This window comes from Aulonocara sp. 'chitande type north' Nkhata Bay, linkage group LG3 (assembly GCF_057382095.1).
Source record: "Aulonocara sp. 'chitande type north' Nkhata Bay isolate Kocher_YH1m ecotype deep benthic linkage group LG3, A_spYH_male_GT1.1, whole genome shotgun sequence".
NCBI classification, from domain to species: domain Eukaryota; kingdom Metazoa; phylum Chordata; class Actinopteri; order Cichliformes; family Cichlidae; genus Aulonocara; species Aulonocara sp. 'chitande type north' Nkhata Bay.
Window position 1 is genome coordinate 23,788,516 of NC_141346.1, and position 71,873 is coordinate 23,860,388.

General features: G+C 41.4%; 4 protein-coding genes and 1 non-coding gene across 5 annotated transcripts in view; 2 read left to right on the forward strand and 3 right to left on the reverse strand.

Moving 5' to 3' along the window:
• Positions 1-37, forward strand: part of LOC147334668 (type-2 ice-structuring protein-like) — a 2,552-nt gene extending 2,515 nt beyond the window's left edge. The window contains exon 6 of the mRNA XM_086273778.1: positions 1-37. This exon is cut by the window's left edge and continues 294 nt beyond it. The gene's annotated coding sequence lies outside the window, so the exon portion shown is untranslated.
• A 13,505-nt stretch (positions 38-13,542) lies between these two features.
• LOC147334669 (Fc receptor-like protein 5) lies at positions 13,543-18,124 on the reverse strand. The gene is made up of 6 exons (XM_086287390.1): positions 18,094-18,124; positions 17,870-17,929; positions 16,345-16,611; positions 15,648-16,055; positions 15,226-15,291; positions 13,543-13,785 (listed from the first exon to the last, which is right to left on the reverse strand). The coding sequence occupies exons 1-6, from the start codon at positions 18,122-18,124 to the stop codon at positions 13,730-13,732; spliced, it is 888 nt and encodes a 295-aa protein (XP_086143516.1). The 3' UTR covers positions 13,543-13,729.
• A 9,340-nt stretch (positions 18,125-27,464) lies between these two features.
• trnap-ugg (transfer RNA proline (anticodon UGG)) lies at positions 27,465-27,546 on the reverse strand. Its single transcript has one exon. It is a non-coding gene; the product is annotated as a tRNA-Pro (tRNA).
• A 9,407-nt stretch (positions 27,547-36,953) lies between these two features.
• On the forward strand, positions 36,954-40,579 carry LOC147334671 (ladderlectin-like). The gene is made up of 6 exons (XM_086273793.1): positions 36,954-37,094; positions 37,163-37,198; positions 38,503-38,612; positions 38,715-38,849; positions 40,054-40,165; positions 40,303-40,579. Exons 1-6 carry the CDS (start codon positions 37,040-37,042, stop codon positions 40,368-40,370), a joined length of 516 nt encoding a protein of 171 aa, XP_086129919.1. The 5' UTR covers positions 36,954-37,039; the 3' UTR covers positions 40,371-40,579.
• A 21,482-nt stretch (positions 40,580-62,061) lies between these two features.
• On the reverse strand, positions 62,062-64,415 carry LOC147334672 (ladderlectin-like). The gene is made up of 6 exons (XM_086274399.1): positions 64,377-64,415; positions 64,219-64,296; positions 63,836-63,945; positions 62,920-63,054; positions 62,539-62,647; positions 62,062-62,393 (listed from the first exon to the last, which is right to left on the reverse strand). The coding sequence occupies exons 2-6, from the start codon at positions 64,277-64,279 to the stop codon at positions 62,326-62,328; spliced, it is 483 nt and encodes a 160-aa protein (XP_086130525.1). The 5' UTR covers positions 64,280-64,296; positions 64,377-64,415; the 3' UTR covers positions 62,062-62,325.
• Between the last annotated feature and the right edge of the window lie 7,458 nt (positions 64,416-71,873).

The window sequence follows — 71,873 nt, forward strand, 5'->3', positions numbered from 1 at the left end:
TTCTTTCTGGCTTGTCTGTATCATTAAAATCTTAAGCACTGAATCAAACTGGTCACATGTTCATGGGTTAACTCATATAGTTCAAGCTATTATTGTTTTCTCAAACAATCAATATAAATTCACACACCATGATATAATCAAAGTAGGTACAAATCTAGTTTTAGACTCAGAATGCATTCAAACCCTCTAAATAGCAGGTAATTGGCAAAAAATGTCATATATATATATATATATATATATATATATATATATATACACATATATATGTGACAGGCCCCTGCACGGTATGTACCACCGGCAGATAGAGGAGGTGGCTGATATCCAGAAATCCTACCAGTGGCTGGACAAAGCTGGACTGAAAGACAGCACAGAGGCACTAATCATGGCAGCACAAGAACAAGCTCTGAGTACAAGATCCATAGAGGCTGGGGTCTATCACACCAGGCAAGACCCCAGGTGCAGGCTGTGTAAAGATGCCCCAGAGACAATCCAGCACATAACAGCAGGGTGCAAGATGCTAGCAGGCAAGGCATACATGGAACGCCATGACCAAGTGGCCGGCATAGTGTACAGGAACATCTGTGCCGAGTATAACCTGGAAGTCCCGAGGTCAAAATGGGAGATGCCCCCAAGGGTGGTGGAGAATGACCGAGCTAAGATCCTGTGGGACTTCCAGATACAGACGGACAAAATGGTGGTGGCTAACCAACCGGACATAGTGGTGGTAGACAAACAGAAGAAGACGGCCGTAGTGATCGATGTAGCGGTTCCGAATGACAGCAATATCAGGAAGAAGGAACACGAGAAGCTGGAGAAATACCAAGGGCTCAGAGAAGAGCTCGAGAGGATGTGGAGGGTGAAGGTAACGGTGGTCCCCGTGGTAATCGGAGCACTAGGTGCGGTGACTCCCAAGCTAGGCGAGTGGCTCCAGCAGATCCCGGGAACAACATCGGAGATCTCTGTCCAGAAGAGCGCAGTCCTGGGAACAGCTAAGATACTGCGCAGGACCCTCAAGCTCCCAGGCCTCTGGTAGAGGACCCGAGCTTGAAGGATAAACCGCCTGCAGGGGCGTGCTGGGTGTTTTTTATATATATATATATATATATATATATATATATACACATATATATATATATGTATATATATATATATATATATATATATATATATATATATATATATATATATACACATATATATATATATATATATATATATATATATATATATATATATATATATATATATATATATATATATATACACACATATATATATATATATATATATATATATATATATATATATATATATATATATATATATATATATAAGTATAAATACTTACAGTATAAATACTTACTGTAAGTATAAATACTTACAGATATAAATACTTACATATCAGATCCACCATTAGGCAACAGCCTTGGTGAAACTGTGAAGGAAAAACAGCTTTTAAAAATATGCTTTAAAAGTGTAGTTCAAGTGAAGTTCAATTTCAATTTCAAAAATTGATGAACAATTTCATAAGAGCTATTTTTCAATCTCTGACCTGTAAGATTCTTGGTAAATAAGTTAACATTTTCTGCACCAATCACATCTTAACATGACAAAGAATTTTACTGAGGTCAATGTCCAAAATACAATGGTACATTTAATGCACACTGACCTCAATGACCTCAGTTTCTCCATCAGTTGCTGTGCATTGGGGATGGAAAAGCCTGAAATTGCTGTAGAGGAGCCTGGCTTCTGTAATGAGATTTGGCAGAAGTACAGACATTCTGTACTTAAGTAAAAGTATTGGCACTGAAATGTACTCAAAGTAAGAAAGTAAAAAGCCGTTTTTGGAGTATGTTTCTGTTTGTGTGCAAAGCTAACTGAACCTTGTGCTATAATAACATAATAATAAAATAATATAAGTAGATGGGAAAACAAACTTTACTGTAACCCTTTTTTATAATTATACTCTCTGTGAATCAGAAGAAAAAGAAGAAATATTAAATAAATTATATTTTCTGTTGTCTACATTGTAGAGGGTGACTTTGCCTGTAAACAGGATCTCACCATTATCAGCTCAAATTCATACAAATCTCCCCTACACTTGATGTAACCTAACTCTGACCAAGAAACCATAGCCACCAGTGTGTGACTGTTCTTTACTTTAAATCAATCACAGTACAGCAAACTAACCTGTTTATCTAATTTCATTTTAGATTTTATCATCACATTATAAAAATGAGTGTAAAACAAACAAACAAACCAATAAAAATGACAAAAACAGAAAAAGTACAGAAATAAAAACTCATCGACACGTCTATAAAATATTCATATTTGGCTGTCAAATGTAATGAGATCAAGAAGATATACAGGCTTTCTTCATGATTTCTGGCCTGAAAAGATTTTCTAGGACCCTCAAGACAACTAACATTAGAGCAAAAGGTCTGAAGTCAAATAGGGATTTAAGATGACTGGATTCAGGAACAGGGACTATGACAGAATTTTTTGTACATGCTGTATATATCATGCTGTAAAGAAAATGTCATGGAACTGTTAGGGTCGAAAACTTTAGATTTTTTTTATTTAAATGATTAGTTAGAGCTTTTTTCATTATTTTTTTTATATACACAATGCAGTTCTGCTCATAACCGAGTTGGCGCTTCGTGTTTTGAGGGTTTTAAGCTTTGTCTGGCGTTATATTGTGGACGTTGAGTGCAGAGGGATATTTTGCAGCATGCTTACACATACACTGTGTAAGAATATTGTCTCTAGGTCAGGAAGTCCGAACAAGATGTCCTGACCTGGGCCTTAGAAATCCGCAGAAAGCCAAGGCTTAGCCGCGGTTATTTTTTTTTCTCTGTCTTTCTGATTCCAGGAGGAGCAGATGTGAGGCGAGGTCGGACTGAACGGAGTGGATTTGAAGGGAGACATCAGGATGGGTGCTGGGAGAAAATGACCATAATAATCTTTTGTTATTGTCACAGTATATAAGCTGTACAGTCCAATGAGGGTCATCTTTTTTGTGAAGCAGTTCACTGCTTCACACAAAAGTACAGTGCTGTAACTTGTAATTTCAACTGCCAAAGCAGATTAAATATTTAATATATTTCTCCCAAATTCCTTCTGAAAAATGTGCGCATGACAGAATGCAGGAGTGAGCCTTTGTGCATCATTTGAGTAAATTACCTCAGATAATCACAAACGCTAACAGAACCATCCCGTTGTTATGTTTAATAGTCTGAGACTGCCATTGCACAGTGAGTCCTTCTCCTGCAGGCACGTGCAGAGGGGGGGGGGGGCTAGAGGGGCTTGAGCACCCGCCCCTTTCCTGATGGGTGCCCAAAGTGCCCTTTTGTTGAGGCAACTTTTAAAAAAAATTCTTTATTTATTTTTTTATGTGTGTGTGCGTGCGGAGTCCCGTCTGTGCCCCTCAACAATAATATTTAACTATTAATCACAGTTTCGCTAAATAAAAGGATCTGGCTTGCATCAGTCACATGATCACATTTAACCAATGATTGCCCTTGACAGCAGAACGCGCTGGTTACGAGCCGGGAACGAGCTCACAAAGAGCACGCGCATTTTTAGCGGTCCGGAGCTGTAGAAGAAACACAAGTTAACTCAGAGACACAGACTGATGCAACAAAACCAGTAAGTAGGTGTACAGCTCACACTGTAGTGTGTAGCACACAGGAGTATTAGCTTATTACGTACACGTTGGTAAGCTGTCTTGTTGCAACTGACGAACTAAAACAAACGAGCATGCTGTGTGTGCAACAGCGCGACAAACATTACCTGTCCTTTTATTAACTGCACAAGTAGTGCTGGTCACAGCTGCTGGCTACCTGTGTAAGGCTGTCATGGGTCTGTAGCTCTGTCACCGTTTTAGGGAACATATTTAGTTTTAAAGTATTTAGAACATATTTAGTTTTAAAGTATTTAGAACATATTTAGTTTTAAAGTATTTAGAACATATTTAGTTTTAAAGTAAGTTTCCGGGCTTTTCCTGCCTTTCTGGAGGGATTATATTTCACTAAAAAACGATGTAATATGCATGTCCACATAATTATGCATTATTATAATTATAATATATTAAAAAACACACGCTGTATTTTAAAGAACATACATTAAGAAGCAGATTATATCAGATTTATATTTTAAATAAGACAAAATTTGGATTTTACAGCAGTAAAATTATTGTATCTACAGTTTAAAAATGTAATAAGCTTTGCCCTGCACAGAGTGGATAGTGAAACAAATGGAATCATCATAAATACATTATTTCATATTCATTACTTCCCCCTCATTGCTTTATTATTGTAGCTCTAGTAATAAATAATAATGTAAGGATTCTGAATCAGCACCGTGATGCCCATAGTATATACAGTATTCTGAAGAAGGTCTAAAATGTCACTGTGTGTGCGTGCATGTGTGTGTTTTATTTAGATGGATTTTTAAAAAAAATATTACTCAGGATATAACATTGTCCAGACATGGCTGGTAAGGACATGAGGAGGAAACAGTAGGAGCTGTGTGAGGCTACTAAAGGCAGGGCTATAACATTTTTCTGTCATCATTTTATTATAGATTAAGTGCAAGAGTTGTTAGGTGTGGATAATTAGATTATAGTTTATTGCAATAGCAAGTTGTGCCTTGTTCTCACATAGCAAGTGGAGAGTGATATATGAAATGATGGGATGGAAGGAAGAAGAGAAGCAAAGAGTGATTCACAGGCAGAGCCGAAATTATTTCTCACAGTTTTTTGTTGCCTTATGGTTCCAAGCGCTGTCACCAATCTTTGCATTTTGTTATTATCTCATGATACTTGTTTAATCAGCTACCATCTCTCCTATGGACTTTTTAATGTCAACAGTCTCAGATCAACACAGCCCTGCCCTCCAGCACTATCCACAGCAACCCCTCAACAGCAACATTGTACCCATCAGGTAAAACATCGGCTACGTTTGCTTTGCCTTGTTGCCCATATTAGATTCGTGATGAATGTGTGTTGTTGTTATTCAGCCTGGTTCAATGTGCCCCTTTTTAACTTTGAGCACCCGCCCCTTTAAATCTCTCTGCACGGCCCTGTTCTCCTGCACCACTTCCCATGTGTTTATGTGTGCATTTAATGATTAGTCATTATGTTAAACTCTTTTCCCAAGTCCCCAACAAGTCCCAGGGGATAGTTTCACCTCACAATATTCATCTTAGTAAGTTTGTGTCCAATGTGATCATGATTTCAGATAATCTTGACTTTTGGTGTTTACAGAAAAGAAGTGTTGGGATAATAAGAGCTGTACAAACCTCCTCCCATCTGTCTGTGTCAAGAACATCGGATGATTCCTGGGTCGCAGCAAAGCATGATACACCTGGCAACAAAGTTTCTGATATTGCAACCGTACCTATTTTATTTTGCTGTAATGCTACATAAGGAATGAAATGACTACTGCTATAACTTGGAGTTGGGTTGCTTCTTTTAATAGAAACAAACTGAATATGTAATAAAAAAGAATTTTTTTCTTGCAAAACTTTATTTTCCCAGAATAAACTGCTTCTTTCTTATTTTCTGCAACATTAAAATATTTGTGTTGACACTTCTCTTCGAAATAAATTTACGGGAGCTAAATCTGTAGAGTAGGGCAGGTGATGAATAAAGATTGTGTTTACATCTAACCATTTGGTTTTAAATAAAAATAACACCTAGGTTTAAGAGAGCACATGATGCTGTGGAAAGAATGGGGCTTGAAGGACTGATTTACTCTCTGAACGAAAAAAGGATTTTTATTTATTGTCAAAAATTAGAAATATGAACACTTGTAATGCAACTTCAATTGAAGGATGACTTATTCAAAATGCACAAACCTAAAAAAGCATAGCCAAGAAGTGCTCTTCTAGGAGGAAAAAACATAAGAAGTGCTTCACTCGTGCTCTGCACTATGTTGATTTCTGAATACTGTGTGAAACCTTTCAAATAAACCATTCTTCAACAAATCATAAATTACCTGTTTTACAATTACACTTTCAAGAATCTTTGAGGCAAAAGAAGTTTGAAGATAGTTAAACCAGCTGGGTCAGGTGATTGATTTTTAAGTAATGGTTTAATTCAGGGATGGGCAATTCCAGGCCTCAAGGGCCGGTGTCCTGCAGATTTTAGATCTCACCTTGGGTCAACACACCTGAATCACATGATTAGTTCGTTACCAGGCCTCAGGGGAACTTCAGGACATTTTGAGGAGCTAATTTAGCCATTAAAATCAGCTGTGTTGGTTCAAGGACACATCTAAAACCTGCAGGGACACTGGCCCTCGAGGGCTGGAGTTGCCCACCCCTGGTTTAATTACTGCCAATTTAAACGGCTGTGGTGCACAGCCCATTACTAGAGATAGGTTTATCCCTTTATTGTGGCGGGAATGAATTCTATTCTATAAGTTCCGGGTCAATTAGCTGCATGTCCCTTGAAAAGCCAGGAGATGGCAGTAGTGCAACATCTTGGGATGCAAGCTGCCGTTGAAGATTATTATTATTATTATTATTATTATTATTATTATTATTATTATTATTATTATTATTATTATTCATGTCCTATGTCCCCTGCTCCCATGGCTGCTGCTGTCCCTGTGGTTGACGTGCTTGTCAGATATCGACAAATTACGGACTACATATCAATTGACAGCGTGCAATAACCCAGGCGATTCATTCAACTTTCTACCCTCTCTCGATTCACTCAACGGTGAGTTATTTGGTTGGTTTGTTTTGTTACAATTAATGAAAATGCAGAGCCGCGGTCGCGCATTCTAAACACCGGTAAGCTAACGCCAGGCTAGTGACAATTAAGTGCAATTACTGGTCTTAATTATTGAAAATTGTTTTTGTTTTTTTTCACTATGGCCGAATGTTAAATTAACGTTTCAAGAGTTGAGTGAGTGATTTGGTTTTTGTAGTTTTGTCCGTTTTGGATGTTTTTTGTTACATTTTGATAAAATGCCAGAATGCCTATGGGACTTTTGAATTGAGTTAAAACTCCTTTTAGATTAATGAAAAAACATGAGAAATATTATTGAATTTGTTGCGCAACACCTAAAATTAAGTCTCTTTTGTAAATATTTGATTAACCTTGGATAATGTTTTTTAGCCTTGTTGCTAATTTACTTTACTTTGATGGGACCCATGTAAATGTTTTTCAGTAGTATTTTGAATGAGATTTATCATAAGAGATGATGACTATGAGATGTTATGGTTTGTCTGGTTATTGGTTTGATTGTTGTATGAAATATGGCATTAATTATTTGACTTTGTTATTTATGGCTTTATTTATTTTGTCATGGCAGTAGAACGCTGTTTCATTTTCTTCTGTGAATGCTAATTTATGTTTGACTTTGTTTTGGTCAGGTTTTTGTTTGTTTTTTTTCCCCCCCTGCGATCAAAGCAAGCCACCCAACCACCGCTGCATTGTGGTAGGACCTGTGAATCTATGGACTAAATTGAACTGTTGCTACATGGTCAATGGAACAAAACTGATCTGATACTGGACTAAACCTCGTCCCACCTCCGTTTGGGACCCAATAAGCTGTTTCGTATTATTACCATTATTTTTGTTTGTGCTATATATGCATATATTTATATATATATTTTTGTACATCAGTCTATACATTTCGCATTGCCATAACATACATACTATATATATTTTTGAGCTCTATTTCTGTTTCCTGTGTTTTATTCACACACTCAGGCTCCGTAGTCGAAACACTTCTGATTAGCTCATTATCTATGACGCTGCAGTCAGGTGCTCTGTCCTTTACCGCATTACATTATCATATTTAAGAAACCATTAATGGCAAAACTTCATTCAGCAGTTCTGTAGGGATGGGGTACAATAGACACAGGGATGGAAGAAGTGATTAAGTCAGTTAAATCAGAAAGATTATAGGCCCAGTTTAGCTCAGGGGGTGACCAGGTGGCCAGAAAGCAGCAGCTTTCAGATTAGAGTCTGACCCCTAGCCATTTGCTGCATGCCTTCCCTCTCTCTCTCCTAACATTCTTCATGTCTCTCTTTACTGTAAAAAATAATCTTGAAGGAGTGAAAGAAGCCATCTATGTCCATCTTTGAACAGAGGCGGTGGTTTACGACACCAACTGTCTGCCATCTATAACCCAGTTTTGAGATCCCTTCCCAGACGCCTTAATGCCCACTCACATCCTTGGCCTCAGGAAATCGCATGATAAGGTGGGGCCAGGTTTCACAATGAACTCACCCGAAACTCTGGCTGATTGGGACCCACGCCCAGTTTCACACCTTGGCTCAGGCGATTAGAGGATCATCAGGGGGTCCTTTGTCCCTCTTTGGGGGGATACTCCCACTGGGTTTATATCTGGGACTCTCCACCATTTCACCTTAGAACTGAAGAAGCTTCTCGGATGAGAGGTGAAACGTCTTCAAGTAACTTAAAGAAGTCCAGACGCTTTTCTTTGCAAGCTCCTTTGACTACGATGACCTGGATGACTGAGAACCTTCACAGACGAAAAGTGCAAATAAAATAAGTGCAAAATTTCTTGTAGTGGGGAAATGAAGACAAAAATGTCACACCTGACTGAAAGATACTTATTAAAATATGATTTGCTTAATTTATGGAGAACTTATATTTCTCATGTTTTTTTTCATTGAACATGTTTTGGAAACATTCAAATTCTCTGGATGTTTGAGTAATCTGAATAGACACCAGTCTTTGTTTACTTGTCATTTTAATCTTGCCAAACAGCAGTCCTATTCACTACCAAAGTGAACAACGCAGTCACTTTGTAAGACCAGACTGCCTAACCAATGCGCTGTCTGAATTGACCTACAAGAAAGTCTACAACTCAGTGCCTTATACATGGATCCTGGAATAGAACTAGAACTGTACAAGACTAGCAGAACCCTAAGAGCCTTCACCAGAAATTCAATATGGATGTGGTGAACAAAACCCTGAGACAGATTAATAATAAGACTGGCTACAGATACTGACTAGAGAATGGAGCCACCTCATGATCATCATTTACCTCAAATCTGTATGTCATGTTATGCTGTGGCAGGCAGGATGAAGAACCCAAACGCTTGACTCAGAGACAGAATAATTTACTAAGGGAGGTGGCTTTATTGCGGTAGCAAATCAATCCAAACATAAGAGCGCTAACCAAATCTCAGAAAACTAGAAACATGGCACTAAACTGAGAAAACTAGAAGACGGAATCTTCAAGTCACATAAAAACACACTGAGGTTACAACAAAACAACTGACAGAGAGAAACACAGGACTTAAATACACAGGCAGGACAAAAAGATGACGGCGAACAGGTGGTGACACAGCAGGGACAAATCAGACCTAATTAGACAAAGGAAGTAAAGCAGAATACATTGACAAAGGACACAGACTATCAAAGTAAAACAGTAAGTATAACACAGAGACACAGACTTGACACGGAATAATAATAATAATGATAATATAGCCCTTTTCGAGACCCTCAAAGCGCTTTACAATTCCACTATTCATTCACTCTCACATTCACACACTGGTGGAGGCAGCTACAGTTGTAGCCACAGCTGCCCTGGGGCAGACTGACAGAAGCGAGGCTGCCCTCTGGCCAACACCAGTAGACAGTAGGTGAAGTGTGTTGCCCAAGGACACAATGACCAAGACAGACAGAGCTGGGGATCTAATCGGTAACCTTCTGGTTACAAGATGAGCTTCGTAACCCCATGAACCCCGGTCGCCCATAAAGACTGAGACACGACCGACTGGAAAGACACTGGGAATATGGAGGTAAGCGTGAATAGATGATCCTAGAACTAAAAATATAACACAAGCAGGACACCTATCATTCTACAGCAATGAAATTGGAATGTTATTTACAGTGGAGAAGTGTAGTTAGACTGTAACAAAGAGAGGGAAAGTATTCAGAACTGAGGGGACTGCACAACAAGAAGGTAACATTGCAGCCATTGAGGACAGTTACAAGTACCTGGTAATCCCAAAGGTAAATGGGAAGCATGAAGAAGTCGATACGAAATATGCAACCAGTCCTGAAGAGTCTGCTGAATGGGAAGAACAAAATCCAGGCAATTAACACCTACTGGTCATCAGATACCCTGCCGCGATAATATATAGTACTAGTCGTAACCACAGTTACCTCAAGGTACTTTGGAGGTGGATCCAACAATGATCTATATAGGAAGAGAAACAGAGCAGAGATAGTCTTGAAGGAAGACTAAGTGTTATGGAGGTGAAGAGAGTGGGGTAATATTGATTCCTGTCACTACATATACGCTGCAGGCTGGATGTCAGTTAAAAGAGAAAGAGGAATTCTTTTATACAATAGATGATGTTAGTCTTGTCAAAACATTATAATTATATAATGTTATATTTAAAAAGTGCAATGATCCATGTCTGAGTAAACTGTCAACAACAATGTTAATAATAAGCATTAGACATAAACATAAAAATAAAGAAAATAAATTCTTCTCTGTTGTTTGCTTTCTTATTTTGTATTTTGAGATTGTATCTTCATATTGAAATCTAGAACTATGATTCCAGTTACTATTTTTTTGGAAGCCAGCTGTTTATTGATTTTTCTTTTTTAGTTTGGATATAGAAGGCAAGCCAAGTTTATTTATATAGCACAATTCAACAACAAGGTGATTCAAAGTGCTTTACAGAGACATTAAAAACAAAAACAAATAAAAAAGCATGATTTAAAATTGATTAAAAAAAACAGTAGATACAGTAGTTAAAATGTAAGTTTTGAAATTTAAGCTTAAAAGTGTGGATTTGGTGTTTTATTCAAATGCAGCTGAGAACAGGTGAGTCTTCAACCTGGATTTAAATAAACTGAGTGTTTCAGCTGATCTGAGGCTTTCTGGGAGTTTGTTCCAGATATATGGAGCATAAAAGCTGAATGCAGCTTCTCCGTGTCTGGTTCTCATCGTGGACTACAGGAGGAATGCTGACCCACATCCACCCATCCACATTAAGGGGACGGCTGTGAGCAGCTTCAAGTTCCTGGGAGTCCACATCTCCGAGGATCTCACCTGGACGACCAACTGCTCCAAGCTGGTCAAGAAGGCTCACCAGCGCCTCTTCTTCTTGAGGACTCTGAGGAAGAACCACCTGTCCTCAGACATCCTGGTGAACTTCTATCGTTGCACCATCGAGAGCATCCTGACCAACTGTATAACAGTCTGGTACGGGAACTGCTCTGCCTCGGACCGGAAGGCGTTGCAGAGGGTCGTGAAAACTGCCCAGCGCATCGCCGGAGCACCACTTCCTGCCATAAAAGACATCTACAGGAAGCGGTGTCTGAAAAGGGCTGGGAAAATCATCAAAGACCCCAGTCACCCATCACATGGACTCTTCACCCTCCTGCCCTCTGGGAGGCGCTACAGGAGCCTCCGGACTAAGACCACCAGGTACCGGAACAGCTTCTTCCCCACAGCTGTCAGACTCCTGAACTCTGCCTCCTGACATCTGACCCACGTTAACACATGGACTGAACATACACACACCCACAAAAATGACCCCAAATAGAAACAATGCATTTTTCTATACACTCTGTTGTTATTCTTCAAAATCTTTAAAACAAAGAGTTGTTATATTTTCATATTTGAGGTATTCCTCATAAAACATGTTTGTGACATGAGGCCCTTTGCATTTTTATTTATTTTTTCATTAATTTTAAGAAATTGCAGTTTTTGTATCACTTGTATCACGTTTGTATGCTTGCTCGGTATATACTGCAGAAGCTGGGCCTTCCTTCTGAAAGGCACAAGTTGTTCATCCACTGTAACATAATCACTGAGGATGAATTTCTGCCTGCAGTTGACCAGCAACAGGCCCCATATGTAGCTGAAAGCTGCCATGTGGTTTGTTTTCAGTCCATAGGCTCTGGTCCTCTTGTCATCAAAGTGCAAGAAACTGTGAATATCTTTAAATCTTTGAATTGACATAGTGGCCTTGTACCATGGGTTATGCAGAGGACTCCCAAAAAACATAAATGCACATAAATGGTCCACAGGTGCGCATTTGCTGTCAAAATAAAAGACGCGCACCAGATAAGAAGTTGGGACGCTCGTATGCGTACATTAGATGTTCTGGAGGAGGACAGACATTTGTTCAGAACTCTTAAAGATGTTGAAGAAGCAAGCTCCGTAAGCAATTACTTTGGTGTTCCTCCACCGCAAAAGAAGCGCCTATTCTCTGAATTTCCGGGAATACTTTTATTTTGACAGCGAATGCACACTTGCGAACCAATTATGTGCAGCCCTGACTATAAATCATGTATGTTACTGTGTAAAAATTAATTCTAAATCCATCATAAGTGTAAGTGGGACAGTCAGAGTTGCTAAGAATGAAAGTTCCAAAAAAAAAATTCCATAGGAACTGCTTGGGTTCATTTTTGACCCCACTTGTGGAAGAGTGGGGTAGTGATACAAAAACTGCATTTTTTTTAATTAATGAAAAAATTAACAAAAATGCAAATGGCCTCATGTTACAAACATATTTTATGAGGAATACCTGGAATATGAATATATTACAACTTTGCATTTTAAAGATTTTGAAGAAAAACAACCCCTGGGGTCATTTTTGACCCCACGTGTGCATCTAAGGGTTAATTGTGATTCTAACGTATTGTGTTTATTTATTTCATTTAATGTGTTCTATCTGCAAAACAAGTGATCCAGGAACAAAATAAAAGGAAATTGACTCTTTATAACTTACTTTGACACCATCATTTCAAAGTATATAAATGTTTAAAATGAGGTGACTGTATGAAACAGGTAAGCTGAAACAACACTTTTTATTTTATTATAAAATTAATGATATGAAAATGAATATTTACACTAACTACTCTGCATCACCTCTCCAAACGTTTTAATCTGGTAGTTAGTTGTACACCTGAGTGAGGCGAGTGAATGATGGCCGACAGTCAACATATTAGACAGCTTGAATACTTATGTTATATTATGATGTAACTGAAGAACAAGAAAAAGCAGGTCACAGAAATACTGAAAGCTTTACTTGAAGTTGGTCAAGATGATAATTAAAAAGAAAAAAAAGTCACAATAGACACAAAACAAAAAGTGCATATTGTACAAAATCTTAACTGATTTCATTTTACCTACTACAGAGAGTAGATTACAAGACATTTTAAGTGTGACATTTCTGAAAGCCATATTTCTTAATTTAAGAGCACATTGTGTAGAATAAAATGTATCCAGTTGATTTTATTTTTAATTAGTTATTTTCTCATTGGAACAACAACTGTGTATTAATGTAATATTTTAAAATGATATTTTAATATTGTGTTATAGGATACCATAACACGTTACTGTCTAATTGTTCTAGTTCCATTGATTTGTAGAGCTTTGTTTGCCATTCCTTCTATGTCCACTAGTTTACTTAATTTGCCAACTACTAACTAACTAACTTTTACTAACTATTATTATGCTGTAATAATATGCTATAATTTTTAGAGGAAAATGTTACTGATTCTGTTGTTATTAGGCTGTGTGGCAGGCCGGACAAAATATGCAGATCAAAAATAAGGAAACTAAACTGCAAATTTTCTACCACAAAACTGGGAGGAGCACAGCTATAAGGGAGAACACAACAATTTTCATAGCGGAATGCAGATGTCATACAAGTATTTTCCTCATTTGTGTCTGTAGACTGTAGAATCAAAGCAATCCACTTCCTCTTCTCCTATAAATGGGCTGGTCGCTCCGGAGAACACACTGACCAGCTGGCTGCTCTTGATTCTATTATGGAGACAATTTAAATTTAAATTCTAAATTAAGTATGCTGCAGCAGTATATTAAAATTGCAAATAGAAGGTCACCTTTTTCTTATAATCAAGCACAAACATTGTTCATTTGTTGATTATATGTATGTTTTCGTTTAACCTAATTACAACTGAAAATCTCTAAAGAAAAAAAAAATTAACGAACTCATGCAGCTTTGTGAAGCAAACCAAAGCAGGTCGAGTGACTCATTGAAATATGGAAGCCTATATAGAAACTGTATGTAAGGGGGGAAAAGTACAATTCTAATAAGTTTGAAATCCACTTTTTCAAATTCAAAGAGATTTCAAAGCTGTTCCTGGCTGATGATCCAACACTACTTTATCAGTGGTCACAGTGATGTGGTCATAGAGGCCAGCTCGTTGTGACAGTTGTTTTTTAGTTGTTGTTGTTTTGTGTATTTGTTTAAATTTATATTGTCTTTTCAAATCCAGCTTGTGTTTACTGCAATGACAGTGTGTTTGTGTGTTTGAGACTACTGTCATGCTGAAAAAAGAAAGAAAAGAAAAAATAATTATTATTTTCCAATCAAATTCACACACAGAAAACACTTTTTGTTTGTTTGTTTGTTTTATTCTTTACTGGCCAAGCTAATTTTTGACAGATTATGATATAAATGAATACATGTCTCAAAATTATTTTTTTAAACACTGATTGTCTGTCTGCATTTTACACTACACTTTCATTACACTTCATCATTAATGTAATTCACTTGATACTTGAGACAATACTTAATTTTTATTTAGCATATATTTGAAGAAAATAATAATTTAAAAACTGTTCTGATCTAACATATTTTGGTGCATCTAGAAGAACAAGTTGTGGGAAAAAATAAGCTGCTAGATTTAAAATAGATTTAAAATTATAGTATGTACAAAATAGTAACCAATGTGGCTGGCCCACCTTGGTTACTTTTAAAATTCACTACTCATATGTCAACACTTCTCTTATTACAAATAAATCAAGTGTGCACATTTAGTCTTTTTATATTTATTTGTGACCTGCAAACCACCTTTAGAAACGTCACTGCGGCGACTCACATATTTGTTTCTGTCTGTGGGTTTCTCATGTGGTTTTTATCTAAGATGTCGAGAAAGCTCAATGTGTGATCAGCATCACACCAATGCACTGTTTAAAGAGTAACTTTCAAGGTTCCATAAATATCAAAATGCAAAAGTCAGTGGTTTCTTTTTTTTCTAACCTAGTTAACTCTTTGAGTAGTCCTTAACTGAACTCCTAACCTTAGCCCTCTTCAATAATAATAGAAGATGTTTAGCTCAGGTTTATTATTCTTCAAAGTTTTGGCACTAGCAAGTTGTCAAAGCTTTTTCTTACTATAGCTTTTTAAGCAGTTAAGGGTGTTAGATCTTTTGTGTTTGTCAATGATGGGTAAATTACCTTTCATCATTCTTGGTTTTGTGATGACAGCATATGTCGCCTGGGTTGACTCCACCTCACTGGCCTCTGCAGACATTAAAACATAGAGCCGAAAAACATAGACAGAAAATTGTTATGGAAAATGTGCTTGTCACAATATTAATTATTTTGATGAGTTTTTATAAGGCTAACTATTGCATTTACTGGTCATTACAGGACAAGGTCAGATTTCAAATATTACAAAATACAAAAACCAACAGATGAGAACAGTTCATACCTACATATACTCAGTATTTGTCCTTACCTGTGTGTGGGGACGAGGAAGACTGGAGGTTAACAGTTTTATATATATATATATATATATATATATATATATATATATATATACCAGACTAACTGGTTATTACTGGTATGAATATTTAGTCAAAACTACTTAAGCTTACTTTGCGTCAGTGGCATTTCTTCAGTGTGACCTAGGATTTTTTGTTGATATTTCAGCCAATAAAGGAGGCCTGCCAGTAGCAGCAGTAGAACCATCATAGAAACACTGACACCAAGGTATAGGTGAAAATAACTGTCTTCAGTTTGAGCACGAGTTTCCAGGCTTCTAACAATTAGCCAGCTCTCTGCTGATTCTCCAGTATCAGAGATGCTACATTTGTAGACTCCTTCATCAGATTTGGAAACAGTGGGGTTCATCATGCTTCCTGTTGGACTATGACCAATGGAGATGCCACTTTTATAGAAATCAGCAGTGAAGTTAGATTTTTTGTCCTTTTTTCTACAGTGTAAGGCCATGTTATCTCCCTCCGTTACAGGATTCACAGGGCTGTCCAGGATCACAGGACCACCTAAATGGCACATGATTTGTTAACATATAAAAGTTTCACCTACTACAGACAGTAGATTATTTATCATTTTGATTAAATTGTTGTGTAAAACATATCACATGTACCCGAATCAGAGTGCACAGAAATTTGTGTCGTTATGCTGTGTTTATAATGAGGACGTTTTTGTTTGTTTTTTCTATCAGGAAAAAATATCATATTACGTGCTTGGCTAAATGTGCAATTTCAAAACATATTGACTTACAAAGTCTGCGAAGTTTAAATGAGAAGGTGTAATTCCCTCTTTACATACCAGTTACAGTGATGTTGACTGTGTTGGTTGTTTGTATTCCTGCTATTTCACACCAGTATTCTCCACTGTCACTTGATGGATATGCATTACTAATATTGCAAGGTCCAGTAGATGTTTCCCAGGTAGACGCACATGGTCTAACATGTCCCTTTGTCTTTTTCATCACTCTCCATCCAGTCAGTCCATTCAGTCCTTCACAGCTAATTGAAATTGACTCTAGTTCAAAGAATTGCTGTCTATTTGGAACAACCTGAGGAAAAGCTGAATCTAAGACAGAAATCAAAGGATAAATTGAAGATGATGAAAAAAATTACCATGACAAACATTTTTGAATTTGAGAAAATATAGCTGGAGGAAAATTTGGGAAAAGTTTGTTAGGTTAACTGGCAAAAGGTCAGTGACATGTTTGGGTATTTAGAAAAGAAAATTTTGGAGAGACAACGTTTCTCAGAAGTACAGATGGGTAGGCGTTCACCAATCTATGAAAAAAAATGTTCCTACACAAATTGTGGAACAAATTAATAATGTTACTCAGTGTAAAATTATGAAGACTTTGAATATGTTACCATCTACTGTACATAATATAATCAAAAGAGTCAAAGAATGTGGAGAAATTTCTGTGTCCAAAGTACAAGGTGAAAAATGAATACTGGATCCCTGTCATCTTTAAGCATGACCTGTTCCTAAAATCACCGTTCAAAGAATAAGACATATGTGAACATGATTGACAAACATATCCATCTTTTTTCAACAAAGGCTGATTTAAAATCACCTCAGAGTATAAAACCAGTCTGTGGTCTGACAAATTTAAATTAGACATCATTTTTGGAAAACCTGGATGGCACATCCTTTAAGCTAAAGAAAAGAGGAACCAGCCAGCTTGCTATCAGCATTCAGTTTAAAAGCCTGCACCTTTGATGGTATGGGGCTGCATTAGTGCCTACAAACTGCCACCTTGCACATCTGAAAAGGCACCATCAGTGCTGAAATGTATATACTGCTTTTACATGACTATATGCTCCCATCCAAAAAATGTCTTTTACAGGGAAGGTGTTGCATATTTGGGTAAGATAATAATAAAACTGCATCCTGCATCTTTTGCAACAGCATGGCTTCAAAATAGAAGATTTTAGGTTGTGAATAGACCTGCCTTCAATTAAGATCTTTCATCATCTGAAAACATTTGGTACATCATGAAATGGAAAATATACAGATACATATCAGATAAGAATAAGAAATATTCTTCTGTCAAAAGTCCAGTAACGGATCTCCTCAGTTCCCAGACATTAAGACATTATTAGACTATTGTTAATAAGAAAGGGGATGCTACACAGTCGGGAACATCTATTTTGAAATGGATTGTTGATGTCAAATTTACAATGAGTTAATGTTTTCCTTTGGTTTAATCATTTGAAAGGCTATGCGTATAATATGTTAGTATGAGAATTTATTATTTTTTCCTTAGAAATAAGGCTGTACTATATTTTTGCTGTGAATACATCTCCGCAAGCATTTAACTACGTACCATGTCTTTGAAAATCTCCAAAGTCAACTGTTGTCACCAGCAGCAACAGCATATTCATCACTGCAAAAATGAAGAAACATAATGATTTGCATAGATGTTATATTTTTAATATTTTCTTTTAATTTGTTTTAAATATATACATATTTTTCTCATTACTCCCATGCACATGTTTTCGGAATGACTGACTAAATAACTTATTGTAGACAGAGAAACTCAGTACTCACACAGTCTGATGCCTTGAGTTCTGACCTCCATGTTGTCTTGTTGCTGACTGTGTGAGTGTCAGAGTGAAAGAAAGTCTTTTCTTCATAGGAACTTCCTCTTCCTGTGTTTCTTGTGGTGATTGAGAGAGCAACAGGTCTTCCTTTCCGAGAAACCCTTCTAACAGATATATATTCCTAATTATATAATATAAGAAGTAAAAAAATAAGGTTTGTGTGTGTGTGTGTGTGTGTGTGTGTGTGTGTGTGTGTGTGTGTGTGTGTGTGTGTGTGTGTGTGTGTGTATAAGATATAGGCATACAGAAGACAGCAGATCTTTTGTATATACACACACACACACACCACACACACATACAGGGAGTGCAGAATTATTAGGCAAATGAGTATTTTGTCCACATCATCCTCTTCATGCATGTTGTCTTACTCCAAGCTGTATAGGCTCGAAAGCCTACTACCAGTTAAACATATTAGGTGATGTGCATCTCTGTAATGAGAAGGGGTGTGGTCTAATGACATCAACACCCTATATCAGGTGTGCATAATTATTAGGCAACTTCCTTTCCTTTGGCAAAATGGGTCAAAAGAAGGACTTGACAGGCTCAGAAAAGTCAAAAATAGTGAGATATCTTGCAGAGGGATGCAGCAGTCTCAAAATTGCAAAGCTTCTGAAGCGTGATCATCGAACAATCAAGCGTTTCATTCAAAATAGTCAACAGGGTCGCCAGAAGCGTGTGGAAAAACCAAGGCGCCAAATAACTGCCCATGAACTGAGAAAAGTCAAGCGTGCAGCTGCCAAGATGCCACTTGCCACCAGTTTGGCCATATCTCAGAGCTGCAACATCACTGGAGTGCCCAAAAGCACAAGGTGTGCAATACTCAGAGACATGGCCAAAGTAAGAAAGGCTGAAAGACGACCACCACTGAACAAGACACACAAACTGAAATGTCAAGACTGGGCCAAGAAATATCTCAAGACTGGTTTTTCTAAGGTTTTATGGACTGATGAAATAAGAGTGAGTCTTGATGGGCCAGATGGATGGACCCGTGGCTGGATTGGTAAAGGGCAGAGAGCTCCAGTCCGACTCAGACGCCAGCAAGGTGGAGGTGGAGTACTGGTTTGGGCTGGTATCATCAAAGATGAGCTTGTGGGGCCTTTTCAGGTTGAGGATGGAGTCAAGCTCAACTCACAGTCCTACTGCCAGTTTCTGGAAGACACCTTCTTCAAGCAGTGGTACAGGAAGAAGTCTGCATCCTTCAAGAAAAACATGATTTTCATGCAGGACAATGCTCCATCACACGCGTCCAAGTACTCCACAGCGTGGCTGGCAAGAAAGAGTATAAAAGAAGAAAAACTAATGACATGGCCTCCTTGTTCACCTGATCTGAACCCCATTGAGAACCTGTGGTCCATCATCAAATATGAGATTTACAAGGAGGGAAAACAGTACACCTCTCTGAACAGTGTCTGGGAGGCTGTGGTTGCTGCTGCACGCAATGTTGATGGTGAACAGATCAAAACACTGACAGAATCCATGGATGGCAGGCTTTTGAGTGTCCTTGCAAAGAAAGGTGGCTATATTGGTCGCTGATTTGTTTTTGTTTTGTTTTTGAATGTCAGAAATGTATATTTGTGAATGTGGAGATGTTATATTGGTTTCACTGGTAGAAATAAATAATTGAAATGGGTATATATTTGTTTTTTGTTAAGTTGCCTAATAATTATGCACAATAATAGTCACCTGCACACACAGATATCCCCCTAAAATAGCTAAAACTAAAAACAAACTAAAAACTACTTCCAAAAACATTCAGCTTTGATATTAATGAGTTTTTTGGGTTCATTGAGAACATGGTTGTTGTTCAATAATAAAATTATTCCTCAAAAATACAACTTGCCTAATAATTCTGCACTCCCTGTATATATATTTATATATATATATATATAAAGAAGATTTATGAATGTCAGCAGGTAATCCATTCCTAAAAAGAACAGGCAGAAGAGGAAGGGCAAGAAAAGGTGAACTTGTAAGAATAATATCTGAATGTTAAGAGAGAAATCTCATCTTACTAGTGGTGTTGTGTCTTCCTAAAGTTAATAGGATGTCACCAGACTAATTGCCAACTGCTACACTTTGTTGATGTGCCAAAGAGGAGCAGGACTGCTTGGAATTTGGCTTGATGGTATACAAACACATCATTTAGTGCTACATCATTTAGTGCTACTACTAAAATTAGATTATATTTTTAAACACACTCCAAATGTACCCCATGAATATTTCAATCCAAAGAAGAAATATTTAGTATTTAACAAAACAATACACACTGTATAGTGAGAGTATAAAACATGACCTATAAGAAAAAAAAAATTATAAATATTAATTATTATTTTTAATAAGCAAAAGTGAATGATTTTATGTAAAATAAGGAACAGTAATAATCAACTTTTCAGCAGAGGTGTTCTGCGTTGCTCTTTCTCTTGAGTTTTTAGACTTATCAAGTGCCTGTCACCATGATCAAGTTTAAATATGAAACATGAAAAAGGAACACATGTTTACAAAGATTTACTTTGAGGTTTATTATCAAGTTTATTAATATTACACAATGAATATGCATGCAAAAATTGATGCACCACAACCTACAACGTTAAAAATTGATTTAATTATCAAGTTTCACACCCAAAGCAAATCTAGTCAACATGTTATTTGTAGAGTGTATTTATTACAACAAATATGTAGAGCTGCCTTTTACTGAGGACTGGCTTCCATATGGTCAGTCACACACCATTTACACACGTTGGTTGAGTGCTGCAGAAATGGTTGTTCTTCTGGATTGTGCTCAACAGATCAATGTTGGATGTCTGTCATAGTCACCTTTGGGTTCTTAGTCTACAGCAATTGCTCTAATTTGCTGGGTGGCAAGCTCTGGGAAGAGTGTGATGGTCCCCATGTATTTCTGGCTGTCTCACACTGGCTACCATTTTTGTTTTTGTTTTTCTCTTCCTCTATGCCTCTCCTTCACTCCTCTCTGTCTGGGCGGAGCTCGTTACAGGTTCTCGCTCTTGGCCCACACACCTGTGTGAGTGTCACCACCTGCTGCTGATCTTTCCCCAGCTGTTATTCAAGGCAGTGGCACAGAGCAGTTCACCACTGGAACGTTGAATCTCCTGAGTTCGAGCTCTGAGCTTCATCTGAGATCTCCCTCTGTATATTCGCCTAACTATTGTATTCTGTGTGTAGATATCCCCCTCATGGACTGGATTACGGACCCTTAATGTGTGCGGCAGCGTGAGTAGAGTTATGTACCAAATGCGGCTGAAGTGTGTGGATTACCCCTCTCCCTGGAGCCCTGGACCCACCTCCCAAATCACTATACATGTACAGTGGGGCAAAAAAGTATTTAGTCAGCCACCGATTGTGCAAGTTCCCCCACTTAAAATGATGACAGAGGTCAGTAATTTGCACCAGAGGTACACTTCAACTGTGAGAGACAGAATGTGAAAAGAAAATCCATGAATCCACATGGTAGGATTTGTAAAGAATTTATTCGTAAATCAGGGTGGAAAATAACTATTTGGTCAATAACAAAAATACAACTCAATACTTTGTAACATAACCTTTGTTGGCAATAACAGAGGTCAAACGTTTACTATAGGTCTTTACCAGGTTTGCACACACAGTAGCTGGTATTTTGGTATTCCTCCATGCAGATCTTCTCGAGAGCAGTGATGTTTTGGGGCTGTCGCCGAGCAACACGGACTTTCAACTCCCGCCACAGATTTTCTATGGGGTTGAGGTCTGGAGACTGGCTAGGCCACTCCAGGACTTTCAAATGCTTCTTACGGAGCCACTCCTTTGTTGCCCGGGCGGTGTGTTTTGGATCATTGTCATGTTGGAAGACCCAGCCTCGTTTCATCTTCAAAGTTCTCACTGATGGAAGGAGGTTTTGGCTCAAAATCTCACGATACATGGCCCCATTCATTCTGTCCTTAACACGGATCAGTCGTCCTGTCCCCTTGGCAGAAAAACAGCCCCATAGCATGATGTTTCCACCCCCATGCTTCACAGTAGGTATGGTGTTCTTGGGATGCAACTCAGTATTCTTCTTCCTCCAAACACGACAAGTTGAGTTTATACCAAAAAGTTCTACTTTGGTTTCATCTGACCACATGACATTCTCCCAATCCTCTGCTGTATCATCCATGTGCTCTCTGGCAAACTTCAGACGGGCCTGGACATGCACTGGCTTCAGCAGCGGAACACGTCTGGCACTGCGGGATTTGATTCCCTGCCGTTGTAGTGTGTTACTGATGGTGACCTTTGTTACTTTGGTCCCAGCTCTCTGCAGGTCATTCACCAGGTCCCCCCGTGTGGTTCTGAGATCTTTGCTCACCGTTCTCATGATCATTTTGACCCCACGGGATGAGATCTTGCGTGGAGCCCCAGATCGAGGGAGATTATCAGTGGTCTTGTATGTCTTCCATTTTCTGATGATTGCTCCCACAGTTGATTTTTTCACACCAAGCTGCTTGCCTATTGTAGATTCACTCTTCCCAGTCTGGTGCAGGTCTACAATACTTTTCCTGGTGTCCTTCGAAAGCTCTTTGGTCGTGGCCATGGCGGAGTTTGGAGTCTGACTGTTTGAGGCTGTGGACAGGTGTCTTTTATACAGATGATGAGTTCAAACAGGTGCCATTCATACAGGTAACGAGTGGGGGACAGAAAAGCTTCTTACAGAAGACGTTACAGGTCTGTGAGAGCCAGAGATTTTCCTTGTTTGAGGTGACCAAATACTTATTTTCCACCCTGATTTACGAATAAATTCTTTACAAATCCTACCATGTGGATTCATGGATTTTTTTTTCACATTCTGTCTCTCACAGTTGAAGTGTACCTCTGGTGCAAATTACTGACCTCTGTCATCATTTTAAGTGGGGGAACTTGCACAATCGGTGGCTGACTAAATACTTTTTTGTCCCACTGTATATAGCATTGAGCTCTTCCCCGTTGTTAATAAGCTGTGTTCTTTTATTGTCAAAGAACTCTGTCTGTGCATAAGTCTGTCTGGTAGCCATGACAAGAGTCCAGGTGGTTCAAAATGTTTTCCACTTATGAATGATGGAGACCACTGTGCACTGTGAAACTTTAAATGCGCTGAAATTTTCTGTACCCGTCCCCAGACCTGTGCCTTGATACACTCCGGTCTACAGTTATGTCCTTGGACTTGATGTGTCCTCTGCACTGCCAATGATGGGATCTTGTATAGACAAGTGTGTATGCCTTTCCAAATAATCTCCAATCAACTGAATTTACCAAACATGTTGTAGAAACCTTTGACAGACAATCAGTGGAGAACAATGCATTTGAGCTCAATTGAGCTCAATTGTTAATACTCTCTATAAATTGTTACCTTTTGTGTAATCTTAAGTTGTTCATAAAAACTGCAGCCGACATAGTCCTTTGTATTCCATTTTGCATAATGGAATACAAATACAATACTTTATGTAAAAAATGGTTTGATCAAAATGGACAAAAATGACAAAATGACAAATGACAAAATGACAAACTTCTAAAGATCTGGATGAGTATTACAAATAAACATGCTTGAAAAGCTAATTTTGTCATTTTTCATTTGTGAATTTCTGTGAAAATTGCAGTGGGGGAAGTTTAGCAGGATATGTCATACACATTTTGTGAATATCCATGTCATTTACATCAAATCTAATATATTTTCAGCTTGAACATCATCTATTTGTGCTTTTTTTTCTGAGAACTTATTTAACACATTTCCAAAAGTTGATTCTGTTCATCTGGACGTAGCGTTTTGTAAACGTTTTGTCACTCATCCAAGTGACTTCTTCAGTCTCAACTAACTGCAGGTTTCCCCAATCTTATAAACAGTACATTTGCATAATGACTGAAACCAGCCCACTGAAGGAACAATGGACAGGGAGGTGAGTTCCTTAATCATAATTAAACAAATTCTCATGACCATTGATCAACAACCACTGACCAAAACCCACTGATCAAAGACCACTGATCAATGGCCTTGAGTACAATTCACAGAGAGTTGGGGAATGGCTGCAATCACAGCATTGTAAGATGATGACAGATGTACCCTTAGGCCGAGGATGCCAACGTTCACATTTTGGACAGAGATGACAGATGGTTTTAAAGAGGAGTGAAAGAAGCCATCTATGTCCACTGTGAGAGACCATCTTTGAACAGAGGCGGTGGTTTACGACACCAACTCTCTGCCATCTATAATCCAGTTTTGAGATCCCTTCCCAGACGCCTTAACGCCCACTCACATCCTGGGCCTTCTGCCCTCAGGAATTCGCATGATAAGGTGGGGCCAGGTTTCAAAATGAGCTCACCCAAAACCATGGCTGATTGGGACCCACACCCGCTTTCACACCTTGGCTCATGTGATTAGGTAGAGGATCATCAGGGGGTCCTTCGTCCCTCTTTGGGGGGAAACTCCCACTGGGTTTATATCTGGGACTCCCCACCATTTGACCCTTAGAACTGAAGAAGCTTCCCGGATGAGAGGTGAAACGTCTTCAAGCAACTTAAAGAAGTCCAGACGCTTTTCTTTCCAAGCTCCTTACGATGACCTGGATGACTGAGAACCTTCACAGATCTTAGGCCGCCTCCTCGATTCAGAGATGGTCTTTCCCTTTAAATGACCTCTTTGACTCCACGCTCAAACCAGCGCCACTGGCCTGTAGGTGTAAATAGACTGCAGAGTCCTGGCCTGACGAGGTAGCTCTTCTGTGTTGTGCCATCCGCTTCGCCAGAGGTTGTTTGGTTTCCCCGATGTATATATCCTGGCAATCCTCCTGGCACGGAGGAGGTGGGGTTTATGACCTATACTGCAGCCAGACATCAGGGGGCGACAGAGACGTTTTGGCTTCATCTTTGGGGAGCTGTCGCACCATCCAGGTTTTCTACAGTCATTGTATAAAACCAATGACAACCCTACCCTAATGTTGTATTTTTGAAAAGGGCAGAAAGGATCCCTTAAAAAAACAACTTTCTTTCTTTAGGACTGTTACGACTGTGGCCGTAATTGTGTGGGGATTTGAGTGTCTAGGTGCTCCTCCGGGTATGTTACGATTTGGCGTTGGTAATGTGTTGTTTTTGCGTGACTGTTATGTGTTTCCTACTTTACTTTGAAAGTCTGTGTTATCTTAGTGTGTTCAGTTTACGTTTCCTTGTCTCGTCAGTTCTAATTTGCCCCGGCTGTGTTTCCCTCCTGTGGTCCATTCCCTGATTGCTCCTTCTATGTATTTAAGCCCTGTGTTTCTGTATGTCATGGTCGCGATCTTCCCCCCCGTTGTAAATAGTTTGACGTTTTGTGTTTTGATGTAAATAAATTCGTTTTGAGACACTTTTTGGGATTTTGGTGGAGAGCCTTAGTGTTTTTCTTCGTAGTTTTATTTTCCTTATCTTTGCTTTTCTACGTTGCACCCCGGTTGCCTAGGCCGGGGTGTAACATATGGGGGCTCGTCCAATCACTGTGGGGTCCGAGGACCGCTCCAGCCTCCGTCTGTCTTCGTTGGAGGGTCCGTGGGACCGCTCCACACTTCATCCGCCTTCGCTGGAGGGTCCGTGGGACCGCTCCAGCCTTCATTTGCCTTCGCTGGGGGGTCCGAGGGACCGCCTCAGCCTTCGTCGTCTGCTGGAGGGTCAGGGGGACCGCTCCAGCCTCCATCAGTTTCATCTGCCTCCGCTGGAGGGTCCGTGGGACCGCTTCAGTTTTCATTTGCCTTCGCTGGGGGGTCCGAGGGACCGCCTCAGCCTTCGTCGTCTGCTGGAGGGTCAGGGGGACCGCTCCAGCCTCCATCAGTTTCATCTGCCTTCGCTGGGGGGTCCGAGGGACCGCCTCAGCCTTCGTCGTCTGCTGGAGGGTCAGGGGGACCGCTCCAGCCTCCATCAGTTTCATCTGCCTCCGCTGGAGGGTCCGTGGGACCGCTTCAGTTTTCATTTGCCTTCGCTGGGGGGTCCGAGGGGCCGCCTCAGCCTTCGTCGTCTGCTGGAGGGTCCGTGGGACCGCTCCAGCCTTCATCCACCTTCGCTGGAGGATCCGAGGGACCGCTCCAGCCTTCATCCGTCTTCGCTGGAGTGTCCGAGGGCCCGCTCCGGTTTTCCGTTTCCACTGGAGGACCCGTCCAGTCATCAGCGTCGCCTGCGGGACGGTGGCCGGTGCCGTATGGGCTGGACATGGAACTTTTCATTTTTTCGTTGGGGTTGTATGTTTTAAATGTTTGTTTTTTTTGGGTGGGGGGTATGTTAGGTCTATGCTGGGTCAAGTGTGCTGCCTGTGCAGGTGTTTACCGGTCACAACCCACTGGTGTTCCTTTCCCGAATGTGCAACTCCAATCAAAGACTTATGCGCTGGTCCTTGTTGTTGCAAGATTTTAACTTGGAGATCAGCTACAAGAAAGGGAAGGTTAACGTATTGGCTGACACCCTGTCTAGAGCACTGTCTCCTTGAATTAAACATTTTGGGGTTAATGTTAATTCTTGGGTAAGGGGGTGTTACGACTGTGGCCGTAATTGTGTGGGGATTTGAGTGTCTAGGTGCTCCTCCGGGTATGTTACGATTTGGCGTTGGTAATGTGTTGTTTTTGCGTGACTGTTATGTGTTTCCTACTTTACTTTGAAAGTCTGTGTTATCTTAGTGTGTTCAGTTTACGTTTCCTTGTCTCGTCAGTTCTAATTTGCCCCGGCTGTGTTTCCCTCCTGTGGTCCATTCCCTGATTGCTCCTTCTATGTATTTAAGCCCTGTGTTTCTGTATGTCATGGTCGCGATCTTCCCCCCCCGTTGTAAATAGTTTGACGTTTTGTGTTTTGATGTAAATAAATTCGTTTTGAGACACTTTTTGGGATTTTGGTGGAGAGCCTTAGTGTTTTTCTTCGTAGTTTTATTTTCCTTATCTTTACTTTTCATGTTGCACTCCGGTTGCCTAGGCCGGGGTGTAACAAGGACAGTCTCAGAGGTTTAAGATAATATAACAATGCATAATACAATTCTTCTTTTACTCAAATTCTATTCTTAGTCATTAGTTGAAAAAAAAAGAAATCTACCTAGAAGTCTTGTGGAAATTTGTGCAACTTCTCATTTATTTCACAGTGCAAATGCATTTCCTCATTCAGTATGTTTGTGTGCACAATTCTTTCAATAGTTTTTGTGCTTCCTCCATGTCTATGAGACAGGGAGCTAAAATAGGCTGAGAAATGTAATTCAGAATTAACATTTCGATATAACATAGAGATTAGATTAAAAAAAATCAGATAAAGCTTCATGAATCCCTCAAGTGGGTTCCTTTGGGAAACTCACTAATACTTAATCTGTTCAGAGAAAGCCACTACTGCTGTGAGCAGGATTTGAACCTGCACAGGGAATCCCCTTTGGATTCCAAGTACAATGCCGTAACTACTCAGCCATCACAGCTTTAAGGTGTTATAAGGAGTGCATCTCAAAAATTGTTAAGACAAATTAAATTTTACTCAATTAAATTTTTAATTTTTAATTTTTTTTATATTTTTGCCACTGTATAACGCAACACTGAATTTAGATAAAACCATTAGGATGTTGTCAAGGTTGATGTTTGTAAGACTGTCATTTGTGCTAATATATATATATATATATATATAATCATTGCTATAAAGTCCTAAAACGGTTGTCAATGTGATAAGATAAGATAAGATAAGATAAGATAAGATAGAACTTTATTAATCCCTCGGGTGGGTTCCTCTGGAAAATTCGACTTCCAAAAAGCACAGCAACGACCGAAGTTACAGTTACAGAATTGTTATATATATATATATATATATACACACACACACACACACACACACACACACACACACACACACACACACACACACACACACACACATATATAAATACAGAGACAAATATAAATAAAATATACAAAGGGGATAAATAGAATAAATAGGAATAAAAAATAAAAATACAAGTGAATTGCACATTTCAAGTATTGAGTCTATTGCACTGTTGACTATTTACAAAAAGTATTGCACAAGGTATTGTACAGTGAGGTGAAGAGGCACTACAGCTTAGTTGTTCCCCCCTCCTTTGTCCTCCTGTTTTCCCTCCCTCTCCCCTCCAGAGAGGAGTTAAACAGTTTGATGGCGTGTGGGACAAAGGAGTTTTTAAGTCTGTTAGTTCTTGTCTTGGGGAGAAGCAACCTGTCACTGAACAGACTCTTCTGGTTGTTTATGGCCGTGTGCAGAGGATGCCCAGCATTGTTCATAATGTCCATCAGTTTCTTTAATGTCCTTTTCTCTGCCACTGTCACCAGAGTGTCCAGCTTCATGCCGACCACAGAGCTAGCCCTCCTGATCAGTTTCTCCAGCTTGGATGAGTCCTTCTTTGCTGTGTTGCTCCCCCAGCACACCACAGCATAGAAAAGTACTCCAGCAACCACCGACTGGTAAAACATCCTCAGGAGCTTCCTGCAGATGTTAAAAGACCTCAGCCTCCTGAGGAAGTACAGTCGGCTTTGGGCTTTTTTATACAGGTGCTCTGTGTTGCATGACCAGTCCAGTTTATTGTCCACCCACAGCCCGAGGTACTTGTACTTGTTGACCACCTCCACCTCCTCCCCCTCTATCTGAACCGGCAGTGGACCTTCTCTGGACCTCCCGAAGTCCACAACCAGTTCCTTAGTCTTTGAGGTGTTGAGTTGCAGGTGGTTTGTGTGACTCCATGCGACAAAGTTCCTGTTGCATGTGTGCTAATAAAATGTTTTTTCACCAATTAAAATGCAGCCTTGTGCAGATATGAGCTACATTGCACATTTAGAAAACACAAGGTTCTGCTCTTCTAAGGTGCACGACTTCACACCTTTAAAGGTTCACTTGAGATATGACTTTTTTCAAGTTCCTGGTTTTATAGTTTAGCGATACGCTCACTTCTGCTTTTCAGCATACCTCATATACATGTTAAGTTCATTGAAAAGTTGCACCCTGTTTGTTGCAACTGGAAAGGTTGATAAGGAAGTATGTCTATGTATGGTATGGCTGAAAACACACACACAGAATACAGACGCTGATTTTGATCAGATATGCCTGCCTAAGACTGTCACGTGTATTTGTAATTGTATATTCATGTATGATTGTTTGTTGTCAATAAAAGAGGCAGTGATGAGGAAGTCAGTCGAGGTTGGCTGGGTTCAAGTGAGGGGAGCAGTTCTTGGCCTTGGCCAGCTTCCCTCATGAGTCAAAGGACAAAGAGCTCTGTCTTGTGTTTTGTCTGTCTTGTGGCTTGCCGTGCAGTTGGTTGTCTTTGTTCCAGTGGGCTTTGTGCCTTAAAAAACCCAAAAGATGTAACTGAAGTTATTTTTTTCTTTAATATGAAAAAATGGAAGATAGGAAAGGAACTCGTCTGTGACTTGAAGATAAACTATCTTGATTTCATCAGTTAGCCAGCAGCTTTGGTAACATTTTGAAGAAGTTTGAGCTTTTAAAACCACCCTTCAAAACTGAAGTTGCGACATGTTACAAGAGTTTTGGTTTTATCTTTACCACATCATTTTGAACTGTGCTGACAATGGGTACATAAATGTTTGTGAATTTTGTTTTAATATGTTTTAAAATCCCTGATAATTTAATATGAAGCACTTGTGATCATACTGCATCTAACGCATACTGAATATCACTGGGGAAATAGTTGCATTTATTATCTCTGTTGATTAACGTCAGTTTCAAAATGTTTACATACTGCATAAACAGCCATGATGATCTTTGGCTTTCTTAAAAACACTAGGTGCTTCACCTAAAGCAATTATGTTATATAACTGTAGTTTTGTTTTGGTTTTGTTTGGGGTTTTTTTGTTTGTTTTTTTATTCAGAAACCCCTAAGTTATAATGACTATTTTTAACATTTTTACATCTGGTATAAAACCACATGGCAGCTCTAAAAAGCTCTTTAATCATTCTTTTAGAGGAAGTGGAAATGAAGACTGTTTGTATTGTAATGTATGTAGCATTACAGAAAAAAAACTAACTCATTAAAGCAGACAAATCAATCTGAACACTCATAATGCTTAGTTTATATTTTAAAATGTCTTTTAAAGGTTGTGGTTTTCCCATTCAAATCAAATCAAATCACTTTTATTGTCACATCACATGTGCAGGTACATTGGTACTTCACAAGCAACAGAGTTGTGCAAAATACAATAATGTAAACAAGCAAAATACAAGAATGGCTACATCTGAAACTAATAAATATATGTACAATATATAATAGTATATGCATTTCTGGATGTGTATACTAAATATTTTTCTACGTGTGTGTGTATACACATATTTTACAAATTAAATAGAGTAAACAATAAATAAAATATATAAAATAAAATATACAGAGTGAGACATGTGCAAAACAGTGGCGTTACTGTACAGTATGGAGTGCATAATGTTAAAGTTCTAGTAGTGAAGCTGAGGTGTCTATGAAGTGTTCAGCAGTCTGATGGCCTGATGGAAAAAGCTGTCTCTCAGTCTGCTGGTACGGGACCGGATGCTGCAGAACCTCCTTCCTGATGGAAGTAGTCTGAACAGTTTATGGCTGGGGTGACTGGAGTCCTTGATGATCCTCCCCGCTTTCCTCAGGCACCGCTTCCTGTAGATGTCTTGGAGGGAGGGAAGCTCACCTCCAATTATCCGTTCAGAGCACCGCACTACTCGCTGGAGAGCTTTGCAGTTGTAGGCGGTGCTGTTGCCATACCAGGTGGTGATGCATCCAGTGAGGATGCTCTCAATGGCACAGTGATAGAAGGTCCTGAGGATGCGGGGGCTCATGCCGAATCTTTTCAGTCTCCTGAGAAAGAAGAGGCGCTGCTGCACCTTCTTCACTGTTTTGTTTGTGTGTACTGACCACGTAAGATCCTCAGCCAGATGTACACCAAGGAACCGGAAGCTGCTCACTCTCTCCACAGCAGCGCCGTTGATGGTGATGGGGGTGTGTACTTCTCTGCACCTCCGGAAGTCCACTATCAACTCCTTTGTCTTTGCGACGTTGAGGGTGAGATGGTTGTCTTGACACCAGTGGGTCAGGGCGCTGACCTCCTCCCTGTAAGCTGTCTCATCACTGTTGGTGATAAGACCCACCACTGTAGTGTCGTCCGCAAACTTCACAATGATGTTGGAGTTGTTAGTGGCCGTGCAGTCGTAGGTGTAGAGTGAGTACAGGAGAGGGCTCAGTACACACCCCTGTGGAGCACCAGTGTTCAGTGTGACGGGGGATGAGGTGATGCTGCCCAGTCTGACCACTTGGCGTCTGTCAGACAGGAAGCTAAGGATCCAGCTGCAGAGGGAGCTGCTCAGTCCTAGATCCTGCAGTTTCCTGTCCAGCTTCGAGGGAACGATGGTAGGATTTGTAAAGAATTTATTCGTAAATTAGGGTGGAAAATAAGTATTTGGTCACCTCAAACAAGGAAAATCTCTGGCTCTCACAGACCTGTAACGTCTTCTGTAAGACGCTTTTCTGTCCCCCACTCGTTACCTGTATGAATGGCACCTGTTTGAACTCATCATCTGTATAAAAGACACCTGTCCACAGCCTCAAACAGTCAGACTCCAAACTCCGCCATGGCCAAGACCAAAGAGCTTTCGAAGGACACCAGGAAAAGTATTGTAGACCTGCACCAGACTGGGAAGAGTGAATCTACAATAGGCAAGCAGCTTGGTGTGAAAAAATCAACTGTGGGAGCAATCATCAGAAAATGGAAGACATACAAGACCACTGATAATTTCCCTCGATCTGGGGCTCCACGCAAGATCTCATCCCGTGGGGTCAAAATGATCATGAGAACGGTGAGCAAAGATCCCAGAACCACACGGGGGGACCTGGTGAATGACCTGCAGAGAGCTGGGACCAAAGTAACAAAGGTCACCATCAGTAACACACTACAACGGCAGGGAATCAAATCCCGCAGTGCCAGACGTGTTCCGCTGCCGAAGCCAGTGCATGTCCAGGCCCGTCTGAAGTTTGCCAGAGAGCACATGGATGATACAGCAGAGGATTGGGAGAATGTCATGTGGTCAGATGAAACCAAAGTAGAACTTTTTGGTATAAACTCAACTCGTCGTGTTTGGAGGAAGAAGAATACTGAGTTGCATCCCAAGAACACCATACCTACTGTGAAGCATGGGGGTGGAAACATCATGCTATGGGGCTGTTTTTCTGCCAAGGGGACAGGACGACTGATCCGTGTTAAGGACAGAATGAATGGGGCCATGTATCGTGAGATTTTGAGCCAAAATCTCCTTCCATCAGTGAGAACTTTGAAGATGAAACGAGGCTGGGTCTTCCAACATGACAATGATCCAAAACACACCGCCCGGGCAACAAAGGAGTGGCTCCGTAAGAAGCATTTGAAAGTCCTGGAGTGGCCTAGCCAGTCTCCAGACCTCAACCCCATAGAAAATCTGTGGCGGGAGTTGAAAGTCCGTGTTGCTCGGCGACAGCCCCAAAACATCACTGCTCTCGAGAAGACCTGCATGGAGGAATGGGCCAAAATACCAGCTACTGTGTGTGCAAACCTGGTAAAGACCTATAGTAAACGTTTGACCTCTGTTATTGCCAACAAAGGTTATGTTACAAAGTATTGAGTTGTATTTTTGTTATGACTAAATACTTATTTTCCACCCTGATTTACGAATAAATTCTTTACAAATCCTACCATGTGAATTCATGGATTTTTTTTTCACATTCTGTCTCTCACAGTTGAAGTGTACCTCTGGTGCAAATTACTGACCTCTGTCATCATTTTAAGTGGGGGAACTTGCACAATCGGTGGCTGACTAAATACTTTTTTGCCCCACTGTACGTGTCTCTCTTCTCCAGGTGTGACAGGGCAGTGTGTAGTGTCAGGGCTATGGCATCATATGGCATCATTCCCATAAAATATTATATGGACACAGGAAAAAAAAGACGTATCTGTATACAGAGCTGTACAAGTCACAAAACATTAACAAAATGCAAAATATGTTAAACTTAAAACACAATGTCCACTCACAGTGTAGACTTTAACATTAGCTTTCTTTTATTCACACTTTCAAACAGGCTCCAAGGAAGCAGACTGTATGAGGACACTGCAGATAGACCCACATCCCAGCACCAGCATGAAGTATACACTGTAAAATCGAATTAGTTCCCAGAATTAAAAAAAAAAATCTAAGTAAACCTTACTTAAGATACCTAAGCACAGAAGGACCTTTACGGTGCCCGTTGTGCATGTGCAGGAGGCCCACAGCATGCTCACACTCTATGTGAGGGCTTCACACAAGCAGGAATTCAGCTAAAAGACATCTTAACTGTTAAAATACTAATGTTAATTTTAAATATTTGGTGGCATACTATTACAGTACCTTGCTCAAATTCAGTGGGCTCTTTAAAATGATTCATTCGCTTACTTAAAAATATTTGTAAAGGCGGACTACACGGCTAGGTGCTTCTTTTTAACCCTACGGTTGTTTTCACCCCCAGAGCACTAAAGTAAGGGGTTACTTTAGTGCTCTTAAATTAACATAAGAAACATTTTTCATTACCGAATTCAGTTCAGTGGGTGGGTCAATGGGTCGTTCAGTGGTCATTGAGTGGGACATTCAGTGGGTCAGAGGCCAAAGAGGGGCTGGGGGGTTCTATTCATTATCTATGGCAGTCACTTTTGACGGCGGGAACACCACAGATGTAACAAAGTTGATTGAAACACTCAAAATTCGACGAAAGAGGTGTTCATCACTTTTATATGTTCATCTGCATAGTGTGGAGGATGTCATAAGGCCTCGAGGCAATCGGATGTAGATAAGTCAAAGTCAAAGTCAAAGTCAAGTCAAAGTCAACTTTATTTGTCGATTCTGCCACATGTACAGGACATACGGAGAATAGAAATTGCGTTACTCTTCACTCCCTAGATAAATAGCAAATGAACATTTAAATATATTTAAATATAAAAGTGATTAAAAAATGCAAGTAAAATAATTAAAAAGTAAAAATTTAAATAAATACAATTTTACATATAACAAGAAAGCTATATAATATACAATATAATGGGTAAGTGACATTGAGTGTAAACCAGGCAGAGTAGTGCAAATAGGCAAATAATGCAAATGGAGATTTGGTAATGTACGGTAAGAGAAAGTGTAACAACAAAGTCTTATGAGGTAATGGCAGTCCAATGCTCCACAAAGTGACTGGTAACTGGTGCAGGCCAGTGAGTGAGTCAGAGAGTGTGTGTGTTTGTGTGTGTGTGACAGAGTTCAGTGAGACCGTGGAGGAGAGAGGGGAGAGGGGGCAGAATCGGGAGGGAGTTAAGCTTCCTGACAGCCTGATGGATGAAGCTGTCCTTCAGCCTGCTGGTCCTGGCCTGGAGACTCCGCAGTCTCCTCCCCGACGGCAGCAGCTTGAAGAAGCTTTGCATTGGGTGTGTGGGATCAGCCGCTATGCAAAGGGCTTTTTTAGTGAGACGGGTGCTGTAAATGTCCTGGAGGGAGGGGAGAGAGACACCAATGATCCTCTCTGCAGCTCTCACTATGCGTTGGAGGGTTCTATGACAGGACGCATTGCAGGCTCCAAACCACACAGTGATGCAGCTCGACAGGATGCTCTCGATGGTGCCTCTGTAGAAAGTGTACATGATGGGGGCTGGTGCTCCTGCTCTTCTTAGTTTGCGGAGAAAGAAGAGACGCTGCTGTGATTTCTTGGCCAGTGCTGTGGTGTTGTACGTCCAGGAGAGATCCTCTGTGATGTGCACACCCAAGAACTTGGTGCTGCTCACTCTCTCCACAGACGCTCCGTCAATGGTCAGAGGAGCATGTTGGGTGTGCATTCTCCTGAAGTCCACAACAATCTCCTTCGTCTTCTCCACATTCAGAGAGAGATTGTTGTCAGCACACCACGTGGCCAGGCGTCTCACCTCACTTCTGTAGTCGGTCTCATCCCTGTTGCTAATGAGACCCACCACCGTTGTGTCGTCCGCAAACTTGATGAAGAGGTTGGAGCTGTATGATGGGGTGCAGTCATGGGTCAGCAGAGTGAAGAGGAGGGGGCTCAGCACACATCCCTGCGGGGCCCCCGTGTTTAAAATGATGGTGCTGGATGTATTACTGCCAACCCGTACTGCTTGAGGTCTTCCGGTGAGGAAATCCAACAGCCAGTTGCACAGTGAGGTGTTGAGCCCCAGCTGGACCAGTTTTTGAATGAGCTGTTGGGGGATTATGGTGTTGAATGCTGAACTGAAATCTATGAACAGCATTCGAACATATGAGTCATTTTTGTCCAGGTGTGTGAGTGCCGAGTGGAGTGCAGTGGAGATGGCATCATCGGTTGAGCGGTTGGGCCGATAGGCAAACTGGAAGGGATCCAGGGAGGGGGGCAGGACAGTCTTGATGTGTTGCATGACTAGTCGTTCGAAGCACTTCATCAGGATGGGAGTAAGTGCAACAGGACGGTAGTCATTAAAGCAGGAGGGAGATGACTTTTTTGGAACCGGAATGATTGTGGTGGCTTTAAAACATGTGGGGACGACAGCCTGGATGAGTGATATGTTGAAGATGTCTGTGAGGACATCAGTGAGTTCCACTGCACAGTCTCTCAGTGCACGACCAGGAATGTTGTCAGGACCCGGAGCTTTATGTGCATTGATCCTGCTGAGGGATCTCCTCACGCTCCTCATAATTATTTGAATGCAGTACAAAAGCGTCACGCTGTCCACATATATTACCATTGTGGACTGAGTTTCCTTTTCCTTTAATTGGTTTTGCATTCCAGGGCTGTCTCATCAGCCTTAATAAAGTTGTTGTTTTTATTTTTATTTTGGGTCCCTTTTGGTTGCAATTTTAGGACATTGTCTTTTAGATCTTCACCTACATCAGCATGCTCGGCTATTAAGCATTCTTATATTGACCAAATATTATGATCCCATCATGTTTCCTAGCAAACAACTATCAATGGCCTAAAGCACCCATTGTTTAGCACTGTATCTTTGTTATTTCAGAACAACAATATCCAATTTATACCCACATCAATTAATATAATAGTATCTACTATAAATATCAAGTGCATAAGTTTGCCAATAACATGAAAAGACCAAAGAGTACTCTGTTATTACATCATGATTATTTTTTTTCTTTTATATTACTAGAGGCCATCCTTCCATTCGCTTATCCGTTTCAGGGTCGCAGGGGGCGCAGGAGCCTATCCCAGCTGTCATAGAGCGAGAGGCAGGGTACAGCCTGGACAGGTCGCCAGTCTGTCACAGGGCTAACACACAGGGACAGACAACCATTCGCACTCACATTCACTCCTACGGGCAATTTGGATTTGGTTAATCCAAAATAACTAATCAACCTATCCCCATAAACAGCATGTCTTTGGACAGCGGCGGGAAGCCGGAGTACCCGGAGAGAACCCACACAAACACAGGGAGAACAGAAAGCCCCCGGCTTGATGGTGGAATTGAACTCAGGATCTTCTTGCTGTGTGGCAACAGTGCTAACCACCATGCCACCGTGCTGCCTTACTAGAGGCCATTTCCACCATAAATGCATTCATAAAAAGGGTAAAGTGATACATAAAAATTCACCACAATGCAGGGGAATGCCACAAGTCCCATAAAAACAAACAAACAACAAAAAAAGAAAAAAAAATTGGTGTTGATTAATAACTAGCTCGATCAAACATTCAAAGCTACAATTTTGCTTCATTTAAAATGCTTTTTCTTTGTGTGTTTGGCTGTGTCACTTCCTCATTTTATGATAGATGATGAGATAAAAACCTGTATATAATATATGTGATTTCCCTTCAAAGTTTGTAGCTACAGGCTGATACTAAGAAAGAAGAAGCGGTCATTCTGCATCCCCTCTGCCACACTCTTTCTGAAGTTTTATAACTTTGCTGTATCATCTGTATAACCGTGAAGATGTTTCCTGTGTGTGTGTTTGTTTGTGCTGTGATGATTCTGACCCATGCTGCTGGTGAGTATTGTGAGTACAGTTTTATTTGTAAATGGTGGCAAAAAGTTCATTAAGTGTCCTTTTTTCAGTTCTCCCCAAAGGAGGGAGTGGAACCAATCAAACAGGTCAGTAAGCATACTGCAACATTTTTCCAAAAATGTGCCCCTTAAGTTTTTGTCTAATTATATTATCATCTGCAGTTGCATAACATGATTTGAAATTAATTTCCTGTTTGTTTTCTATTTACATGTGGCCAAATGGCTTAATGATTTAACATCAAAACATGTTATTTCTAAGTCACTTTATTGGGTTAATAAGAAAGAAAGTTATACATGAATAAATAAATAATATTTAGATTATAAGATGTAGATTAGTGTCATAAATTAATGAGAAAAACAAACATAAGAAGGGCAAATTCATGAGAAAAATGAAAAAACTGTGTAAACTAAATAGTGTAAATTACTGCAGTTCACCTTTCAAGCTGAAAAGAAGTTTGAACACTTGTGATCGCAGACTACAAGATAAATAATTTAGTGTAGTTGCCTTGGCTCTCTGGCTTGGCTTTGAAATCAATGTGAATGGCACTTACCATTCTGGAACATTTAAATTTACAATGATGGACTACAAATAAAATAAAGGCAACTAATGTCTGTCTTAAATTGGCACAAGGAAATCATTCCCCTGCTACACGCATTTTAGATCCTAGATTCTGATGACAATACATTTTTCACATATTTGTTTTTTCTTGTTAACTTTTCATTGTTTCATGTAACTTGGTATTTGTTTTCTCGAGAAAAAAACCAAAACAAAACATTAGCTTAATGTTATTTAATCAGCAGTGTTTTGTGAAATGTTATTTTTTATACACCTCAGCACTGTAATTATGTGCTCTGCCACTTTCTGGTTGAGTAAACACTTGCAGCTGATTTGTTTGGGAGCAACTATAAGGGAAGAGATTTAATGAACTGGCTTCTTGCAAAGGTGGCATCGTATTACTGTATCATACCTGACATCAGTGAGGTCTTTAGATTGAGCCATCCTTTTACAAATGTTTGTAAAGGCAGAGTGCAGCATTGCTGATAGAGATATGGACAAAAATCCAAACATACAGTTTGTATTTAAAAGATACTGAGCTGAGTTGAAAACAGTTCAGGTCATGGTAGTTTAGAGAATTTGAAAAAAGAATGCAACTGGACTTCTTTAAGTCTGTGAAGACATTTCATCTCTCATCCAAGAGGCTTCTTCAGTTCACCTAGACTTCTTCACAAACCTAAAGGGCTCTGCAGTTTTGTTCATTTTTCATACTCTCTTTTATTATTGTAATGGTCACTTTAAACCCACATCTGGGTGTGAATTAAAGCTACAGAGTGTAAATGTTGATCTCTCTCGGAAAAGTGTACAAAAGTGTACAAGTCATAATTTCCCCCAGCCAAAAGTCACCTGGTCAAGAGGTCCTCTGATTGTCCTGGTGGTTGGACTCTGTTGAGTGGTCGCTGTTTCCTCTACATTCCAAGACGCACGACATGGGCTAAAGCAGAGGTAGGTTTATTCCATTTGTATTGTCATCCAAAATGGATTAATCCATATTCTTTTACTGTAACTGAATCCAGATGTTGCTCCCTGCTTTCATCTCCATTGAAGAAAAACTGCTTGGTCATGGGGGCCAACCTTGCATCTGTGCACAGCAGCACAGAGTATCATGGGATTCAGCACCTGATAGTGACTGCCAGTCATGACTACCAAGAAACTTGGATTGGAGGAAGTGATGCACAGGAGGTACTTTGTTTAGCCTGTTTCTATTTATCTATGTCTGAATGAATCAGAAATAGATCCTTCCTGCTGTGCTAATAGAATATACGTAAAGCCGACAATGGGGAGAGTATTTACAATGAAGCAAACAATGATAATAGATTAAATCAGAAACAGCATGAAAGACGCCTGAGCTGGAGGTAGGTAGAGAATGCAGAAACAGTAGAGTTGCTAAAGCAGCTTTAATAGTGTATCTGTGAGTTTTAACAAATGAAGTAGATATGATCTGGGCTTGCATCAATGTTAGCTCATCTGCTGGGACAGTGGCTAAGCTTGACTATTTGTTTGTTTGTTTTTTTTGTTTGTTTTTTTTTTTGTTAAATGACATCAGAAACAGCAGTATGCGACATTACGTGATGGCAGAGCTTCAGTTCATCCTTTGTCATTTTTTTTTTTTTTTTAATAAATAGGACAGGGGGAATGAATGAGAGAAAGAGGGGGAGAGAAAGAAAGAAAACCAAAGGGGAGAAGAGACGGTGAGAAGGGGGGGGGAAGAGAGAGAGAGAAAAAAAAAAAAGAACTCCTGGGTCACCTGTATGGAGAAAAAAAAAAAAAAACAAACAAAAAAAACAAACAGAGGAGACAGCAAACAACAAAGAGCAACATAATAATAGAGAAAACAAAGCACCATCACAATAAACTAGCTAGTCATAGATATCAATATTTACTAAATAATAAACGATATTGTGCAGCACGCAAGATAGACAGCGCACAGTGTGCTTTGAGGCAGCAGCCAAGAAAGCTTTAGTCCGCGTCTGTGAATACCCATGTGTGCATACCTGTGTGGATCAGCATGCTTGCATTCCAAAGGTTTCTCCATGTAATGATCTGCTAGGGAGTGTGGGGGGGCCACAGCCCCGTCCTCCAGGGTGTGAAGCGGGTATGGAGGAGATCAAAACTCCAGACATCCAGAGGCCCCCAGAACACAAGAGACCATGGAAGACCAACAGAGGGGCAGCCGCGCCACTGTTCCAGTAAGAGCTGAGGAGAGTCCCAGATGAGGGCTCGCCCAGCAGCCGCGGAGCAGAAGTCAGGGGGAGTTGCAGTGACGTGCCCGTGAGCTCCGCCGGCAGCCAGCTGCGCCTGAGTGACCGAGCCCCAGGCCGAGAGGCCGGGGGCTCGACTATTGGTGTGAATAAAATCGGTGCTATGCACGATTTCTCTCATCTAGAACAAGGCCTGGTTATGGACTGATGGAAAGCCTTTCGACTATTCAAACTGGTGCCCAGGAGAGCCCAATAATTTCTGGCGCAACCAGCACTGTCTGCAAATCAATCATAACGGTAAACCAGAACACAACATTTCACATGGTTAATAAATGTGTAAATTATTTTAAGTGATAACAAGTAAAAGTCAAAAGGATTGTCTCAGGTTTTGATTTGTGTTGTACTTTGCTGATTTTTGCTTTTGGATCTTACAGGTTCCAAGTGCTGGGATGATATAGCATGCAGCAAAAGTCGACCTTCTGTTTGTGTCAAGAAAATGTGAAATTTCTGTCAAAATACACACTGTTTGGTGTGCAGTGGCTTTTGTTTTACATTCTTCATTTGGCTTTACAATTTCTGTTTCATCTTTTGTCTCTAGCATAAAAATTTTGCAACAAAATAAAAAGTCTATGTCATGAATAGTGGCAATCCCAACCCTAGTTCTTAACCCTAGCCTAAACTGTGGAAAAGTAGTTTTTCCGTAAAAAGTATTCCTCATCTTTGCCTTTTATCTGTAAACTCTTCTTCCTATGCAATAATAAAACTCTCAAGCATGGCTGTGTGTTGCCTCACTTGTGTTTTAGTGGTGTGTGTGTGTGTGTGTGTGTGTGTGTGTGTGTGTGTGTGTGTGTGTGTGTGTGTGTGCGTAAAGTCACTTGTGTCTACATATAAAATGAAAAACTCAAAATTTGGTTAGGTTTTTTTATATACATTGAAGTAAAACTATGTATCTGCCAGGGGAAACCTTGCATTTGTGCACAACATCAAAGAGTATCATAATATTTAGAATCTGATAATGACTGCTACACATTTATACAATGCAATGCAACCGGGATTGGAGGAACTGATGCACATGAGGTGCGGTCAAAAATGTTTGAGTTAAATATAAAATTATTGCAGGACTGCAGTGGTCCTGCATTAACTGCAGTAACTTATATTTGGTGGTATGAATCGATCAGAGACATACCTGTGCTTCCATGTGCATATTTGGAAAGTCACAGATGGGGGAAAAGGAAATCCATGCAGAACAGAACAGGCCTCTCAATTTTAAATACACTTAGTCATTGAGGGCTAGCAGGAGGGACTATGCGCTTACCTGCTGCTCCTTGGCAGGTAGCTCCATGCCCTCCTGGGTTTTAATTGCACCTTAGAACACATATGCATCAACACTACAATGAGCGGGTGGAGGGAGGTTTGGAGTCTTCTCCCACCCCCATTCTCTGCGGCCTGCTGGAGCGGGAGGGCTAGTAGGAGGAGTTGGCCGTCCGACTGCGGTCTGGGGTGTGGGGCCTCCCTGCTGCTGCGGAGTCGGGGTGGTCTGCCTCTCCCCACCGCAGGGAAAAGGGTAACACCACCTGGGTCTGGGTGCAATTCCCCCCTCCAGGGGCAAGGGTACCTAGACCCGGTTTGTAGAGTACGCTTGGGGAGTGTGATTGTGTGTACAGCGTCTCTTTATGTCTGTCTCCACGTTGGTTGAGTGTGGAGTGAGTGCATATGAGAGCATGAGGGTGGGAATGGATGTTTGTGTCTGTGTGTGCCTGTATGTCTGTGTCTATATGTCAGGTTGGGTATCAGACGCCACCTCTCTGGGGACACCTCAGGCCCTCCAAGGTTTGGAGGCCTATCTCCACCCACCACCACTTCCCCTGCCGGTGGCGGACTCCCTCAGGTGTCGGTGCGTTGGTGGTTCTTTGTGTCTGGGGGTGGGCGTCCGGGTACACACCGGCTCACTCCTTGGCGGCCGCTTATCGGGGCCTGGGGCTCGCTCGGGCCCCTTTGGAGGTGGGGTGCCCCCGGCCTCTCGGCCTGGGGCTCGGTCACTCAGGCACAGCTGGGGGCCGGCGGAGCTCACGGGCGCGTCACTGCAACTCCCCCTGACTTCTGCTCCGCGGCTGCTGGGCGAGCCCTCATCTGGGACTCTCCTCAGCTCTTACTGGAACAGTGGCGCGGCTGCCCCTCTGTTGGTCTTCCATGGTCTCTTGTGTTCTGGGGGCCTCTGGATGTCTGGAGTTTTGATCTCCTCCAAACCCGCTTCACAGCAGTAGTTCTATCTGATGAAATAATGTGCACAAACATTCTTTGAAAGATAAATATTTAAGCAGTTTTGTTAAGCATAAAGCATGATGGCAGCTATTTTGAATCCATACCGCAAAAACATTTTTTTTTAATTACATTTAAAAATCCCTTACATTAAAAAAAGAAAGAACTGAAAAAAACACTAGGGTCTTGATACAATGTAAAAGCATACAAATTTAAAAATTACTCAAGATAGGGTTAGGGAAAATGGGGATGTTTTCTTCTGAAAGAAGAATCACTGAACTGTTTCTATAGCAGGGATTGACAATTGGCTTCCTGAATTACCTTTGTCCATTACATCATTATTGTTTAGTAAATAGTACAAGGGACTGTGGTAATTGGAGGGTGCAGACTAACACTAATACTAAACACACTTTGCATGGCATATTAGTAAAAGACAGACATTTTTCTGGAAGCCTTGTGGTTTACTACCTAGTTGCTGCTTCCGTGTTTTTTTAGAGAAGAGGATTTGTAATGGCAACTCTTCCAAACAAGCCATACTTGTTCAGTCTTTTTATAGGTGTTCTTTCATGTGCTTCGCCATTTTATATGTTAAACTAGGCTTGTAGATGTACCTTTTGAGTTTTTGCTGTTTCTCTGAGCAGAACTCAGAGTAGCATAATCAGGTGTGGGAACTTGGGAGTGGTGACCAGTGACACAGACAGAGAAGGAAAGAGAGAGCAGAGTGAGAAAGAGAGCAAAAGAAGTGAAGGCCTCTTGGCAGGTCAGGCTTACCTATCCTATCACCAAAAAGAAAGAAAGAAATCAATCAATAAAATAAATTCAAGTGGCTTAACATCCTGACTAAAATGAAGAGAAATGTATTTCCACCCCTATGGTTATCAGGATTGCTGTGTAAAATTATTTGCAATATGTGAAAAGTTGCTAATCTGGCTCTTGTAGGCAGAAAAAAAGCATTACACTGCCATCTGTGTGTGAAAGAACAGTCTATTTGATAGTCTGAAAGAAGGTGGAGCTCAACCAGCTGAGTCAAACCCCAGTTCAGAGGAGGTGGCCTTCATCCAATGCTCTGCTGCGACATATAGCTTACATATACAAGACACAAAACACAAACAACAGCACCACCCTCATGTGGTGAGAAACTAAAATGATATTCACATGCTTAACCCTTTAAGACCTACCATAGAACCAAGTCCACCAGAGCTTATATTATATTTTTACATGTTGTAGAGCCATTTTTGGGAGCATTTCAAGTTGCTATACATCAATACAACCACTATAGCCTAAATTTTAATAATATGTATTTATTAAGTGCATAGTAATTACATAAATTGCACAAAAGATCAATAAACTACAAAAAAAATTAAAATCGTTTTTGTTTTTTTTTACATATATTTCTAGTTAGAGAAATTTATAAGGCTTATCCCTCAAAACTGTAAATACAAAAAAGTTGCACAAAATAGTTTCCCACCACAGGAAATTTATTTTGAGTGTCTTCATAGTTTTATTTTTGAAATACACCAATTTCTATACACTGTAGGAAAAACGAAAATAAATATTATACTGCAAATTTGCAAAAAAGCAGCATATGCATCAAAATAAACTTTTTCCAGCAGTGCAATATGAGTCCTAAGCATTATTAATAGAATTAATATCAGATAGAAACCTTTTGATGACTCAGTAGCCAGAGGTGGGTAGTAAGGAGTTACATTTACTCCATTACATTTACTTGAGTAAGTTTTTGAAAAAAAATTACTTTTAATGTACCTTTTTGGCACGATACTTTTTACTTTTACTTGAGTACATTTATGAAGAAGAAACGGTACTTTTACTCCGCTACATTTGCAAAATTCGACTCGTTACTTTTTAAAAAATAATTAGTTTAACACATGTTACGGCCGCTGGCCTCTGGTGGCCCCGCCTTCCTCCATGGAAGCTACAGTGCTCCAGGACTCACGGGGGATTGGCTGGCCCGGACATATGCCCGCCCCAACTTCATGCGGATCCGAGCCTGTCAGACTACGCACACCATTGGCTGCCGCAGGAGCCTGGAGTACGACGGACAAGTGACACAGCTGTCTGCAGTTATGACAAGTGACACAGCTGACTGCAGTTAACGGATAGTATAAAAGGCTGAGGAGTCTTCATTCGTCGAGGGACTTGTTGATTTGAACAGACTGTACAGAGAGTCCCTCCCTTTTGCCTTTTGCCTGTGTTTTGTGTTGCCTCCTGCGAGACGTTTAGTAGAGCAGTGCTCTACTGGTGCTATTAATCGTGGTGTTTGTTTAAAGTTTCTCTGCTGCCTAGTGAGTTGTTTCACTAACGGAGTTCAGTTGTGTTAATAAACCTTATGTTTGTCGTCCTATCTAACTCCTTGGTCTCTGGGCTCGTTTATGTTACGTCCGCTGCCGCCTAGCAGAGCCGGGCCGTAACATAAGTGGGGGCTCGTCCGGGATCCCTTATAGGGGGTCTTTGTTCCTGGGAGTGGGGGTTAAAAAAAAAAAAAAGAAAAAGAGAAATTGAGTTGGCTAAAGATTAAGCACTATGTCAGCTGCGTTTTGTTTGCAGCACTTTATAGCTGCCCCGTCTCTAGGGATTATTAATAGCTGTCGCAAGAATGATTTGCTGCAAATTGTGGATCACTTTCAGCTGCAGGTTTCAAAAACTCTCCGTAAGAGTGAAATAAAAGCCTTAGTGGTGGACAAGTTGGTGGGAGCTGGTGTGCTTCAAGCGCCTGTTTTGCCTGTGGTCTCTGGTGTGCCAAGCCAAGCTGCCGTAGTTGAAGAGGGCCAAAATGGTTCCAGTGGGGATGGTGAGGGGGATGAGCGGGGAAAAACGCCGCGCACGCTTCCTCGCTATGATCCACTCTCTTCTGGGAGTTCCGAAGGGAGAGAAGGAGCTCGGCTGAAGGTGCGGCTGGCACGTCTCCAGATGGAGGCTGAGGAGAAGGCTCAGAACCGGCGGGTTCAGCTTGAAATAAGGAGGCTGGAAATAGAGGCGGACAAGGCCGTTAGGCTCCGACAGCTTGAGCTGGAGTCACAGTCTCAAGCCTCATCTGCCTCTGCTGTCCATTCCGGTCCCACCTCCACTTCTGCTTTTAAAATTGATAAGTGCATTTCTTTAGTGCCCACTTTTAGAGAAACTGAGGTGGATACATACTTTGCAGCATTTGAACGAATCGCTGGCGCGCTGCAGTGGCCTAGTGAGATTTGGCCTCTTTTGCTACAGTGCAAACTGTCCGGCAAAGCTCAAGAGGTGGTGGCTGCTCTTTCTTTAAAGGACAGTTTAGATTACTCGTGTGTTAAAGCAGCTGTCTTGAAGGCCTATGAGCTAGTTCCAGAGGCCTATAGGCAGAGGTTTCGCCAGCAAAAGAGATTGCTGTCGCAGACTTATGTGGAGTTTGCAAGAGAAAAGGGGGTTCTCTTTGATAAGTGGTGTGTTGCGTCAAAAGCGAATGACTATGACGCTCTGCGCGAACTAGTTTTGTTAGAGGACTTTAAGAAATGCATTCCTGAGCGTATTGTGCTGTATTTGAATGAACAGAAAGTGACGTCACTAACATCTGCTGCTGTTCTTGCTGATGAGTTTGTACTCACTCACAAAGCCTCATTTACTGACAGTGAGAAGCCACGGGTTAGCCCTGTGCAGCAGCGCCACACAGCTAAAGAGTCTGGGTCCAGGGAACACCGTGAATGTTTTTACTGTCATAAAACCGGACATGTGATTGCTGACTGTTTAGCATTAAAACGCAAAACATCACATGCTCAGCCACCCAAAGGGGTGGGTTTTGTAAAAGCTGAGGCCCGTCACGAGGACCATGAGTGTGGTGGTAGGGTGCCTGACCCCTGTTTCGAACCATTCATTTTTGATGGCTTAGTATCGCTAACAGACAATCCATCCGAGTTAAAACCTGTGCGTATTTTAAGGGACACTGGAGGTTCTCAAACTGTCATCCTCTCAAGTGTATTACCATTTTCTGCTAAAAGTGAATGTGGTTTTAATTCTGTTCTGCGGGGGATAGAGATGGGTTACGCTCCTAGACCAGTTCACAGAATTTTTATTAAATCTAGCCTTGCTACAGGATTTTTCCCTGTTGCCGTTTGCCCGGCCTTGCCAATAGAGGGTGTGGCCATGCTGTTGGGCAACGACATCGCAGGAGGGGTAGTGCTCCCTCGTCTGGAGGTTTTAGACAACCCCCTGAATCAGAAAACTTCTGATGTGTCTATGCACCCTGGGCTGTATCCAGCCTGTGCAATTACTCGAGCACAAGCTCGGAAAGATACTGATATTGCCCTCTCTGATTCTGTGTTGATGTCCTCGTTTTCCGGGGAGAATGATGTACCCACTAACAGAAACAATGTTCTGTCACCTCCAGACTCTGTGACGCCCGAGGAGCCTGATCCATTTCCTAAGGACTCTGTACTGCCTTTGACTAGAGACCAGCTGTCAGCAGCTCAATTAGCTGATGAAACAATAAAGAGCTGTTTCAAACGTATGGTAAGTGCTGAGCAAGCCAAGAAGGAGCAACAAGCCTATTTTATAGAACATGATGTTCTAATGCGTCAGTGGTCTCCACCAGGTGCAGAAGGTGCAGATTGGAGTAAGGTCAAGCAGATTGTAGTGCCCTCTGCGTACCGGCAGAAGATCCTGGCCCTTGCCCATGAAAGCCAGTGGTCAGGACACTTGGGCTTCACAAAAACATACCAGCTACTATTAAAACATTTCTTTTGGCCTGGTATGAAGCGTGATGTTTCTAAATTTTGCAACAGTTGCCATGTATGTCAGATTGCAGGTAAACCCAATCAGGTCATACCCCCGGCTCCGTTGTGTCCCATTCCTGTAGTGGATCAGCCGTTTGACCATGTCATAGTAGACTGTGTGGGTCCACTACCTAGAACAAAATCAGGAAAGCAATACCTACTCACGATAATGTGTGCCGCTACCCGCTTCCCCGAGGCTGTCCCGTTACATAAAATTACAGCGAGATCTGTCGTTAAGGCGTTGACAACCTTCTTTTCAGTGTTTGGCTTGCCTAAGGTCGTACAAACCGACCAGGGCTCGAACTTTCAGTCTAAGGTATTCAAACAAGCAGTTAGCACTCTGGGTGTTAAGCATATTGTGTCCTCTGCTTACCATCCTGAATCGCAAGGTGCATTAGAGCGGTGGCACCAGACCTTGAAGACGATGCTACGCAAATACTGCCTGGAGAGTAATAAAAGCTGGGACGAGGGTGTTCCATTTGTGTTATTTGCTGCCCGTGACGCCGTTCAGGAGTCACTTGGGTTTAGTCCCTCTGAGCTAGTATTTGGCCATAGGCCACGGGGACCCCTCAAAGCTCTGAAAGAGGCGTTTTTGAGCTCACAAGGGGTTTTCAAAACAAACGTCAGCAGTTATGTAAAACACTTCCGTGAGCGTTTGAATCAAGCCAACGCTCTGGCTAAGCAACACCTTGCCGCGTCACAGGGAAAGATGAAACGCCATTATGATAAGGCTTCTGTTAAAAGAACCTTTCAGGTGGGTGACCAGGTTCTCGTGCTCTTGCCTGTCCCTGGCTCAGCCTTGTCTACTAGGTATAGTGGCCCATTTAAAGTTTGTGAAAAGAGAGGGGAGACAGATTATGTAATTTGCACTCCCGACCGCAGACGCAAAACACGTGTCTGTCACGTAAACATGTTGAAACTGTACCATCCGCGGTCAACACCAAAGCCTGCAGGGCTCTGTGTTCCTATTGTAGCCTCAAGCCACCAGGAGGAAGGAGGGGCGGATGGGGGTGATGGGTTAAAACTATGTTATCCCACCTGTTCTAGACCCCGTTTGTCTAACTCTGAAATGCTAAAAGCATTGCCGGGTTTGCTTGAGCATCTGATCTCAGAGCAGCAAGAGGACATAATTGCCTTAATTAGGGAATACACCTGTTTATTCGGGGATGTGCCAACTGCCACTACGGTGCTAGAGCATGACATTGATGTCCAGGGCGCTAAACCTATTAAGCAGCATCCTTATCGAGCCAGCCCCCATAAGCGCGTGCTCATGAAACAGGAGGCTGACTATCTGCTGCAACATGGTTTAGCGAAGCCCAGTCAAAGCCCCTGGAGCTCGCCTTGTATAGTGGAGTCTAAGCCAGATGGCTCGCCCCGTTTTATTACAGACTTCCGGAAGGTGAACTCTGTGACTGTGGCTGACTCACATCCTCTCCCAAGGGTTGAGGATTGTGTAGACAGTATTGGGACTGCTCAGTATGTCTCCAAGTTAGATCTTCTTAAGGGTTACTGGCAGGTCCCTTTAACTGAACGTGCCTCTAACATCGCTGCCTTTGTTACACCCGATGATTTTTTACAGTACACAGTCATGGCTTTCGGCATGTGTAACGCTCCTGCCACCTTCCAGAGGCTAGTAAATAAAGTCCTCCGTGGTCTGTCCAACTGCAGTGCCTACCTAGATGATCTAGTAGTTTACACTGAAACATGGCAAGATCATTTGGAAACGTTACAACAGGTATTTCACCGTTTGGCACAAGCTACCCTAACTCTCAACTTAGCTAAGTGTGAGTTTGCCAAAGCTACTGTGACGTACTTAGGCAGGGAGGTGGGACGTGGACAGGTCCGGCCCATAGATGCCAAAGTGGAAGTGATTAAACAGTTTCCCACGCCTACCACCAGGCGTGAGTTACGTCGGTTTCTAGGGATGGTGGGCTACTACAGGAACTTTTGTAAGAATTTCTCCTCTGTAGTAAAGCCATTGACTGACCTGCTCAGCCCAAAGGTTGAGTTTAGCTGGTCGAGTGAGTGTCAGGATGCTTTTGAGAGTGCAAAAGCCCTCCTCTGCCATTCTCCTGTGTTAGCTGCACCTGATTTGACGCGACCATTCAAACTCGAGGTTGATGCCAGTGCTGTCGGGGCTGGGGCAGTGCTGTTGCAAGAAGACTTGTTGGGTTTGAACCACCCCGTTTGTTACTTTTCCCGCAAGTTCAATAAAAATCAGTTAAACTACTCCACCATTGAAAAGGAGACCCTGGCTTTGTTGTTGGCTCTTCAGCACTTTCACGTGTACCTGGGGTCCAGCATGTTGCCTCTTGTTGTGTACACAGACCACAACCCACTTGTGTTCCTGGCGCGTATGTTTAATCACAACCAGCGCCTTATGCGCTGGGCTCTGTTGTTGCAGGAATACAACTTAAGTATCCACCACAAAAAGGGGACTGAAAATGTTTTAGCTGACGGTCTGTCCCGTTTGTAAACATGTTTTACTGCTTTTGTCTTTTGTTGTTGTTTATGCTCTGTAACGTTGGCTTCAGCCCAACATAGTTGGTATTTTAAGGGGAGGGGTGTTACGGCCGCTGGCCTCTGGTGGCCCCGCCTTCCTCCATGGAAGCTACAGTGCTCCAGGACTCACGGGGGATTGGCTGGCCCGGACATATGCCCGCCCCAACTTCATGCGGATCCGAGCCTGTCAGACTACGCACACCATTGGCTGCCGCAGGAGCCTGGAGTACGACGGACAAGTGACACAGCTGTCTGCAGTTATGACAAGTGACACAGCTGACTGCAGTTAACGGATAGTATAAAAGGCTGAGGAGTCTTCATTCGTCGAGGGACTTGTTGATTTGAACAGACTGTACAGAGAGTCCCTCCCTTTTGCCTTCTGCCTGTGTTTTGTGTTGCCTCCTGCGAGACGTTTAGTAGAGCAGTGCTCTACTGGTGCTATTAATCGTGGTGTTTGTTTAAAGTTTCTCTGCTGCCTAGTGAGTTGTTTCACTAACGGAGTTCAGTTGTGTTAATAAACCTTATGTTTGTCGTCCTATCTAACTCCTTGGTCTCTGGGCTCGTTTATGTTACGTCCGCTGCCGCCTAGCAGAGCCGGGCCGTAACACACATTAGATAACATGCCGCCAGTGGAGTTTCCAGTAACTTTTTTACCAATCAGTTTGAAACTGGTCATGCCAGAGCGGCCCAAGCGCAGTGTTGCCAAATTAGCGACTTTGTCGCTATATTTAGCTAGTTTTCAGACCCCTAATAAAAGACGTGAAAGCGCGTATTGCTTTTAGTCTCAACAAGCAGCGGGTGCTGTAACGCAGTCAGTTCTTCTTTTACTCTTTTACTCTTATGCTGTTTTGTGGATCACAAGGTTTAAAACTACTTATAAACACACACACACAAAGTAACTCCACCAGAGTGCCTATTTCGGGTCACTTTTGCCGGTCCAAGCCCGGGTAAAGGAACAGGGTTGGAATTGTGACATTAAAAAAAACAATAATTGCTAAAATAAATTTAATTTGTAGTTCTAAATAAACTCTAAATGCATTTAGGACGTTTTTTACGCACGTTATGTCTCTTCCACGGTGTTATTTCTCTCTCCAACAACATAGGTTACAATTAGATTAGCATGATCAATTATGCAAATTAGGCGGTGACGTCATTTAGCGACTTCTAGCGACTTTTAGGACAACCAATAGCATTTTCCTTACTGAGGAGTTGGCAACACTGCCCAAGCGTTTCAAAGTAGCGGACACATGGAAAGAAGAAATACATGAAGACATGGCAGAGCCAGTTGTCTACGCTAGAGCTGAAGAGGATGAGCACCCCTGTCCTCATATACAAAGAATGTTTCGCTTAAAAGCAGTACAAAAGAACAGCTATGTCTTCAGTGTCGGTGTCTTCAGTGAGAGGCTCTCACTGAGAGCCAAAACAAACAAACTTTTCAGCATGAAACGACTCAACTCGTGTAACCTGACAAAATGGTAAGTTTTCTCTAAATATCTTTTTAGCTGTGGTTAGCTGGATGTCAGTCTTATGTTACAGCATAGTGAGACAAGTTTGTGGGTGTTTTGTGCAGCTTCGGCTGTCTTTTTAACTGCTCGCTGGTTAGCTAGCGTGAGCTAGAAGCTCACAGCTAGCCTGGTAATGACGCTAGAGTTCCACGAACATGCAAACAGCTCGTCTCTACTGCAGGGTTTATTATGTCAAACAGCAGCTTGTTTAGTTTTAACAGTCTGCATTAAGCTGGGCAAACACTGCGATTTTCTGGACTTCCACGCACATATAAACAGCTCGTCTCTACTGCTTTAACAGAAACAGAAGGCAGGGTTTATTATGTGAAACAGCAGCTTGTAAACAGTCTGCATTAAGTTGGGTAAACACTGCGATATTTTTCAGTCGCGTTATTCAGCTCCTGCTCAAACTGTACAATTGAATCTCAGGGGTTAGAAGTTCATAGGTCACGATGCAGGGTCTCACACTGTACGGCCTGATGCTCTGATGCGATTTGAGTGCTCAAACTGTGCGTCCATACTATGAAGCTTATCATACAAAATCTGTCTCTCGTCCTCCACCTCTGTCTTTCATACACACACCACCACCATCAACTTTGCAAAATTACTAATGAAAAACATTGAGCAGGCAGCTGTGATTGAGCAGCAATGTCCATCCAACTCTTTTCATGATTGTTGTAAGTCGTGATAATTTTGTGAGGCCACATTGAAAAGCCTCAGATATGGAAGCGTAGAGCTGCCACCCAGGCAAAAGAAAAACAGAGCTATATCACGTTAAAATGTGAAAAGTATATTAATAGAACAATAAAGTTTACATTATTGTATTTTGCACAACTCTGTTGCTTGTGAAGCTCGCACACAAGAATTTCACTCACATGTGCTGTACCAATGTACCTGTACATGTGATGTGACAATAAAAGTGATTTGATTTGAAATATTTCACGTTATTACGTGACATAGCTCTATTTTTCTTTTGCCTGGGTGGCAGCTCTACGCTTCCGTACTCGGATGAGCTTGCCAGTTGTGCCTCCAGGGGCGAAAGGATTTCAAACAGGTTTGATTTTCTTGCAACCATACGATTGATGTTTGGGAGCTGGGGCCTGTTCTTTGTACCGCGCTAAGTGAGTTAGCTGGATGAGATTGTTGACGATTTCGCGTGATCCTGGATCGTTCGGTTCCCCGAAGCCCATCCGGGACTTGCTGTCATAGCAACAGAGCCGTAAGCGTAAACCTGCTGGGGAGCAGGTTTACTTTATGTAAACAGGATTAGATCGCGGCCACGCAGGTATGCCCGCGTCATTCATACGAAAGCAACAGCGATATTCCACCACTGTTTCACCATAAATAAATAACATCAATGTAACTAAAGACAATGCAGCACTTGATCCATTTATTGATTTCACACAGATAGATACAGGTCATTTCCTAAAAAAGGGAAATGTACTATTAACATTCTATTACATGTATGTGATTATTACAGATGTAATTCATATTTCAGAGTAGTAATTGCAAATTACTTTGTGTAATCAAGATGAGAGACCACGGCTATAAAAGCGAAGGTGGATTTGGGAAGCCTGTCGCAGCCATGTCCTGTCCGTATACGCGAGCCACCCATTGCGGAAGGTGCAAGATTGATAAGGAGAGTTTTCAGAATTCAGCGTATATTGCGGGACAGACAGGATCCTTTAGCTCAGCGCGACAGTGTGCTCATAGAGAGATATCGATTTTCCCGTGAGGATATTATTTACTTAACCAACTTGTTGACGAGGGGGTGCAGGACCACCACCTGTCTTTTTTTTGCTCTGCCCTTTTCTTGGTTGCTGTTATAAACAAACAGATTATTTCAGGGTCTCTTTCCAAGAGACGAAAAGCAATATAAGTGATAAATATTACCATTCTGTAGAATATTCTTATATTTCACTTTTACCTGTTCCCATGTTCTAGTGGGTCCTGTTGTGGCTCTAATGTGAAAGGGGATATAATATAACATATTATAATATAATATAATGTAATATAATATTGGATAATATAGTGTAATATAATAAATCTACCCTACCGCCTACTGGTGTTGGCCAGAGGGGCCGATGGCGCGATATGGCAGCCTGGCTTCTGTCAGTCTGCCCCAGGGCAGCTGTGGCTACAACTGTAGCTGCCTCCACCAGTGTGTGAATGTGAGAGTGACTGAATAGTGGCATTGTAAAGCGCTTTGGGTGCCTTGAAAAGCGCTATATAAACCCACTCCATTATTATTGTTATTATTAAATTACTTACGAGTTTAATTTGTCAGCAACTTTCTGCCAGCCCTCGCTCCTTGCTTTTGCAGCCTTTGCAGTGTTCCCTTGCATTCTGATTAAACTCTGAAACTCCTGAAATCCCTCACTCAAGAGTTCTTGCTCTGCTGCCGAAAAATACCGAGCCGAGCGCGCTCCGTCGACATTTTCGCCGACCAATCAGAGGGTTGCCGATCAATGTTTCCACTATCGATGCGTAGCCCCTTTTACGACACCCAGTGATGTCACATTACTGCGTCCAGCTGTACTAATCGTCAACAGCAGGTGTGTTCGGAGAACCGGATTAGCGCGCTCACGGTTAGCGCGATGGTTTGGTCTTGGATGTTTCATTTGATCTTGGATGTAGTAAGCGACGTACGACGCACAGGGCCCTGGTCATGAGGTGTTAATCACTTTTTGTTACTCCATGTATACAACACGAGGATCGACACACAATTAAGAAACAATCCCCAAAACGGTTGCGCGACCGAAAATCGGCGCAGAGCCATTGCAGGGGGGGCGCGGTATGTAAAGGGGGGGGGAGGACAAAACGCTTGGACACTGCTAGCACGGGGTGCCCACAGAAACGCAAAGCAAGAGATGAAGCATCGCTGAATATGTTTCCAAACCAACTTCATTCTAAGCCAAAGAAAATATGGTGAAGCATATCTTCCCTTTGGGTTCACCTGCACAAGTGCCAAGGTAGGCCTGCAGAATTGGTGCAGGGGAGACCTGGGCTCTCCAAATCACAGACAAGGAGACCAGGGCCCTATTTCAGGAAGCCGGTTTAGAAAACTCAGAGTGAAAAACGATACTCAGGGTTGAGTAACCCCGAACTGTCGAACTCGGAATATTCGGTTTCAGAAAGGCTGATAACAATTAGTTCAGTCAACGCAGAGTTGCTTTAACCCCAAGTTAAACGCGCGCACGAGGATACATAAAGCCCTGATTAGTGGAGCACAGATTAAGCGAGTCACCATGGAGACGGAGGGAAAGAAGGCGCGGTCAATGTATTTTACAGCGCTTGAGGCCGAAATTCTGATGGCAGCATATGCCGATAACATGCAAATTCCGCGGAAAAAAGTAACACAGCCTGAGCTGCAAATGAAAGAGAGCATGCATGGCAAAACATAGCCGACAGAGTCAATGCGTGAGTGTTAATTTAAACATTGATCTAGGGATTTCCACCCATTTAACACGTTATTTTATTATATTTCATTTTATTTTCTATTTCATACATTTTATTTTGTGATGTGAGCGCAGGTGCAACTCAACAGGCCCCAAACGTTCCTGGCAGCAAGTAAAAATGAAATATAAAAATATAGTCTAAACAGGTAAGGTGTAATTGTATTATGAGCCATAGTGCTTGGTCTGTTTGTCCGATGTAAATCAATTGCAGTTAGAGGCTACATTAATTTCCCCTCTGTATTGAAATTATCTGAGCACATTACAAGTACATATTTGCTTACTCTGTATGCTCAAATGTGACCCGTTATGGCCACTAGAAAAAAAGCGGAGGCCCGAAAAACAGGTGGGGGTCCTCCACCACCACCACTCACAGAGGCTGAGCAGTTGGCTTCCACATTTGTGATAATGTTGGCAGCATCACATATGATCTTCACAGTGCAGAGAACACAAATTAGCAGCCATTACTATAATGAAATAATTTGTTAGTTTGAAATGCTACAGGGAGCTATGTACCTGTACATTAATGCTGTGGAAAGACTTCCTGTTCACATAGTCTCCTTCATTTACTGAAGGAGCAATGATTGGAATGTGAGTGCCATCTGTACAGCCAATCACGCCTGGGAACCGTGAGAATAAATGTAAAATTTAAGTAGTAGTTCAAGTATCACCACATCATGAATTAAGTTTTGTTCATCCTGATACCTGCAATTTTGTGGCATCCCTCTTTGATAAATCTTGTGGGTCTATGACCGGGGAACACCACAAACGAGTACAGGAGACGTTTCAGTGCAACTGTAACATTCCTGACTGCCCGACAGACGGTAGCCTTGGAAACGAGCTCAGCGTCACCAATATTATACAGAAAGCTCCTGTTTGCAAAAAACCGAAGTGCAATACAAATAATATGTACAGAACTGAGAGAATGTCCGCGATGTGTCACATGAGCAATATTAGGCCTGAGGATGTTATTCAAATAAATTATAGATTGTGCTGAGAAACGGTAACGTTCACACAGAAAATCATCAGGAAATGATAAAATGTCCAAACGCGCTCTAATCACTCTCTCCCGGCGGAGAGCTCTGCGGAGAATTTGGGCTTCAACATCTACTGGCTCTTCAAGGAAGGGACACGCCATGTCTGACACTTCCTACAGTCAGGTTTCTGACAAAGAGGCGGAGAAAGTCAGGGATAGTTGAAGTAAACCTGCTAGGGGGCAGGTTAGCTTCACGGAGTGTGTCGTCATAGTAACTCACTCAGAATTAATCTAAACTCGCTTTGTGAAACCGAAAACCCAGAGTTTTCGTTAACTCGGGGTATACTTACTCAGAGTTTGCACTAAACCGGCTTCCTGAAATAGGGCCCTGGTCCCTGTCTAGTGTTGGTCTAGTCAACCCTGTCTCTGTTTCCTCTGTTTCCAAATCAGGCATGTCTCTGCCTGAAGTCTGTGTCTGTGCAAGTTTAATATCTGTGTTTCCTTTTTAACTTAAACTAAGCATTATGAGTGTTCAAATTGATTTGTCTGCTTTAATCATTTAGTATTTTTCCTGTAATACTACATATAATACAATACAAAGAGATATTGTGAGCCTTCATTTCCATTTTCTCTAAGAGAGTGATTAAGAGCTTTTACTTAGGACTCAAATTGCACTGCTGGAAATAGTTTATTTTGATGCATATGCTGCTTTTTTGCAAATTTGCATTATAATATTTATTGTCGTTTTTCCTATAGAATATAAAAATTGGTGTATTTCAAAAATAAAAAAAATATGAAGACACTCAAAATAAATTTCCTGTGGTGGGAAACTATTTTGTGCAACTTTTTTGTATTTACAGTTTTGAGGGATAAGCCTCTTAAAGTTCTCTAACTACAAATATATGTTAAAAAAATAAAAAGGATTTTCAATTTTTTTGGTAGTTTATTGCACTTTTTTGCAATGTATGTAATTACTATACACGTAATGCATACATATTATTGAAATTTGGGCTATAATGGTTGTATTGATGTATATCAACTTGAAATGCTCCCAGAAATAGCACTACAGCATGTAAAAATATAATATAAGCTCTGGCGGACTTGGTTCTATGGTAGGTCTTAAAGGGTTAATGTAACATAAGTCAAGGGTTTATGATGTCATTAGTGTGCGCCACTGCCCTCTCTGTGGCTGTGTCCCAATTAAGAGACCGCACGCTTGAAGTACGCGTACTATGTACGGTGCATACTATAAGTACGAGAAGTGCAGAAGTGAGAGGCTTGTGAAATGGGACAGTCTAGCCTTCGTCGTGCTGTTCAGGTTGCCTAGCAACCATGATACTAACCGCGAGAAACGTTTCATACAGCTTTGTGTGACAGAAATGAAGGAGAAAAAATGTTTTGTTGGTTGTTCATTTTTGTCATGACATCACTTTGATTAGTTCAGTATCTGAGGCTGAGACCACAGGACTGTAATACATGATTGTTGGGCTTCATTTCTGTGCTGAACAGTCATTTCATTCATTTCATCTAATCTTTTGTTTGTTTTTTTACATAGCACTTTGTCAAACTGTTGTCTGCTACAGAGTTACAATTATTATACTAATAATATAGCATCCACTAAGAAACGGTCCAGGAACAGGTCACTCAGATTATTCCTGTATGAACAACTGTAAATACTGTTTTTTCATCTTTACATACTGTGTATTTGAAATATTCTTGTTTAAGAATCAGTGTGTGCACTTCCCAACACTGATTACTGATCACTGGACATACCTCACTATAAAATATGTCTAAGCTGCTCAGTATATATAAAAGTGTATGGCTCCGTGGCTTGCCTTGCTGTAGCACTGTTTTTGTTTTCGTCTTTTAATTGAGTTTAGTTTGCTTACCAAATTTGCCACATGGCTTAAACAAAAGAGCAATCAGTCCAGCTGCAGCTAAGAGAAACCCAGCTGTTCCTCCAATGGTGATGACAACCATTTGAAGATCAGATTTCATACAGCCAGCTAAAATGACATAACACTGTGCGGTTTTATAAATAACTTGGGATATTTTGAAAATGTAAAATACTCTAAAACATAAACCTCACATAGATGAAAAATGCAAATAAAACATGATTTTAGGTGTTAGGATGTACACATGTCACAGTGAAGTCCCTGCATACCTGGTATGAGGATTGTTGTTTCCCTTGTCTGGTTAATTGTTATTGTTATTTACTTTATTGCTATCAAATAAATATCCATGTAATATTGTTCAAAGTTAGCGTTATGTTCATACATGTTAAAAATGCCTGTAAATCAAATTGAGTTCAGTGACAATTACTGTTTGTTTGAATCAATTTATTAATAACATAAAACCTTTAAACTAATGCAACACATATTAACGGTGTAACAAATATATTCAAATAAATAAATTTCTCAATACGTAACTCATTTGGGAACTAATCTTTCTAGAAGTGAACACAGTCTGTCCATCCTCTCCCTGCTCTCCTCTCCTCAGCCTCTCTTTGCTGCCTCATGTCCTCTCTGATGAGGTCTAGCAGCTCATCATCCCGGTCTCTTTTCCTCGTTCTCCCTGTCGTTGGTGGCTGACTTGCTTCGTCATTGCTGTTGTTTTGGTCACCCACTGCTGCGCTTGGCCCTGGAGTGTCCTCAGGGAGAGAGGACATTAGGACAGGAGGCTTAATGGAAGGCATCTGTCCTGTCACCTCATCCATGAGGGCAAACCAGGGCCAAGTAGCAGCAGTGGGCTTCCCACTGACCCCCTCTCCTGAGCCTGGATACTTGCAATCCTAAAGGCAGAGGAAATCACAAATGACAGTAGGCAAATAAAAACACCACAACAACTCTTAGTAATTGCACATTTATTAACTTGTGTTCTTAAGAAATTTCTTCTTGATAACACACATACGTACTTTGTATTCTTTAAAGTTATCTCATGTCTTCTGGCCTGCAAGGGGGTGACTTTCCCCTGCAGGCCCATCTTCTCCAGAATTGTCCTTGTTCCGCTCTTAATTTATTCCAATATAGGCGCTCTTTGCAATGAGCTAATTTTATTTTGAAATTTGTTTTATTTTGAAAACCAGTTTCAGGAAGTGACAGGATGTCAGCCATGTTTGTTTAGTTCCTAGCGGATAACATGTGGGGAAATTTGATCCAGCGACATCTGCCTTTTGTTTGTACCATCGACACCACCGTCTGTAAGTTTTCATTTGTATTGAATTGTAGGATTGTATTTTATGTATATTTTGTGGAAATATTTGCTGTAGAGGAATACTTTAGTAGTTGTGTGCTAACGCTAATGGATGTGTATTGGAATCTAATTTTGTTGTGCTAATGATGCTAGGTTAATTTTAGCTTTGTTATTTGTATTTCAGTTTTACTCGATGAGGAAATACTCACTAATTAAAAGGAGTTGGACGCTACATCCTGACTTCGTGCGTTATTTCAAGTGGAGTTAGGCTACTGCTGAATTGTGTAGCGTACACACACAAGGAGAGCAGGATAGTCCTGATCATACACAACAAATAAGAGAAGAAAGGAAACCATGACAACTATGTTAATCCCTAAACCCAAAAGTTTTCACAGCAGAACACCAGAGGAACACCGTCTGGACATCACAGGTTCTGTACAGCAGCGGTTCGTGAGTCGTTTGGCCACGAAAGTTGAGGCTCCGCTGTGAAATTTATGGTTTTCGGGGTTTTTATCGTTAGCTCGGTTTCCCTGGGTCTTTCCCGTGTTGTAGTTGTGTGTCTTATTTTGAAAGAAATATTTACATTACCATAGTGACCAGAGAGCATTAAGCGGTCCGTGTCTGACATAAACCGGTCTGTGGCGCAAAAAGGTTGGGGACCGCTGCTGTACAGCATGAAAGTTAATAGGACCGTACTCATATGAATATGATGTGTAAATTGATTGATTCTTGTACCTCCACGCCGCCCAATTCTTCACCCCAGTGAAGAGGTGATCGTTTTCTCCTTGTTTTAATAAATTAAGCCGTTTGGTCTTTGTTCCCCACAACATATCACCAATTCGAAAAAAAATCTAAATTATCTGTATGTAAGCGGCAATACATGAAAAACCATGGGACAAGCTGGTTTACGGTTATTTTAATAAAAGAAACATGTTTATGCAGATGCCCAAAGCTTAACAACATGACTGCTATAACAATTAAATTTTTGTAGAACCAGATTTTCATATACTTACATTTGAAAGTGTTTTCTTCTCCTGCTTCGACCACCATCGTTATCCGAAACAAATCTCCTCTATGACCCGCAATGAAGCCTGGGATACAGTAGGACACGAAGGATACATCAGACCAATCCTTAAAATTTGGGGCAAAGTAGGACGCATTTGTCGCCACATTTTGAGTGCTCTTTGAATTCGGACAGCCCTTGTCACGTCGCTGGGACGTCATTTCATCCAAATACGGCATTTTAAGCATCCTTCCCCTGAATTCGGACACAGCCTGTGACTTATGGGAGCAACATGCTTGCACACAAATACATGGAGAGAGACGGCTTTATATTTTTTTACTCCTCCAGAAACCCTTTGCAACGTTACAGGTTGTATGAACACTGTCTGTCATGTTTGATAAGCAGCAGCCGTTCAACCAGGCCTTGTATGTTTTGTTTTTTTCCCCCCTGTCCCGTTTGGCTCTTTTGCCATCAGAATTATTGTCTAAAGGCGAAGAAAGATGCCCAACGGATTTACTTTACCAAATGGACCATCCCAGCCTTGCCGTAATGGCCTATTTGATTCACCTTTTATTGTTTATTTTATTTTATTTTCACTTGTTAAATACGGGATGGACTTGACTGGGGAAAAGAAAGGGACCCCACCCCCAAAGTGGCCCAAGTGAGCCCCAGGCTCCAGGCCCCGACAAGCAGCCACCAAGGAGTGAGCCGGTGGCTACCTGGATGCCCATCCCTGGACATAGAGAACCACCAACGCACCGATGTCTGAGGGCGTCTGCCACTGGCAGGGGAAGTGGGGGGGGGGGGGGGGGCAACAAAAGATGCAAAACCAAAAAATTTTCTAGATGTAGTAATCTCTAAATAATTTGTCAAACAGGGCAACCTCAGCCTCATTTCAAATAATAAGTTTAAAAGACATTATCCAGCATTTTTAAGTAGAAATAACTTTATCTTTCTTCATCACAAGCTAGCTGTTGTTGTCTGTAAAAAGGCCTTTAATCAAAGTTCTAGAATAAACCAGTAAAGTGTAATTATCAAAAATAACCCAGTGATTTTTAGAGTGTTTGAATTCACTTTTTGCTTACCATGTTTTATTTCATAGCAGAGGAGAAATCAGTGATATCTGATCAGGTCACAGTCTAGTTGAAAATGGCAGTTTCAGAAGAATAATGTGGCTTCTTCTGAAGCGTATCTTCTACACAAACAATTGGGTAAAATTTTGGCCCAATATTTGATCAAAGCTAGCGAACCTATGACCCAATAGAATTATTCAAGCCAGGGAGTTAATTAAAGAACCCAGCACATCGCCAACCCAACTCTTGAGTCACGACTTTTAAACCAACATTTAAACTTACAAACCTACGGCTTTTAACCATAAGTTGTTATAAAAGTAACTGATAGGTTTGTAGCTTGAACCCATCCGCTGGAACGTTGAAGACAATATAATTACACTGCTAAGCAAGACACAAATAGGCAAAGTTCTTCATGTTACTCGTGCACGGGAGAGACCGGACAGAGCGCTGTCCCTTCGCTTGACCCCAGTTGCTCTCGTCCGTCCTCCCGTAACACTGTCCTTTTATTGAGGTTACATGAATATGCATAGGTTCATTAACATACGACGTCTACATACAAACAAAGAGTACCTTGCCTGTGTGTGTGTGTGTGTGTGTGTGTGTGTGTGTGTGTGTGTGTTGCTGATCAAAGGGTCAAACATCCTTGGTCAGGAAGAGGGTAGACTAGACCCCCCCCCCCCCCGGTGAGGAAGTCCAGCAGTTCATCTAAACAGAAAAGCACTTAGACTAGAACAGACGTAGCTACGTTAATCCTACCATAAAACAATTAAAACAAGATGCGACCTCTTCCCGTGCTCCCAGGATGTAGGTGTGCATTCTAGTGTGGAATGCACACCAAGCCTCTGTAGCCTGTTAAAGATCACACAACTTATCACTACACAATTGATTATACATCTCTAAGCATCTATGGTTAAATATTTCTAAGCATAAATAACAATCAACAATACAAACTCTAACAGTAACCTAGCATGGTTTTATTATGTATTTGCAGAGATTTTGTGAAAAAAAGTTCAGTTTGTGTTTAGAGGTTTGTGAAAAGGGTGCAAAGTTGTATCTTAACAGTTATGACAATGTACAAAAGCTTTAGCAAGATATTTGGTTATTTCTGAAATTTAGCACTATTAGGTGAAACTAAAATTTTGGGAAGAGTGAAACAAAGGAGGGGAGACTTATTTAAAGTGAGACCTCATCATGTGTGTGTGTGTGTGTGTGTGTGTGTGTGTCTGTGTCTAATTGTATGCTCGTGTGTGCTGATGCCATCAAAAGCAGAAATTAGATGGAGGACACAGAAGCAAACAGCATCAGATTAAGAAGATTAAAGTAATTTCAAGAGAAATTGGTGTAGTTTCAAGCAGATTTATACGTGGGTTAATCTATCAGTGAGTTAATCTAATCAGTGAGTGTTTAAAAACTGAACTGAAAGCTTACATAATGTTACACGAAAACACAGATACTCACAGACCAGTTTGATTCAATGCTTAATAGTTTAATGATGCAGAAGAGAAAAAAAGTTTTGTTTTTAAGTTTTTGCTAAAAGTATTCTTTCCATTACACATTTCAATTGCTCCTTTTAAAAGACACAATCACACTATTTTATGTCACTTGTCGCTTCATTCCTTATGCATCGTTACAGCAAAAGAAAAAGGTAAAGATGTGAAAACAGATATTTTGAGTGAGATATGAGAAGATTTCTTTCTTTTTCAGATGACGTGTCTTCATGTCAGCCCAGGAATCATCACTTACTCTTAATGCAGACAGAAGGGAATCGGGACTGGCAAGACTGATCATTCATACACAGGTCTCCTGTAAGCACCAAAAATCAACTTTGACCGACATTTTTGTTGCATGAACACAAAAATATAGAATATATGAGAAAAATGTTTTGTTTTTTTTTTGGTTTTATGTATAATGACAATAGCACTTGTATATATTATGTACAATATTATACCTGAAAAATTCATTTCCATGCATTGCTCGCTGCCCGCGTTGTTAGGCTCCCCCCGACACCAGTTTGTGTATTGGAAACGTGTTCCATCGATCCAAAACCAATAACCCTCCTACAGAACAGAAAAAAGTTAAAAATAAGAAATCGTTTTTTAACGAAACTACACTTTAACATTATACATTGACTACCAAGTTTGGACACACCTTCTCATTTATTGGTTTGTCTTTACTTTCACTACTACCGACATTGTAGATAGAAACTGAAGATATCAAATATATGAAACAAGATATATGGAATTATATGGCAATGAAAAAAATATAACAGTGAAAAATAAGTAAAATATCCAATGGATAGATTTATGTTTTAACTGGCAGACTGGCATACCTGTTGACCATCAGAACCACCAATCCATGTTCGTCCATTAGCTCTACTCCCATCAGATATCACCCTCTGAATCAGCTGGTATTCCCCAAGGCTCTGTACAGATGCAAGGTTTGCACTCATGGTCTGACAGTTTCTCTACAGTAAACAAAAAGACAGAAGAGTTACAGAAGATTTATAAAACAACCTTCATGATTACACCACCACAAACATACAAACAATAATAAAACATACTAAGAAATATTTACATTGACTGACAAAATTATTGATTTTAATTATCTGAAATTTTATTAATAGCTTACCATTTAACAAGTAATAAAAAGTAAAGTTTTTTAATAATTATTATATTGAAAGGACTAATGATTAATACATTTACAATCATTTATCATTCAGAATTATTTCATGCAGTTAATGTTGGTGGCTTAAAACATTTACTGCAATAATTAGCATTATTTTTATAAATTAAAAAAAAATAATATTTGCTATTATAAGCTTGGATGCATATTTCACAGTACATATAAGAACTGGTTTTAATCGAAGCAAAAATTGACAGGTGATTTATCCATGGCATAAATTGTAGGAACGTGAAACTGGAGACTTTAGTTTGTTTGCTTCTTTGTTTGTATTTCTTGTTTACTAATATATTGTTACTGTTTACTTGTTAAAAAGTAAAGCCATATATGACATACATACATATTAGAACAAATGATAGCATTATTAAAATTCAATAAATGATAACATTAACAATGATCAATACAATACAATTTTAACAGTACATTGGCTTTGATAACATTTTAATAATTGTCAATATACAAATGTTTAATATAATATTAAAAAAATATTATTATAAGGTCTTATCCAAATATTAAAGAATCAAAGAAACACAGTCACAGTAACTGGTGAGTCCTGATGCTATTACCTGAGCATCACCCCAGGGTAAGGGTGTAGAAACATAGAAGTAACATTTGTTGTTGGACTCAGTCCAACCAGCGGGACATGATGAGGACTTCTTGAGAACATAGCACTCATCTGAAGACAAAGCAAACATATTGTGTGACAAAATGCTGACCCAATTCCCCCTTTACTGGAATAATTATAATTATGGTCATTAACTTGTGTTTTATTGACAATAGTTTTACTTTTCAACAAATTTCAACTGGAAAATGTGTCATTTTCTTCCTTTAGATTTCTATTTTTAAAAACATGTATTTAAAAATAGATCTTATTATTTGGACAGCTGTATATAGCCCATTGACATGCACAACATTCAGTATGATACTAGTAACATACTTTTATACTTACCCTGAGCAGCGATCAGAGCCATCATTGCACAGAGAAGTGCAGATGCAGTCAGCAGCTTCATGATGATATTTAGTGTCTCTGTAAGAAACACATTAACAAAAGTGATTAGCAGTTTGATAAAGAAAGGATAGAAGATCCTCAGCATATTTGTAACATACCTGTCTGTAGAATGTCTTCTCTTTCAAGTGTCAGCCTGTAGCTTCACCCCTCAAGTAGAGATGAGCACTTATATACACTTTCTTATATTTACATTTCAATACCAGGAAGAGATGCACTAAAAATACTTAAGTATGTTTTGATTCCATGCTTCACTACCCCTGTCTTTACCAACCTTATGCAATTCTCTCCACCCAGCTTGAATGTCATGGATGTTTAATTTCATTTATTGACTGCTGGTCAACAAGGATGTCACGCTCCTGGGTCTTTGGCCCAGTGTAAATGTGTCTGGACTGTTGATTCTGGGTAGTTTAATGTTCTATGGTTAAGGTTCTGTTCCTCGTTTTGGTTTACAGTTGTGATCCCTCTGTTTATATTTGTTTTCTTAGGTCTTCTTAGTTTTGTTTTCTTGTCTGTAGGTTTCTGTTATCATGGAGCACGGAACAGGGGAATTTCCATGCCCCATGTTTAGTCAGCCTTATCCTTTCCATTTAGTCTTGTCTCTGCATTTGGTGTTCTCTTTCTATCTCCCCGTCAGTCTTGTTCCCATGTATGTTTCTCCACTGGTCTCAGTGTCACACCCAAGTGCTTCAAGATGATTTCGGAGTATTTCTATAAAAAACAAAATACCGTATTTTCACGACCATAAGGCGCACTTAAAAGTCTTAGATTTTCTTCAAAAAGTACGGCGCGCCCTATAGCGCAGTGCGCCCTGTGTATTGTAATGAGGACGTAGTAGAGAACAAGATGAGAACGCTAAAGGGTGAAGTGTGGCCGAGTTGGAGGAAAGACTCGAGCGGTGGATCATCGAGCAAAGAACGAGCGGGAGAAGCGTTTCGACGGTCACCATTCGGCTAAAAGCAGTTTCACTTTCACTTTTTATGAAACGGTGCCATTTTTCCATCCGGACCAGGACTACGGTAGCGCAGCAACTTCCAGCGGATTATAAGGAAAAGCTGGCCATCTTCCGCTCCTACTGCAGCAAACACATCGGCGACAAAAACATCCAGCCCAGCCACATCACTAACATGGACGAGGTCCTGCTCACTTTTGGCATCCCGGTGAGTCACACTGTGGAGAAGAAGGGGACCAGCACGGTAGCAATACGCACAACGGGGTATGAAAAGTCGTCTTTTACTGTTGTGCTTGGCTGCCATGCAAATGGACAGAAACTGCCGCCTATGGTGCTTTTTAAGAGAAAGACTTTGCCTAAAGAGAAGTTTCCAGCAGAAATCATCATTAAGGCAAATGAAAAGGGCTGGATGGATGAGGAAATGATGAAAGAGTGGCTGAGGGAGGTGTATGTAAGGAGACCAGGTGGTTTTTTTCCACGCATCACCATCGCTCTTAATCTGTGACTCTATGCGTGCCCATCTCACAGCCGATGTGAAAAAACTAGTGAAACAAATGAACTGTGAGCTTGCTGTCATTCCGGGAGGCCTGACAAAGGAACTCCAACCGCTGGACATCGGTGTGAACCGCCCATTCAAAGTAAGGCTGCGAGCGGCCTGGGAGCGATGGATGACCGATGGAGACCACAGTTTCACCAAGAGTGGAAGGCAGCGCCGGGCGAGTTACGCCACAATTTGCGAATGGATTGTAGATGCTTGGGCTAACATGTCTGCTGGCACTGTTGTTCGAGCTTTCGCAAAAGCCGGCATCATTTCCGAGGAGCCGCACGGCACGGAAAGTGACTCTGACGGTGAAGAAAGTGAACCTGGAATGTTTGATGGAGATTTAGCGCAGCTGTTCAATTCAGACACAGAGGATGAGGACTTCGATGGGTTTGATTGATGATAAAAATGTGAGTACCAAACTCAGTTTTGCTCCCACTTTATTTTTAAATATGCGCACTTGTATGCTTGTGTGTTGTTGATGATGACGATTACCGGTAATAGAAATGTGAGTAAGGTACCGAATTCAGGTTTGCTCCCGCTTTATTTTTAAATACGCATACGGTACTTGTATGCGCCCTATGATCCAGTGCGCCTTATGTGTGTGTTAAATGCAGTAATGGCACACATAACTGAGACTGCGCCTTTTAGTACAGTGCGTCTTATGGTCGTGAAAATACGGTACCTAAAATGGGTAACAGATCAATAAAGAATAGCCATAAAATAGACAGTTTAAAAAAAAGGAAACGAACACTTTGAAAGCAAATCAGATTTGATACGATTTGATTTGACAAAGTTTCATTGCAGCAACTCAAAGAAACGCATCATTTACACATAGCATAATATGGCTTGGTCATTGTGATGCACCAAGCAAGTTACAGCTTGGATTGAATGATTTTAACATCAACTGCAAAAACTGAAAACGTGTTTGTATTTGTAAATATTTGTAAGTCCATACAAGAAGCTGATTGTGAGAAAATGTATCATTTATCCTACTACAGTTTACACCTTAAAGAGAAAGGTCATGAATGTGCCAGCTCTGGAGACCATCTTCTGTAGATGGCAAGTTGTCATGAGAGAAGTATCATTATAATATTTGCTGTAATGTGAGAGTGTTTACAAAGTCACTGTATCAGCCACAGACTCACTTCCTCATATGCTACTGTACCAACTCCCATTAAAAAAACACTGTTGGCACCATCAGTCACACATGAAACTGTTGTTTCTTTAGAGATGGGTGGATGCTCAGTCAACACCCTCATCAAATACCACTAAAATTCAACAGGTTTTTTTTTTTTACAGTTTTCTTATGCTTATTTTTGTTTGTAGCATTTTGAAGTTTTTATTTGATTTGTCTCTTTTTTGTTTTGTCTGCAATAATGAATGAAGTGATGCTTCCATAAATAATGGAGAGCAGAAAAAAGTTTCACTAGGTAGCTACAGCTTCTGTCCTTTTGTGATAGCTTTCACTCTCTCAAAACAAGCGTATTGTTTGTGAAATGCTGACTGTTCCTTGTTGAAATATCAGATTTTTTTTTCTGTTACTAGGTCATACTTTGTATTTATTGAGGGTGTAAAATCATATTGGATATATATGGAAAGGTTAACATAAAATAATGTTGATAACCAAACAGTTGCTGGTCCCCATTGACATAGTATGGACATAGTATAAAATAACAATCCTATGGAAGTCAGTAGGGACAAGAAACTGGTTACCAACATTCTTGAAAATATCTTATTTTGTGTTCAACAGAACAAAGAAACAGGTTCAGAAAAACGTGGGGGTGATGATTACCAAAATAAAGTTTTATTCCTTTTATCTTATTATCCATTTTATCTTATCCCTTAGCATTTAATTACTTCAGTTATACCAAATAATAAATGACCATCTTATTGGTCTCTTTTTAAGGTTAGTGTTGGAATACAAACATTTTGGGTTAACTGTAATGAAAACACATTTAATGCATAAACCTAAATTGAATTTATTATGAATATAGGACTATAGATTTGTCGAAATAAGTACACAATAGTTAGTTGAATTTTCAAGTCAAGAAATGAAATCAAAAAGATCATGACATTTCTAAACGTATTATTTTTTAAAGAATATTCATGTATTAGTGCATTGAACAAGAAAAAAATAAAACAAGTAATCATTGTTCTAATTATGATTTTTACAGTAATTCCTACTTTCTACTGCAATCATATATTCTTACAGAATTTATCATGAAAGAAAGCACTAAGCATTCATTTTGAGAGTTAATCTTGGACAGCCAGAGCACACTTAGATTTTGGCAAGACTGAATGGACATGTCAAATAGTGCACAGTTAGTGAATAAGGCCAATTTCAAATGTCTGCTGTAATCCACTAGGCTAATGCTCTTACACTGAAGATTTATAATGTGATGTTTACAGGACCCATAATTCTCTCCTTCTTCTCCTTTCAAGGAAATCCCAGACACCCTTCCAGAAGACAGAACTCTGCTGATGACTAATGAAGAAGAGTGCACTGCAGGTTCTGTTCAGATAGAGGTCCCAGTGGATTCAGGTCAAACTAAAGAGCAAAACCAACTTGTCACGGTTCTGGGTCCGTTGGACCCAGTATTTTGAGTTTATGTTTTGGTTTATTTTTGCATTATGGATTGTTTTCTGATGTTCTGGTGCTTTGTTTATTATTATCATTATAGATCTGTTTCTGTTATTCTTGGTGAGGGATCAGTTCTTAGGTTTTGGGTTCTCATGTGTGTTGCAGTTTCTGTTCAGTGTCTAGTCTGTCTCTCAGTGTCATGTCTGCATCTAGTTTAGTAATTCTTGTTTCCTGTCTTATTGTGAAAGTCTTTGTCTTATGTTAGAGTGTGCAGCTTAGCTCCCCCGTCTCGTTGGCCCTGATCTCCCCCCAGCTGTGTCTCCCTTCTGTTGCCCATTCCCTCATTACTACCCTGTGTATTTAAGCCCTGTGTTTTCCCATGCCTGGTGTCATGTCGTACCATCAGATTATGCCTGTGTTTTTCTGTTCTCCATATTCCGTGTTCACTTCATGTTTTGTTTTCGTACCAGCAATAAAGCTGAGGTTTTTGAGTTTCAAGTTAGTGTCAGAGTTCTGCGTTTGGATCCTCCTCTCCGCTTGCCTGCACACAGAGCCCTGACACAACTACTATTTCTGGCACTCAAGCTCAAACACAGTTTGACCAATGACTGTCTTGAAGATATCATGAAAATCCTTAATGTTGTTGTTGGCAGTGTTTCAGCAAATATTCATTTTACAAAGCTTTTGATGATACAAAAGACATCATGAAACCACCAGAGGAACACCGTCTGGACATCACAGGTTCTGTAAAGCAGCGGTCCGTGAGTCGTTTGGTACTGGGCCACGAAAGTTGAGGCTCTGCTGTGAAATTTATGGTTTTAACTTTTGTAGAACCAGATTTTCATATACTTACATTTGAAAGTGTTTTCCTCTCCTGCTTCGACCACCATCGTTATCAGAAACAAATCTCCTCTATGACCCGCAATGAATCCTGGGATATAGTAGGACACGAAGGATACAGTGCACTTTGAATTCGGACAGCCCTTGTCACGTCATTTCATCCAAATATGGCATTTTAAGCATCCTTCCCCTGAATTCGGACACAGCCTGTGACTTATGGGAGCAACATGCTTGCACTCAAATGCATGGAGAGAGACGGCTTTATATGTTTTACTCCTCCAGAAACCCTTTGCATTGTTACGGGTTGTATGAACACTGTCTGTCATGTTTGATAAGCAGCAGCCGTTCAACCAGGCCTTGTATGGTTGAAGTCTCACCCGAAATCGGATGCATCATCCAACTTTTCTGCAAAGTTGGCCCTCCTTTACAATGATCCCTACCATATCTCTAAGAGGATGTCTGATGTGAATCTCTCTCACCACAGTTGTAACTGGAGAGAAAGTTGGAGTTTTTCATGTTGCAAACCTGCAACCATTCTACACCTGGGCCACAGCTTTATCTGGCAGACATGAAAGCTAAAGGCTGCAGCAGCTTTGGATCTCAATCCCCCAGACAGCAGCTTGTCTCCTGCTCTTCCAGACCCAGGCCACAATGACTGTGACGCTATTGAAACAACCCCCATTGTCTCTAGCGACACCGCTGCTGAGACTGACTTTGACCGTACTGACACTGTCTGTCACGGACACGGCTCTGGGGACTTGGGGTCCGTGGGCAGTGGGGACTATGACTGTTATTGTTATTATTATTATTACTATTTGGTGTGTTGTCTGCACTGCCCCTGTGCACATCTGTAGGTAGGCAGGTATGTGTGTGTGTATTGCCTTTCTGCTGTGGCCAAGTTAAAGGCACCTTCAGCCCTGGGGGCGTGGCCTAACTTGAGGGCTGGCCACACCCGAAGTCCTGGCCGCACACCTGCTCCTCATCTGGGCTCGTCGGGGGAGCTATTTAGATGAGCGATGGAGCTTCCACCGACGCTGGATTATTGCATTTGACTACACGTCAGTCTTCTAGCACAGTCAAGTGTGAGTGTATGCCTGCTGGGACAAGTGTGTAACGGCTGCCTCTATTGTTTTCCCCTCAGGAGGAGTGTGGGACGAGAAGGAGCAGTGAGCACGGGGAGTGCAGGGACACTGGGGCAGAGAGCACTACACAGGGACTTTTGGGAAGAAGACACTACACGGGAGTCTGGGAAACTGGGGATTTATTGTTGTTTACTTCACCACCTTGTAAATAAACACTGTTGCACTGAAGAGTCCGGCGTTTGGGTGCTATTTCCCCATCTCCCCACGGTCTGCCAGCCAGACCGTGACAGAATAATCCAGCCATTATGGGCCCAGTGGACTCAAGGACCGTCTCACAGGAGGAATTGCTCGCCCAGCTCTGGAATTACCGTCGGAGCATTATCCAGGCGGCAGATCCACATCAGAGACAAATACAGGTCATATTTTTTGATACTTTCCTGTCTTTAACCACGTTTTCTGTGAGCTTTTTGGACATTAAGAGATTAATTTCGATAATAACCATACTGAGGGCAAATTCCAGCTTTGAGCTTTTTGGTTTGGGCTGTCCGGGTGAGGCGGATGTGGCGACCTCCCTGGGAGCCCTTGCTGCCTGTTTCTTTTTTCATAGGCAGATAGCTTCCCCATCTTCGCTTGTTGGACCCTCCATTGCGGGGGAAACAGTTCCCACGCTCTCTGCACCTCACCACATCTCTACTCACCCCGCGGCTTCTGCTTAGTCAGCAGACGAAGGACCGGCAGCTCGAAACCACACAGCTGCTGTTCTGCCCAGCCAGCTGGTGGAACCTCAGTCAGACATGCCGGCCCCGGCATCGTTTAGGAAGCGACGTTCGCGCCGCCGGCGTGCCTCACCACCGCCAGGTTCCCTGACTTTTCCTCAGCCGATTGTGTCGGAGGTCGATACACCGGCTTTGACCCACTCCACCAGCGTCACATCAGTGTGCAACGAGCGCAGCACTCTCGCCTTCACTATCCACATCACCTACTTTACCATCATCTCCACCGCCTGCCGTATCACCATCTTCGCCACCGGCTCAACCATCCGTAGCTGCAGTACAGCCGGAGGAGCTCAGTGAGCGGGAGGAGCCCGCGTCGCTTGCAGAGGAGCTCAGCGAGCGGGAGGGGCTCGCGCTGCCCAAGCAGGAGCTCAGCGAGCGGGAGGGGCTCGCGCTGCCCGAGCAGGAGCTCAGCGAGCGGGAGGAGCCCGCGCCGCCTGCAGAGGAGCTCGGTGAGCGGGAGGAGCCCGCGCCGCCTGCAGAGGAGCTCGGCGAGCCGCAGCGGGAGAGAGCGCTGGAGCTCGGCGAGCCGCAGCGGGAGAGAGCGCCGGAGCTGAAGGAGGGGCCTGCGCCCCAACTGTGGAGCTCAGTGAGCGGGAGGGGCTCGCGCTGCCCGAACAGGAGCTCAGCGAGCAGGAGGGGCTCGCGCTGCCCGAGCAGGAGCTCAGCGAGCGGGTGGAGCCCGCGCCACAGCCGGAGGCGGCGAGCCGCAGCGGGAGCCCGCACCGCCTGATGAGGAGCTCTGTGAGCCGGAGCGGGAGCTCAGCGTGCGGGAGGAGCTCTGTGAGCCAGAGCGGGAGCTCGGCATGCGGGAGGAGCGCCCACC

Coding starts and splice junctions, on each gene's coding strand:
- LOC147334669 (XM_086287390.1), bottom strand. CDS start 18,124: ATGGAGGTCAGAACTCAAGGCATCAGACTGT. Junction 15,292..15,647: donor AGAAATGCCACTGACGCAAA/GTAAGCTTAAGT, acceptor TAATGTCTGCAG/AGGCCAGTGAGGTGGAGTCA. Junction 13,786..15,225: donor AAAACCAAGAATGATGAAAG/GTAATTTACCCA, acceptor TCTCCATAATAG/AATCAAGAGCAGCCAGCTGG.
- LOC147334671 (XM_086273793.1), top strand. CDS start 37,040: ATGTTTCCTGTGTGTGTGTTTGTTTGTGCTGTGATGATTCTGACCCAT. Junction 38,850..40,053: donor GAGGAAGTGATGCACAGGAG/GTACTTTGTTTA, acceptor TCTCTCATCTAG/AACAAGGCCTGGTTATGGAC. Junction 40,166..40,302: donor TCTGCAAATCAATCATAACG/GTAAACCAGAAC, acceptor TGGATCTTACAG/GTTCCAAGTGCTGGGATGAT.
- LOC147334672 (XM_086274399.1), bottom strand. CDS start 64,279: ATGAAGCTGCTGACTGCATCTGCACTTCTCTGTGCAATGATGGCTCTG. Junction 62,648..62,919: donor GTGGTTCTGATGGTCAACAG/GTATGCCAGTCT, acceptor TCTGTTCTGTAG/GAGGGTTATTGGTTTTGGAT. Junction 62,394..62,538: donor CATGGAAATGAATTTTTCAG/GTATAATATTGT, acceptor TGGTGCTTACAG/GAGACCTGTGTATGAATGAT.